This window comes from Ranitomeya imitator, chromosome 9, assembly GCF_032444005.1.
Source record: "Ranitomeya imitator isolate aRanImi1 chromosome 9, aRanImi1.pri, whole genome shotgun sequence".
Classification (NCBI taxonomy): Eukaryota; Metazoa; Chordata; class Amphibia; order Anura; family Dendrobatidae; genus Ranitomeya; species Ranitomeya imitator.
Window position 1 is genome coordinate 4,343,854 of NC_091290.1, and position 60,948 is coordinate 4,404,801.

General features: G+C 52.0%; 1 protein-coding gene across 1 annotated transcript; it reads right to left on the reverse strand.

Moving 5' to 3' along the window:
- Positions 1–34,674: 34,674 nt before the first annotated feature.
- RIC3 (RIC3 acetylcholine receptor chaperone) lies at positions 34,675–59,528 on the reverse strand. Its single transcript, XM_069738824.1, has 6 exons — positions 59,338–59,528; positions 45,397–45,605; positions 45,172–45,250; positions 44,864–44,957; positions 42,700–42,845; positions 34,675–37,194 (listed from the first exon to the last, which is right to left on the reverse strand). The coding sequence occupies exons 1-6, from the start codon at positions 59,453–59,455 to the stop codon at positions 36,746–36,748; spliced, it is 1,095 nt and encodes a 364-aa protein (XP_069594925.1). The 5' UTR covers positions 59,456–59,528; the 3' UTR covers positions 34,675–36,745.
- Between the last annotated feature and the right edge of the window lie 1,420 nt (positions 59,529–60,948).

Genomic DNA, 60,948 nt, shown 5'->3' on the forward strand with positions numbered 1-60,948 from the left:
TTGGTGGTGATGTGAGGTGAGCACGTTATTACACACCCGTTGCCAGTGGTAATGTGAGGTGAGCACGTTATTACACACCCAGTGCCGGTGGTAATGTGAGGTGATCGCGTTATTCCACACCCGGTGGTGATGTGAGGAGAGCACGTTATTCCACACCCAGTGTTAATGTAAGGTGAGCGTGTTATTACACACCTGGTGGTGATGTGAGGTGAGCACGTTATTACACACCCTCTGCCGGTGGTAATGTGAGGTGAACGCGTTATTACACACCCGGTGGTGATGTGAGGTGAGCACGTTATTACACACCTGGTGCCAGTGGTAACGTGAGGCGAGCACGTTATTACACACCCGGTGGTGATGTGAGGTGAACACATAATTACACACCTGGTCTTGGTGGTGATGTGAGGTGAGTACGTTATTACACACCCGTTGCCAGTGGTAATGTGAGGTGAGCACGTTATTACACACCCAGTGCCGGTGGTAATGTGAAGTGAGCGCGTTATTCCACAACCGGTGGTGGTGTGAGGTGAGCGCGTTATTCCACGCCCGGTGGTAATGCGAGGTGAGCTCATTATTCCACGCCCGGTGGTGATGTGAGGTGAGCGCGTTATTCTACACCCGATGGTGATGTGAGGTGAGCTCGATATTACACACCCGGTGGTAATGTGAGGTGAACGCATTATTACACACCCAATGCCGGTGGCAATGTGAGGTGAGCGCGTTATTACACACCCGGTGCCAGAGGTAATGTGAGGTGAGCGCGTTATTACACACCCGGTGCCGGTGGTAATGTGAGGTGAGCACGTAATTACACACCCGGTGTCGGTGGTAATGTGAGGTGAGCGCGTTATTACTCACCCGGTGCCGGTGGTAATGTGAGGTGAGCACGTTATTACACACCTGGTGCCAGTGGTAACGTGAGGCGAGCGCGTTATTCCACACCTGGTGGTGATGTGAGGTGAGCATGTTATTACACACCCGTTGCCGGTGGTAATGTGAGGTGAGCGCGTTATTCCACACCCGGTGGTAATGTGAGGTGAGCGCGTTATTACACACCCGATGGTGATGTGAGGTGAGCACGTTATTACACACCCGGTGTCGGTGGTAATGTGAGGTAAGCGCGTTATTACACACCCTGTGGTAATGTGAGGTGAGCTCGATATTACACAACCGGTGGTAATGTGAGATGAGCTCGATATTACACACCCGGTGGTAATGTGAGGTGAGCACGTTATTACACACCCTGTGGTAATGTGAGGTGAGCACGTTATTACTCACCCGATGTCGGTGGTAATGTGAGGTGAGCGCGTTATTACTCACCCGGTGCCGGTGGTAATGTGAGGTGAGCACGTTATTACACATCTGGTGCCAGAGGTAACGTGAGGCGAGCGCGTTATTCCACACCCGGTGGTGATGTGAGGTGAGCGCGTTATTACACACCCGGTGTCGGTGGTAATGTGAGGTGAGCGCGTTATTACACACCCGGTGTCGGTGGTAATGTGAGGTGAGCTCGATATTACACTGCCGGTGGTAATGTGAGGTGAGCACGTTATTACACACCCTGTGGTAATGTGAGGTGAGCGTGTTATTACTCACCCGGTGCCGGTGGTAATGTGAGGTGAACGCGTTATTACTAACCCGGTGCCGGTGGTAATGTGAGGTGAGCACGTTATTACTCACCCGGTGCCGGTGGTAATGTGAGGTGAGCGCGTTATTACTCACCCGGTGTCGGTGGTAATGTGAGGTGAGCACGTTATTACACACCTGGTGCCAGTGGTAACGTGAGGCGAGCGCGTTATTCCACACCCGGTGGTGATGTGAGGTGAGCGTGTTATTACACACCCGGTGGTGATGTGAGGTGAGCATGTTATTACACACCCGTTGCCGGTGGTAATGTGAGGTGAGCGCGATATTCCACACCCGGTGGTAATGTGAGGTGAGCGCGTTATTCCACACCCGATGGTGATGTGAGGTGAGCGCGTTGTTACACACCCGGTGGTGATGTGAGGTGAGCATGTTATTACACACCCGTTGCCGGTGGTAATGTGAGGTGAGCACGTTATTACACACCCGGTGTCGGTGGTAATGTGAGGTGAGCGCGTTATTACACACCCGGTGTCGGTGGTAATGTGAGGTGAGCTCGATATTACACAGCCGGTGGTAATGTGAGGTGAGCACGTTATTACTCACCCGGTGTCGATGGTAATGTGAGGTGAGCACGTTATTACACACCCTGTGGTAATGTGAGGTGAGCGTGTTATTACTCACCCGCTGCTGGTGGTAATGTGAGGTGAACGCGTTATTACTCACCCGGTGCCGGTGGTAATGTGAGGTGAGCATGTTATTACACACCCGGTGCCGGTGGTAATGTGAGGTGAGCTCGATATTACACAGCCGGAGGTAATGTGAGGTGAGCACGTTATTACACACCCGGTGTCGGTGGTAATGTGAGGTGAGCACGTTATTACACACCCTGTGGTAATGTGAGGTGAGCGTGTTATTACTCACCCGGTGCCGGTGGTAATGTGAGGTGAACGCGTTATTACTCACCCGGTGCCGGTGGTAATGTGAGGTGAGCGCGATATTACTCACCCGCTGCCGGTGGTAATGTGAGGTGAGCACGTTATTACACACCTGGTGCCAGTGGTAACGTGAGGCGAGCGCGTTATTCCACACCCGGTAGTGATGTGAGGTTAGCGCGTTATTACTCACCCGGTGTCGGTGGTAATGTGAGGTGAGCATGTTATTACACACCCGTTGCCGGTGGTAATGTGAGGTGAGCACGTTATTACACACCCGGTGTCGGTGGTAATGTGAGGTGAGCGCGTTATTACACACCCGGTGTCGGTGGTAATGTGAGGTGAGCTCGATATTACACAGCCGGTGGTAATGTGAGGTGAGCACGTTATTACTCACCCGGTGTCGATGGTAATGTGAGGTGAGCACGTTATTACACACCCTGTGGTAATGTGAGGTGAGCGTGTTATTACTCACCCGCTGCTGGTGGTAATGTGAGGTGAACGCGTTATTACTCACCCGGTGCCGGTGGTAATGTGAGGTGAGCATGTTATTACACACCCGGTGCCGGTGGTAATGTGAGGTGAGCTCGATATTACACAGCCGGAGGTAATGTGAGGTGAGCACGTTATTACACACCCGGTGTCGGTGGTAATGTGAGGTGAGCACGTTATTACACACCCTGTGGTAATGTGAGGTGAGCGTGTTATTACTCACCCGGTGCCGGTGGTAATGTGAGGTGAACGCGTTATTACTCACCCGGTGCCGGTGGTAATGTGAGGTGAGCGCGATATTACTCACCCGCTGCCGGTGGTAATGTGAGGTGAGCACGTTATTACACACCTGGTGCCAGTGGTAACGTGAGGCGAGCGCGTTATTCCACACCCGGTAGTGATGTGAGGTTAGCGCGTTATTACTCACCCGGTGTCGGTGGTAATGTGAGGTGAGCATGTTATTACACACCGGGTGCCGGTGGTAATGTGAGGTGAGCACGTTATTACACACCCAGTGCCGGTGGTACTGTGAGGTGAGCGCGTTATTCCACACCCGGTGGTGATGTGAGGTGAGCGCGTTATTACACACCCGGTGGTGATGTGAGGTGAGCGCGTTATTCCACACCCGGTGGTTATGTGAGGTGAGCGCGTTATTACACACCCGGTGGTGATGTGAGGTGAGCGCGTTATTACTCACCCGGTGCCGGTGGTAATGTGAGGTGAGCGCGTTATTACACACCCGGTGGTGATGTGAGGTGAGCGTGTTATTACACACCCGGTGGTGATGTGAGGTGAGCGTGTTATTACACACCCGGTGGTGATGTGAGCACGTTATTACTCACCCGGTGCCGGTGGTAATGTGAGGTGAGCGTGTTATTACTCACCTGGTTTCGGTGGTGACGTGAGGTGAGCGTGTTATTCCACACCCGGCGGTAATTATATGAGGTGAGCGCGTTACTCCACACCCGGTGGTGATGTGAGGTGAGCGCGTTATTACACACCCGGCGGTAATATGAGGTGAGCGCGTTATTCCACACCCGGTGGTAATGTGAGGTGAGCGCGTTATTCCACACCTGGTGGTAATGTGAGGTGAGCGCGTTATTCCACACCTGGTGGTAATGTGAGGTGAGCGCGTTATTCCACACCCGGTGGTAATGTGAGGTGAGCGCGTTATTACTCACCCGGTGCCGGTGGTAATGTGAGGTGAGCGCGTTATTACTCACCCGGTGTCGGTGGTAATGTGAGGTGAGCACGTTATTACACACCTGGTGCCAGTGGTAACGTGAGGCGAGCGCGTTATTCCACACCCGGTGGTGATGTGAGGTGAGCGCGTTATTACACACCCGGTGGTGATGTGAGGTGAGCATGTTATTACACACCCGTTGCCGGTGGTAATGTGAGGTGAGCGCGTTATTCCACACCCGGTGGTAATGTGAAGTGAGCGCGTTATTCCACACCCGATGGTGATGTGAGGTGAGCGCGTTATTACACAACCGGTGGTGATGTGAGGTGAGCATGTTATTACACACCCGTTGCCGGTGGTAATGTGAGGTGAGCACGTTATTACACACCCGGTGTCGGTGGTAATGTGAGGTGAGCGCGTTATTACACACCCGGTGTCGGTGGTAATGTGAGGTGAGCGCGTTATTACACACCCGGTGTCGGTGGTAATGTGAGGTGAGCTCGATATTACACAGCCGGTGGTAATGTGAGGTGAGCACGTTATTACTCACCCGGTGTCGATGGTAATGTGAGGTGAGCACGTTATTACACACCCTGTGGTAATGTGAGGTGAGCGTGTTATTACTCACCCGGTGCTGGTGGTAATGTGAGGTGAACGCGTTATTACTCACCCGGTGCCGGTGGTAATGTGAGGTGAACATGTTATTACACACCCGGTGCCGGTGTTAATGTGAGGTGAGCTCGATATTACACAGCCGGAGGTAATGTGAGGTGAGCACGTTATTACACACCCGGTGTCGGTGGTAATGTGAGGTGAGCACGTTATTACACACCCTGTGGTAATGTGAGGTGAGCGTGTTATTACTCACCCGGTGCCGGTGGTAATGTGAGGTGAACGCGTTATTACTCACCCGGTGCCGGTGGTAATGTGAGGTGAGCGCGTTATTACTCACCCGCTGCCGGTGGTAATGTGAGGTGAGCACGTTATTACACACCTGGTGCCAGTGGTAACGTGAGGCGAGCGCGTTATTCCACACCCGGTTGTGATGTGAGGTTAGCGCGTTATTACTCACCCGGTGTCGGTGGTAATGTGAGGTGAGCACGTTATTACACACCTGGTGCCAGTGGTAACGTGAGGCGAGCGCGTTATTCCACACCCGGTTGTGATGTGAGGTTAGCGCGTTATTACTCACCCGGTGTCGGTGGTACTGTGAGGTGAGCGCGTTATTCCACACCCGGTGGTGATGTGAGGTGAGCGCGTTATTACACACCCGGTGGTGATGTGAGGTGAGCGCGTTATTCCACACCCGGTGGTGATGTGAGGTGAGCGCGTTATTACACACCCGGTGGTGATGTGAGGTGAGCGCGTTATTACACACCCGGTGGTGATGTGAGGTGAGCGTGTTATTACACACCCGGTGGTGATGTGAGCACGTTATTACTCACCCAGTGCCGGTGGTAATGTGAGGTGAGCGCGTTATTACACACCCGGTGGTGATGTGAGGTGAGCGTGTTATTACACACCCGGTGGTGATGTGAGCACGTTATTACTCACCCGGTGCCGGTGGTAATGTGAGGTGAGCGTGTTATTACTCACCCGGTTCCGGTGGTGATGTGAGGTGAGCGTGTTATTCCACACCCGGCGGTAATTATATGAGGTGAGCGCGTTACTCCACACCCGGTGGTGATGTGAGGTGAGCGCGTTATTACACACCCGGCGGTAATATGAGGTGAGCGCGTTATTCCACACCCGGTGGTAATATGAGGTGAGCGCGTTATTCCACACCCGGTGGTAATGTGAGGTGAGCGCGTTATTCCACACCCGATGGTGATGTGAGGTGAGCACGTTATTACACACCTGGTGCCAGTGGTAACGTGAGGCGAGCATGTTATTACACACCCGGTGGTGATGTGAGGTGAACACATAATTACACACCTGGTCTTGGTGGTGATGTGACGTGAGCACGTTATTACACACCCGTTGCCAGTGGTAATGTGAGGTGAGCACGTTATTACACACCCAGTGCCGGTGGTAATGTGAAGTGAGCGCGTTATTCCACAACCGGTGGTTGTGTGAGGTGAGCGCGTTATTCCACGCCCGGTGGTAATGCGAGGTGAGCTCATTATTCCACGCCCGGTGGTGATGTGAGGTGAGCGCGTTATTCTACACCCGATGGTGATGTGAGGTGAGCTCGATATTACACACCCGGTGGTAATGTGAGGTGAACGCATTATTACACACCCAATGCCGGTGGCAATGTGAGGTGAGCGCGTTATTACACACCCGGTGCCAGAGGTAATGTGAGGTGAGCGCGTTATTACACACCCGGTGCCGGTGGTAATGTGAGGTGAGCACGTAATTACACACCCGGTGTCGGTGGTAATGTGAGGTGAGCGCGTTATTACTCACCCGGTGCCGGTGGTAATGTGAGGTGAGCACGTTATTACACACCTGGTGCCAGTGGTAATGTGAGGTGAGCGCGTTATTCCACACCCGGTGGTAATGTGAGGTGAGCGCGTTATTACACACCCGATGGTGATGTGAGGTGAGCACGTTATTACACACCCGGTGTCGGTGGTAATGTGAGGTAAGCGCGTTATTACACACCCTGTGGTAATGTGAGGTGAGCTCGATATTACACAACCGGTGGTAATGTGAGATGAGCTCGATATTACATGACCTAGGCACGGTTGACTCCCCGTGACTCCCCAGACCTTTCTTGAATAACCAAACCACAACCGTATTTTTGGATAATAACGGCCACAGCAGCCAATTTATTATTAATATTAATAATCAAAAGACCCTTGGTGAGGCCCTCAAAGCTAACCCGATCCTGGTCTGGTGATTATCCAGTCGGCACTGCCTCTTCCCTCTCAGCCTTACTTCCAGCCGCGTTTTGCCCATGCTCGGAAGCACCATGATTTGAGGGGAGAGGTTGCCTCCACACCGTTAGCCTGTACCCGACTTCCATCGTCAGGTACCCACCCATCGGTACCGCGCACCCGACCTCCAACATCAGGTGGCCCTCCGGGTCCCCCGATAACGTGACCCCGACCTGCCTCGTCGGGTATCACGCAGGTATCACCAGACCACCAACAAAGTAACTATCAACGGTAGGGGGGGGGTCCCGCAATGCAAGAATCCCCCCTTTACCGAACTTTTCCGCCAGCTTTGAGGACCCACCAACGCTCAAATCATCATAACAATGATGTAACAGAACCTCATGCTCACGAAGAGCTATCCGCCACCAGTCAGGAGAGGAAAAACCCCCTGTGGGGGAAACCTCCAGGGAACCATGGCGATGGACTGCCCTTCCCCTGGGCTTAAAGGTAACTGCCAAATAAGTAGTTTCGTTTAAGTATTGTTCAAGTCCTCGTCCGATCGGTTCATCTGCTACTGCGACCCGGCCTTCCTTCTTTTCCTCCGGGCTGGGTGGGTGGGGCTTGCTGTCCGGACGTCCTGAGGGAAAGAGGGTCCGGCTCCTCCTTGCGTCCTCTTTTAACCCCCCGTGTGCCCCCCCCCTTTTTCCTCATCCTGGTCACTTCCCCTATGTCACTTCCCCTTTGCTTAATCCCCTACTACTTCTCCCCCCCCCCCCCTGCCGTCCCACTGCCTTTTTTCTTAACCCCTACTTATCTCCGTCACTTGCAACCTGCCTGGTCATGGCCCCCTCCTTTCGGACCCTCCGTGCCTTATCCGGGGGTTACTCACCCGGTGGTAATGTGAGGTGAGCACGTTATTACACACCCTGTGGTAATGTGAGGTGAGCACGTTATTACTCACCCGATGTCGGTGGTAATGTGAGGTGAGCGCGTTATTACTCACCCGGTGCCGGTGGTAATGTGAGGTGAGCACGTTATTACACACCTGGTGCCAGAGGTAACGTGAGGCGAGCGCGTTATTCCACACCCGGTGGTGATGTGAGGTGAGCGCGTTATTACACACCCGGTGTCGGTGGTAACGTGAGGTGAGCGCGTTATTACACACCCGGTGTCGGTGGTAATGTGAGGTGAGCTCGATATTACACTGTCGGTGGTAATGTGAGGTGAGCACGTTATTACACACCCTGTGGTAATGTGAGGTGAGCGTGTTATTACTCACCCGGTGCCGGTGGTAATGTGAGGTGCACGCGTTATTACTCACCCGGTGCCGGTGGTAATGTGAGGTGAGCGCGTTATTACTCACCCGGTGCCGGTGGTAATGTGAGGTGAGCGCGTTATTACTCACCCGATGCCGGTGGTAATGTGAGGTGAGCGCGTTATTACTCACCCGGTGTCGGTGGTAATGTGAGGTGAGCACGTTATTACACACCTGGTGCCAGTGGTAACGTGAGGCGAGCGCGTTATTCCACACCCGGTGGTGATGTGAGGTGAGCGCGTTATTACACACCCGGTGGTGATGTGAGGTGAGCATGTTATTACACACCCGTTGCCGGTGGTAATGTGAGGTGAGCGCGTTATTCCACACCCGGTGGTAATGTGAGGTGAGCGCGTTATTCCACACCCGATGGTGATGTGAGGTGAGCGCGTTATTACACACCCGGTGGTGATGTGAGGTGAGCATGTTATTACACACCCGTTGCCGGTGGTAATGTGAGGTGAGCGCGTTATTACACACCCGGTGTCGGTGGTAATGTGAGGTGAGCGCGTTATTACACACCCGGTGTCGGTGGTAATGTGAGGTGAGCGCGTTATTACACACCCGGTGTCGGTGGTAATGTGAGGTGAGCGCGTTATTACACACCCGGTGTTGGTGGTAATGTGAGGTGAGCGCGTTATTACACACCCGGTGTCGGTGGTAATGTGAGGTGAGCTCGATATTACACAGCCGGTGGTAGTGTGAGGTGAGCACGTTATTACTCACCCGGTGTCGATGGTAATGTGAGGTGAGCACGTTATTACACACCCTGTGGTAATGTGAGGTGAGCGTGTTATTACTCACCCGGTGCTGGTGGTAATGTGAGGTGAACGCGTTATTACTCACCCGGTGCCGGTGGTAATGTGAGGTGAGCATGTTATTACACACCCGGTGCCGGTGGTAATGTGAGGTGAGCTCGATATTACACAGCCGGAGGTAATGTGAGGTGAGCTCGTTATTACACACCCGGTGTCGGTGGTAATGTGAGGTGAGCACGTTATTACACACCCTGTGGTAATGTGAGGTGAGCGTGTTATTACTCACCCGGTGCCGGTGGTAATGTGAGGTGAACGCGTTATTACTCACCCGGTGCCGGTGGTAATGTGAGGTGAGCGCGTTATTACTCACCCGCTGCCGATGGTAATGTGAGGTGAGCACGTTATTACACACCTGGTGCCAGTGGTAACGTGAGGCGAGCGCGTTATTCCACACCCGGTGGTGATGTGAGGTTAGCGCGTTATTACTCACCCGGTGTCGGTGGTAATGTGAGGTGAGCATGTTATTACACACCCGGTGCCGGTGGTAATGTGAGGTGAGCACGTTATTACACACCCGGTGCCGGTGGTACTGTGAGGTGAGCGCGTTATTCCACACCCGGTGGTGATGTGAGGTGAGCGCGTTATTACACACCTGGTGGTGATGTGAGGTGAGCGCGTTATTCCACACCCGGTGGTGATGTGAGGTGAGCGCGTTATTCCACACCCGGTGGTGATGTGAGGTGAGCGCGTTATTACACACCCGGTGGTGATGTGAGGTGAGCGCGTTATTACACACCCGGTGGTGATGTGAGGTGAGCGTGTTATTACACACCCGGTGATGATGTGAGCACGTTATTACTCACCCAGTGCCGATGGTATTGTGAGGTGAGCGCGTTATTACACACCCGGTGGTGATGTGAGGTGAGCGTGTTATTACACACCCGGTGGTGATGTGAGCACGTTATTACTCACCCGGTGCCGGTGGTAATGTGAGGTGAGCGCGTTATTACACACCCGGTGGTGATGTGAGGTGAGCGTGTTATTACACACCCGGTGGTGATGTGAGCACGTTATTACTCACCCGGTGCCGGTGGTAATGTGAGGTGAGCGTGTTATTACTCACCCGGTTCCGGTGGTGATGTGAGGTGAGCGTGTTATTCCACACCCGGCGGTAATTATATGAGGTGAGCGCGTTACTCCACACCCGGTGGTGATGTGAGGTGAGCGCGTTATTACACACCCGGCGGTAATATGAGGTGAGCGCGTTATTCCACACCCGGTGGTAATATGAGGTGAGCGCGTTATTCCACACCCGGCGGTGATGTGAGGTGAGCGCGTTATTACACACCCGGTGGTGATGTGAGGTGAGCGTGTTATTACACACCCGGTGGTGATGTGAGCACGTTATTACTCACCCAGTGCCGGTGGTAATGTGAGGTGAGCGCGTTATTACACACCCGGTGGTGATGTGAGGTGAGCGTGTTATTACACACCCGGTGGTGATGTGAGCACGTTATTACTCACCCGGTGCCGGTGGTAATGTGAGGTGAGCGCGTTATTACACACCCGGTGGTGATGTGAGGTGAGCGTGTTATTACACACCCGGTGGTGATGTGAGCACGTTATTACTCACCCGATGCCGGTGGTAATGTGAGGTGAGCGTGTTATTACTCACCCGGTTCCGGTGGTGATGTGAGGTGAGCGTGTTATTCCACACCCGGCGGTAATTATATGAGGTGAGCGCGTTACTCCACACCCGGTGGTGATGTGAGGTGAGCGCGTTATTACACACCCGGCGGTAATATGAGGTGAGCGCGTTATTCCACATCTGGTGGTAATGTGAGGTGAGCGCGTTATTCCACACCTGGTGGTAATGTGAGGTGAGCGCGTTATTCCACACCCGGTGGTAATGTGAGGTGAGCGCGTTATTACTCACCCGGTGCCGGTGGTAATGTGAGGTGAGCGCGTTATTACTCACCCGGTGTCGGTGGTAATGTGAGGTGAGCACGTTATTACACACCTGGTGCCAGTGGTAACGTGAGGCGAGCGCGTTATTCCACACCCGGTGGTGATGTGAGGTGAGCGCGTTATTACACACCCGGTGGTGATGTGAGGTGAGCATGTTATTACACACCCGTTGCCGGTGGTAATGTGAGGTGAGCGCGTTATTCCACACCCGGTGGTAATGTGAGGTGAGCGCGTTATTCCACACCCGATGGTGATGTGAGGTGAGCGCGTTATTACACACCCGGTGGTGATGTGAGGTGAGCATGTTATTACACACCCGTTGCCGGTGGTAATGTGAGGTGAGCACGTTATTACACACCCGGTGTCGGTGGTAATGTGAGGTGAGCGCGTTATTACACACCCGGTGTCGGTGGTAATGTGAGGTGAGCGCGTTATTACACACCCGGTGTCGGTGGTAATGTGAGGTGAGCTCGATATTACACAGCCGGTGGTAATGTGAGGTGAGCACGTTATTACTCACCCGGTGTCGATGGTAATGTGAGGTGAGCACGTTATTACACACCCTGTGGTAATGTGAGGTGAGCGTGTTATTACTCACCCGGTGCTTGTGGTAATGTGAGGTGAACGCGTTATTAATCACCCGGTGCCGGTGGTAATGTGAGGTGAGCATGTTATTACACACCCTGTGGTAATGTGAGGTGAGCGTGCTATTACTCACCCGGTGCCGGTGGTAATGTGAGGTGAACGCGTTATTACTCACCCGGTGCCGGTGGTAATGTGAGGTGAGCGCGTTATTACTCACCCGCTGCTGGTGGTAATGTGAGGTGAGCACGTTATTACACACCTGGTGCCAGTGGTAACGTGAGGCGAGCGCGTTATTCCACACCCGGTGGTGATGTGAGGTTAGTGCGTTATTACTCACCCGGTGTCGGTGGTAATGTGAGGTGAGCATGTTATTACACACCCGGTGCCGGTGGTAATGTGAGGTGAGCACGTTATTACACACCCGGTGCCGGTGGTACTGTGAGGTGAGCGCGTTATTCCACACCCGGTGGTGATGTGAGGTGAGCGCGTTATTACACACCCGGTGGTGATGTGAGGTGAGCGCGTTATTCCACACCCGGTGGTGATGTGAGGTGAGCGCGTTATTCCACACCCGGTGGTGATGTGAGGTGAGCGCGTTATTACACACCCGGTGGTGATGTGAGGTGAGCGCGTTATTACACACCCGGTGGTGATGTGAGGTGAGCGTGTTATTACACACCCGGTGGTGATGTGAGCACGTTATTACTCACCCGATGCCGGTGGTAATGTGAGGTGAGCGCGTTATTACACACCCGGTGGTGATGTGAGGTGAGCGTGTTATTACACACCCGGTGGTAATGTGAGCACGTTATTACTCACCCGGTGCCGGTGGTAATGTGAGGTGAGCGTGTTATTACTCACCCGGTTCCGGTGGTGATGTGAGGTGAGCGTGTTATTCCACACCCGGCGGTAATTATATGAGGTGAGCGCGTTACTCCACACCCGGTGGTGATGTGAGGTGAGCGCGTTATTACACACCCGGCGGTAATATGAGGTGAGCGCGTTATTCCACACCCGGTGGTAATATGAGGTGAGCGCGTTATTCCACACCCGGCGGTGATGTGAGGTGAGCGCGTTATTACACACCCGGTGGTGATGTGAGGTGAGCGTGTTATTACACACCCGGTGGTGATGTGAGCACGTTATTACTCACCCAGTGCCGGTGGTAATGTGAGGTGAGCGCGTTATTACACACCCGGTGGTGATGTGAGGTGAGCGTGTTATTACACACCCGGTGGTGATGTGAGCACGTTATTACTCACCCGGTGCCGGTGGTAATGTGAGGTGAGCGCGTTATTACACACCCGGTGGTGATGTGAGGTGAGCGTGTTATTACACACCCGGTGGTGATGTGAGCACGTTATTACTCACCCGATGCCGGTGGTAATGTGAGGTGAGCGTGTTATTACTCACCCGGTTCCGGTGGTGATGTGAGGTGAGCGTGTTATTCCACACCCGGCGGTAATTATATGAGGTGAGCGCGTTACTCCACACCCGGTGGTGATGTGAGGTGAGCGCGTTATTACACACCCGGCGGTAATATGAGGTGAGCGCGTTATTCCACATCTGGTGGTAATGTGAGGTGAGCGCGTTATTCCACACCTGGTGGTAATGTGAGGTGAGCGCGTTATTCCACACCCGGTGGTAATGTGAGGTGAGCGCGTTATTACTCACCCGGTGCCGGTGGTAATGTGAGGTGAGCGCGTTATTACTCACCCGGTGTCGGTGGTAATGTGAGGTGAGCACGTTATTACACACCTGGTGCCAGTGGTAACGTGAGGCGAGCGCGTTATTCCACACCCGGTGGTGATGTGAGGTGAGCGCGTTATTACACACCCGGTGGTGATGTGAGGTGAGCATGTTATTACACACCCGTTGCCGGTGGTAATGTGAGGTGAGCGCGTTATTCCACACCCGGTGGTAATGTGAGGTGAGCGCGTTATTCCACACCCGATGGTGATGTGAGGTGAGCGCGTTATTACACACCCGGTGGTGATGTGAGGTGAGCATGTTATTACACACCCGTTGCCGGTGGTAATGTGAGGTGAGCACGTTATTACACACCCGGTGTCGGTGGTAATGTGAGGTGAGCGCGTTATTACACACCCGGTGTCGGTGGTAATGTGAGGTGAGCGCGTTATTACACACCCGGTGTCGGTGGTAATGTGAGGTGAGCTCGATATTACACAGCCGGTGGTAATGTGAGGTGAGCACGTTATTACTCACCCGGTGTCGATGGTAATGTGAGGTGAGCACGTTATTACACACCCTGTGGTAATGTGAGGTGAGCGTGTTATTACTCACCCGGTGCTTGTGGTAATGTGAGGTGAACGCGTTATTAATCACCCGGTGCCGGTGGTAATGTGAGGTGAGCATGTTATTACACACCCTGTGGTAATGTGAGGTGAGCGTGTTATTACTCACCCGGTGCCGGTGGTAATGTGAGGTGAACGCGTTATTACTCACCCGGTGCCGGTGGTAATGTGAGGTGAGCGCGTTATTACTCACCCGCTGCTGGTGGTAATGTGAGGTGAGCACGTTATTACACACCTGGTGCCAGTGGTAACGTGAGGCGAGCGCGTTATTCCACACCCGGTGGTGATGTGAGGTTAGTGCGTTATTACTCACCCGGTGTCGGTGGTAATGTGAGGTGAGCATGTTATTACACACCCGGTGCCGGTGGTAATGTGAGGTGAGCACGTTATTACACACCCGGTGCCGGTGGTACTGTGAGGTGAGCGCGTTATTCCACACCCGGTGGTGATGTGAGGTGAGCGCGTTATTACACACCCGGTGGTGATGTGAGGTGAGCGCGTTATTCCACACCCGGTGGTGATGTGAGGTGAGCGCGTTATTCCACACCCGGTGGTGATGTGAGGTGAGCGCGTTATTACACACCCGGTGGTGATGTGAGGTGAGCGCGTTATTACACACCCGGTGGTGATGTGAGGTGAGCGTGTTATTACACACCCGGTGGTGATGTGAGCACGTTATTACTCACCCGATGCCGGTGGTAATGTGAGGTGAGCGCGTTATTACACACCGGTGGTGATGTGAGGTGAGCGTGTTATTACACACCCGGTGGTAATGTGAGCACGTTATTACTCACCCGGTGCCGGTGGTAATGTGAGGTGAGCGTGTTATTACTCACCCGGTTCCGGTGGTGATGTGAGGTGAGCGTGTTATTCCACACCCGTCGGTAATTATATGAGGTGAGCGCATTACTCCACACCCGGCGGTGATGTGAGGTGAGCGCGTTATTACACACCCGGCGGTAATATGAGGTGAGCGCGTTATTCCACACCCGGTGGTAATATGAGGTGAGCGCGTTATTCCACACCCGGTGGTAATGTGAGGTGAGCGCGTTATTCCACACCCGGTGGTAAGGTGAGGTGAGCGCGTTATTCCACACCCGGTGGTAATGTGAGGTGAGCGCGTTATTCCACACCCGGTGGTAATGTGAGGTGAGCGCGTTATTCCACACCCGGTGGTAATGTGAGGTGAGCGCGTTATTCCACACCCGGTGGTAATATGAGGTGAGCGCGTTATTCCACACCCGGTGGTAATATGAGGTGAGCGCGTTATTCCACACCCGGTGGTAATCTGAGGTGAGCGCGTTATTCCACACCCGGTGGTAATATGAGGTGAGCGCGTTATTCCACACCCGGTGGTAATATGAGGTGAGCACGTTATTCCACACCCGGTGGTAATATGAGGTGAGCGCGTTATTCCACACCCGGTGGTAATATGAGGTGAGCGCGTTATTCCACACCCGGTGGTAATATGAGGTGAGCGCGTTATTCCACACCCGGTGGGAATATGAGGTGAGCTCGTTATTCCACACCCGGTGGTAATATGAGGTGAGCACGTTATTCCACACCCGGTGGTGATGTGAGGTGAGCGCGTTATTCCACACCCGGTGGTAATATGAGGTGAGCGCGTTATTCCACACCCGGTGGTAATATGAGGTGAGCGCGTTATTCCACACCCGGTGGTGATGTGAGGTGAGCACGTTATTCCACACCCGGTGGTAATATGAGGTGAGCGCGTTATTCCACACCCGGTGGTGATGTGAGGTGAGCGCGTTATTACACACCCGGTGTCGGTGGTAATGTGAGGTGAGCTCGATATTACACTGCCGGTGGTAATGTGAGGTGAGCACGTTATTACACACCCTGTGGTAGTGTGAGGTGAGCGTGTTATTACTCACCCGGTGCCGGTGGTAATGTGAGGTGCACGCGTTATTACTCACCCGGTGCCGGTGGTAATGTGAGGTGAGCGCGTTATTACTCACCCGGTGCCGGTGGTAATGTGAGGTGAGCGCGTTATTACTCACCCGATGCCGGTCGTAATGTGAGGTGAGCGCGTTATTACTCACCCGGTGTCGGTGGTAATGTGAGGTAAGCACGTTATTACACACCTGGTGCCAGTGGTAACGTGAGGCGAGCGCGTTATTCCACACCTGGTGGTGATGTGAGGTGAGCGCGTTATTACACACCCGGTGGTGATGTGAGGTGTGCATGTTATTACACACCCGTTGCCGGTGGTAATGTGAGGTGAGCGCGTTATTCCACACCCGGTGGTAATGTGAGGTGAGCGCGTTATTCCACACCCGATGGTGATGTGAGGTGAGCGCGTTATTACACACCCGGTGGTGATGTGAGGTGAGCATGTTATTACACACCCGTTGCCGGTGGTAATGTGAGGTGAGCACGTTATTACACACCCGGTGTCGGTGGTAATGTGAGGTGAGCGCGTTATTACACACCCGGTGTTGGTGGTAATGTGAGGTGAGCGCGTTATTACACACCCGGTGTCGGTGGTAATGTGAGGTGAGCGCGTTATTACACACCCGGTGTCGGTGGTAATGTGAGGTGAGCGCGTTATTACACACCCGGTGTCGGTGGTAATGTGAGGTGAGCGCGTTATTACACACCCGGTGTCGGTGGTAATGTGAGGTGAGCGCGTTATTACACACCCGGTGTCGGTGGTAATGTGAGGTGAGCGCGTTATTACACACCCGGTGTCGGTGGTAATGTGAGGTGAGCTCGATATTACACAGCCGGTGGTAGTGTGAGGTGAGCACGTTATTACTCATCCGGTGTCGATGGTAATGTGAGGTGAGCACGTTATTACACACCCTGTGGTAATGTGAGGTGAGCGTGTTATTACTCACCCGGTGCTGGTTGTAATGTGAGGTGAACGCGTTATTACTCACCCGGTGCCGGTGGTAATGTGAGGTGAGCATGTTATTACACACCCGGTGCCGGTGGTAATGTGAGGTGAGCTCGATATTACACAGCCGGAGGTAATGTGAGGTGAGCACGTTATTACACACCCGGTGTCGGTGGTAATGTGAGGTGAGCACGTTATTACACACCCTGTGGTAATGTGAGGTGAGCGTGTTATTACTCACCCGGTGCCGGTGGTAATGTGAGGTGAACGCGTTATTACTCACCCGGTGCCGGTGGTAATGTGAGGTGAGCGCGTTATTACTCACCCGCTGCCGGTGGTAATGTGAGGTGAGCACGTTATTACACACCTGGTGCCAGTGGTAACGTGAGGCGAGCGCGTTATTCCACACCCGGTGGTGATGTGAGGTTAGCGCGTTATTACTCACCCGGTGTCGGTGGTAATGTGAGGTGAGCATGTTATTACACACCCGGTGCCGGTGGTAATGTGAGGTGAGCACGTTATTACACACCCGGTGCCGGTGGTACTGTGAGGTGAGCGCGTTATTCCACACCCGGTGGTGATGTGAGGTGAGCGCGTTATTACACACCCGGTGGTGATGTGAGGTGAGCGCGTTATTCCATACCCGGTGGTGATGTGAGGTGAGCGCGTTATTACACACCCGGTGGTGATGTGAGGTGAGCGCGTTATTACACACCCGGTGGTGATGTGAGGTGAGCGTGTTATTACACACCCGGTGGTGATGTGAGCACGTTATTACTCACCCGGTGGCGGTGGTAATGTGAGGTGAGCGCGTTATTCCACACCCGGTGGTGATGTGAGGTGAGCGCGTTATTACACACCCGGTGGTGATGTGAGGTGAGCGTGTTATTACACACCCGGTGGTGATGTGAGCACGTTATTACTCACCCAGTGCCGGTGGTAATGTGAGGTGAGCGCGTTATTACACACCCGGTGGTGATGTGAGGTGAGCGTGTTATTACACACCCGGTGGTGATGTGAGCACGTTATTACTCACCCGGTGCCGGTGGTAATGTGAGGTGAGCGCGTTATTACACACCCGGTGGTGATGTGAGGTGAGCGTGTTATTACACACCCGGTGGTGATGTGAGCACGTTATTACTCACCCGGTGCCGGTGGTAATGTGAGGTGAGCACGTTATTACACACCCGATGCCGGTGGTACTGTGAGGTGAGCGCGTTATTCCACACCCGGTGGTGATGTGAGGTGAGCGCGTTATTACACACCCGGTGGTGATGTGAGGTGAGCGCGTTATTCCACACCCGGTGGTGATGTGAGGTGAGCGCGTTATTCCACACCCGGTGGTGATGTGAGGTGAGCGCGTTATTACACACCCGGTGGTAATATGAGGTGAGCGCGTTATTCCACACCCGGTGGTAATATGAGGTGAGCACGTTATTCCACACCCGGTGGTAATATGAGGTGAGCGCGTTATTCCACACCCGGTGGTAATATGAGGTGAGCGCGTTATTCCACACCCGGTGGTAATATGAGGTGAGCGCGTTATTCCACACCCGGTGGTAATATGAGGTGAGCGCGTTATTCCACACCCGGTGGTAATATGAGGTGAGCGCGTTATTCCACACCCGGTGGTGATGTGAGGTGAGCGCGTTATTCCACACCCGGTGGTAATATGAGGTGAGCGCGTTATTCCACACCCGGTGGTAATATGAGGTGAGCGCGTTATTCCACACCCGGTGGTCATGTGCGGTGAGCGCGTTATTCCACACCCGGTGGTAATATGAGGTGAGAGCGTTATTCCACACCCGGTGGTCATGTGCGGTGAGCGCGTTATTCCACACCCGGTGGTAATATGAGGTGAGAGCGTTATTCCACACCCGGTGGTAATATGAGGTGAGCGCGTTATTCCACACCCGGTGGTAATATGAGGTGAGCGCGTTATTCCACACCCGGTGGTGATGTGAGGTGAGCGCGTTATTCCACACCCGGTGGTAATATGAGGTGAGCGCGTTATTCCACACCCGGTGGTAATATGAGGTGAGCGCGTTATTCCACACCCGGTGGTGATGTGAGGTGAGCGCGTTATTCCACACCCGGTGGTAATGTGAGGTGAGCGCGTTATTCCACACCCGGTGGTAATGTGAGGTGAGCGCGTTATTCCACACCCGGTGGTAATATGAGGTGAGCGCGTTATTCCACACCCGGTGGTAATATGAGGTGAGCGCGTTATTCCACACCCGGTGGTAATATGAGGTGAGCGCGTTATTCCACACCCGGTGGTAATATGAGGTGAGCGCGTTATTCCACACCCGGTGGTAATATGAGGTGAGCGCGTTATTCCACACCCGGTGGTAATGTGAGGTAAGCGCGTTATTCCACACCCGGTGGTAATATGAGGTGAGCGCGTTATTCCACACCCGGTGGTAATATGAGGTGAGCGCGTTATTCCACACCCGGTGGTAATATGAGGTGAGCACGTTATTCCACACCCGGTGGTAATATGAGGTGAGCGCGTTATTCCACACCCGGTGGTAATATGAGGTGAGCGCGTTATTCCACACCCGGTGGTAATATGAGGTGAGCGCGTTATTCCACACCCGGTGGTGATGTGAGGTGAGCGCGTTATTCCACACCCGGTGGTGATGTGAGGTGAGCGCGTTATTCCACACCCGGTGGTAATGTGAGGTGAGCGCGTTATTCCACACCCGGTGGTGATGTGAGGTGAGCGCGTTATTCCACATCCGGTGGTAATGTGAGGTGAGCGCGTTATTCCACACCCGGTGGTAATATGAGGTGAGCGCGTTATTCCACACCCGGTGGTAATATGAGGTGAGCGCGTTATTCCACACCCGGTGGTAATGTGAGGTGAGCGCGTTATTCCACACCCGGTGGTAATGTGAGGTGAGCGCGTTATTCCACACCCGGTGGTAATGTGAGGTGAGCGCGTTATTCCACACCCGGTGGTGATGTGAGGTGAGCGCGTTATTCCACACCCGGTGGTAATGTGAGGTGAGCGCGTTATTCCACACCCGGTGGTAATATGAGGTGAGAGCGTTATTCCACACCCGGTGGTGATGTGAGGTGAGCGCGTTATTCCACACCCGGTGGTAATGTGAGGTGAGCGCGTTATTCCACACCCGGTGGTAATGTGAGGTGAGCGCGTTATTCCACACCCGGTGGTGATGTGAGGTGAGCGCGTTATTCCACACCCGGTGGTCATGTGCGGTGAGCGCGTTATTCCACACCCGGTGGTAATATGAGGTGAGAGCGTTATTCCACACCCGGTGGTAATATGAGGTGAGAGCGTTATTCCACACCCGGTGGTAATATGAGGTGAGCGCGTTATTCCACACCCGGTGGTAATGTGAGGTGAGCGCGTTATTCCACACCCGGTGGTGATGTGAGGTGAGCGCGTTATTCCACATCCGGTGGTGATGTGAGGTGAGCGCGTTATTCCACACCCGGCGGTAATGTGAGGTGAGCGCGTTATTCCACACCCGGTGGTAATATGAGGTGAGCGCGTTATTCCACACCCGGTGGTGATGTGAGGTGAGCGCGTTATTCCACACCCGGTGGTGATGTGAGGTGAGCGCGTTATTCCACACCCGGTGGTAATATGAGGTGAGAGCGTTATTCCACACCTGGTGGTAATATGAGGTGAGCGCGTTATTCCACACCCGGTGGTAATGTGAGGTGAGCGCGTTATTCCACACCCGGTGGTGATGTGAGGTGAGCGCGTTATTCCACACCCGGCGGTGATGTGAGATGAGAGCGTTATTCCACACCCGGTGGTAATATGAGGTGAGCGCGTTATTCCACACCCGGTGGTAATGTGAGGTGAGCGCGTTATTCCACACCCGGTGGTGATGTGAGGTGAGCGCGTTATTCCACACCCGGTGGTGATGTGAGGTGAGCGCGTTATTCCACACCCGGTGGTGATGTGAGGTGAGCGCGTTATTCCACACCCGGTGGTAATATGAGGTGAGCGCGTTATTCCACACCCGGTGGTAATGTGAGGTGAGCGCGTTATTCCACACCCGGTGGTAATATGAGGTGAGCGCGTTATTCCACACCCGGTGGTAATATGAGGTGAGCGCGTTACTCCACACCCGGTGGTAATGTGAGGTGAGCGCGTTATTCCACACCCGGTGGTAATATGAGGTGAGCGCGTTATTCCACACCCGGTGGTAATGTGAGGTGAGCGCGTTATTCCACACCCGGTGGTAATGTGAGGTGAGCGCGTTATTCCACACCCGGTGGTAATGTGAGGTGAGCGCGTTATTCCACACTCGGTGGTGATGTGAGGTGAGCGCGTTATTCCACACCCGGTGGTGATGTGAGGTGAGTGCGTTATTCCACACCCGGTGGTGATGTGAGGTGAGCGCGTTATTCCACACCCGGTGGTGATGTGAGGTGAGCGCGTTATTCCACACCCGGTGGTGATGTGAAGTGAGCGCGTTATTCCACACCCGGTGGTGATGTGAGGTGAGCGCGTTATTCCACACCCGGTGGTGATGTGAGGTGAGCGCGTTATTCCACACCCGGTGGTAATGTGAGGTGAGAGCGTTATTCCACACCCGGTGGTGATGTGAGGTGAGCGCGTTATTCCACATCCGGTGGTAATGTGAGGTGAGCGCGTTATTCCACACCCGGTGGTGATGTGAGGTGAGCGCGTTATTCCACACCCGGTGGTGATGTGAGGTGAGCGCGTTATTCCACACCCGGTGGTAATATGAGGTGAGCGCGTTATTCCACACCCGATGGTAATATGAGGTGAGCGCGTTATTCCACACCCGGTGGTGATGTGAGGTGAGCGCGTTATTCCACACCCGGTGGTGATGTGAGGTGAGCGCGTTATTCCACACCCGGTGGTGATGTGAGGTGAGCGCGTTATTCCACACCCGGTGGTAATGTGAGGTGAGCGCGTTATTCCACACCCGGTGGTAATATGAGGTGAGCGCGTTATTCCACACCCGGTGGTAATATGAGGTGAGCGCGTTATTCCACACCCGGTGGTGATGTGAGGTGAGCGCGTTATTCCACACCCGGTGGTAATGTGAGGTGAGCGCGTTATTCCACATCCGGTGGTAATATGAGGTGAGCGCGTTATTCCACACCCGGTGGTGATGTGAGGTGAGCGCGTTATTCCACACCCGGCGGTAATGTGAGGTGAGCGCGTTATTCCACACCCGGTGGTGATGTGAGGTGAGCGCGTTATTCCACACCCGGTGGTGATGTGAGGTGAGCGCGTTATTCCACACCCGGCGGTAATGTGAGGTGAGCGCGTTATTCCACACCCGGTGGTAATATGAGGTGAGCGCGTTATTCCACACCCGGTGGTGATGTGAGGTGAGCGCGTTATTCCACACCCGGTGGTGATGTGAGGTGAGCGCGTTATTCCACACCCGGTGGTGATGTGAGGTTAGAGCGTTATTCCACACCCGGTGGTGATGTGAGGTTAGAGCGTTATTCCACACCCGGTGGTGATGTGAGGTTAGAGCGTTATTCCACACCCCATGGTGATGTGAGGTTAGAGCGTTATTCCACACCCGGTGGTAATATGAGGTGAGCGCGTTATTCCACACCCGGTGGTAATGTGAGGTGAGCGCGTTATTCCACACCCGGTGGTGATGTGAGGTGAGCGCGTTATTCCACACCCGGTGGTGATGTGAGGTGAGCGCGTTATTCCACACCCGGTGGTGATGTGAGGTGAGCGCGTTATTCCACACCCGGTGCCGGCGGTAATATGAGGTGAGCGCGTTATTCCACACCCGGTGGTAATGTGAGGTGAGCGCGTTATTCCACACCCGGTGGTGATGTGAGGTGAGCGCGTTATTCCACACCCGGTGGTAATGTGAGGTGAGTGCGTTATTCCACACCCGGTGGAAATGTGAGGTTAGAGCGTTATTCCACACCCGGCGGTAATGTGAGGTGAGCGCGTTATTCCACACCCGGTGGTGATGTGAGGTGAGCGCGTTATTCCACACCCGGTGGTGATGTGAGGTGAGCGCGTTATTCCACACCTGGTGGTAATATGAGGTGAGCGCGTTATTCCACACCCGGTGGTAATGTGAGGTGAGCGCGTTATTCCACATCCGGTGGTAATGTGAGGTTAGAGCGTTATTCCACACCCGGTGGTAATGTGAGGTGAGCGCGTTATTCCACACCCGGTGGTAATGTGAGGTGAGCGCGTTATTCCACACCCGGTGGTAATGTGAGGTGAGCGCGTTATTCCACACCCGGCGGTAATGTGAGGTGAGCGCGTTATTCCACATCCGGCGGTAATGTGAGGTGAGCGCGTTATTCCACACCCGGTGGTAATGTGAGGTGAGCGCGTTATTCCACACCCGGTGGTAATGCGAGGTGAGCGCGTTATTCCACATCCGGTGGTAATGTGAGGTGAGCACGTTATTCCACACCCGGTGGTAATGTGAGGTGAGCGCGTTATTCCACACCCGGTGGTGATGTGAGGTGAGCGCGTTATTCCACACCCGGTGGTAATGTGAGGTGAGCGCGTTATTCCACACCCGGTGGTAATGTGAGGTGAGCGCGTTATTCCACACCCGGTGGTGATGTGAGGTTAGAGCGTTATTCCACATCCGGCGGTAATGTGAGGTGAGCGCGTTATTCCACACCCGGTGGTAATGTGAGGTTAGAGCGTTATTCCACACCCGGCGGTAATGCGAGGTGAGCGCGTTATTCCACACCCGGTGGTAATGTGAGGTGAGCGCGTTATTCCACACCCCGTGGTAATGTGAGGTGAGCGCGTTATTCCACACCCGGCGGTGATGTGAGGTGAGCGTGTTATTACACACCCGGTGGTGATGTGAGCACGTTATTACTCACCCGGTGCCGGTGGTAATGTGAGGTGAGCACGTTATTACACACCCGATGCCGGTGGTACTGTGAGGTGAGCGCGTTATTCCACACCCGGTGGTGATGTGAGGTGAGCGCGTTATTACACACCCGGTGGTGATGTGAGGTGAGCGCGTTATTCCACACCCGGTGGTGATGTGAGGTGAGCGCGTTATTCCACACCCGGTGGTGATGTGAGGTGAGCGCGTTATTACACACCCGGTGGTAATATGAGGTGAGCGCGTTATTCCACACCCGGTGGTAATATGAGGTGAGCACGTTATTCCACACCCGGTGGTAATATGAGGTGAGCGCGTTATTCCACACCCGGTGGTAATATGAGGTGAGCGCGTTATTCCACACCCGGTGGTAACGTGAGGTAAGCGCGTTATTCCACACCCGGTGGTAATATGAGGTGAGCGCGTTATTCCACACCCGGTGGTAATATGAGGTGAGCGCGTTATTCCACACCCGGTGGTAATATGAGGTGAGCACGTTATTCCACACCCGGTGGTAATGTGAGGTGAGCGCGTTATTCCACATCCGGTGGTAATATGAGGTGAGCGCGTTATTCCACACCCGGTGGTGATGTGAGGTGAGCGCGTTATTCCACACCTGGTGGTGATGTGAAGTGAGCGCGTTATTCCACACCCGGTGGTAATATGAGGTGAGCGCGTTATTCCACACCCGGTGGTAATATGAGGTGAGCGCGTTATTCCACACCCGGTGGTGATGTGAGGTGAGCGCGTTATTCCACACTCGGTGGTGATGTGAAGTGAGCACGTTATTCCACACCCGGTGGTAATGTGAGGTGAGCGCGTTATTCCACATCCGGTGGTAATATGAGGTGAGCGCGTTATTCCACACCCGGTGGTAATATGAGGTGAGCGCGTTATTCCACACCCGGTGGTAATATGAGGTGAGCGCGTTATTCCACACCCGGTGGTGATGTGAGGTGAGCGCGTTATTCCACACCCGGTGGTGATGTGAGGTGAGCGCGTTATTCCACACCCGGTGGTAATGTGAGGTGAGCGCGTTATTCCACACCCGGTGGTAATGTGAGGTAAGCGCGTTATTCCACACCCGGTGGTAATATGAGGTGAGCGCGTTATTCCACACCCGGTGGTAATATGAGGTGAGCACGTTATTCCACACCCGGTGGTAATGTGAGGTGAGCGCGTTATTCCACACCCGGTGGTAATATGAGGTGAGCACGTTATTCCACACCCGGTGGTAATGTGAGGTGAGCGCGTTATTCCACATCCGGTGGTAATATGAGGTGAGCGCGTTATTCCACACCCGGTGGTGATGTGAGGTGAGCGCGTTATTCCACACCCGGTGGTAATGTGAGGTGAGTGCAGGCAGGACCAGGAAGTGTCTGGGTGAAATGTAAGTTGTGGGCACTAGGACCCAGCGCGCCTGCGCCAATCCCAGCGTGCACAGAGTGAAGATATAGCAGCCAGGAAAAGCTTCAGGATCAGGTCAGACGGGCGAAACCATTCACTGCAGGAGGGAGAGTGCAGCCGGCCACTATCAGACGGGAGCAGACATTATACTGCGGTGTTCTGCCTCCTCACAGAAGTGGCCCTGGCTCCCAGTGGGCCCCTTCATGTGACCGGGCCCGGGGCGATGGCCCCTCTGCCCCCCCAGTAACTACGATCCTGTGCTGGCCACAATGGTTCGGTCCTTCTCCTTCAATCACTATTGCTAGACAGGTGGACGGACCCAGCACAGATCACAGCTGCGACCGCTACAGTTACATCCCTGGTTATTCCACACCCGGTGCCGGTGGTGATATGAGGTGAGCGCGTTATTCCACACCCGGCGGTAATGTGAGGTGAGCGCGTTATTCCACACCCGGTGGTGATGTGAGGTGAGCGCGTTATTCCACACCCGGTGGTAATGTGAGGTGAGCGCGTTATTCCACACCCGGTGGTAATGTGAGGTGAGCGCGTTATTCCACACCCGGTGGTAATGTGAGGTGAGCGCGTTATTCCACACCCGGTGGTGATGTGAGGTGAGCGCGTTATTCCACACCCGGTGGTAATGTGAGGTGAGCGCGTTATTCCACACCCGGTGGTAATGTGAGGTTAGAGCGTTATTCCACACCCGGTGGTGATGTGAGGTGAGCGCGTTATTCCACACCCGGTGGTGATGTGAGGTGAGCGCGTTATTCCACACCCGGTGGTGATGTGAGGTGAGCGCGTTATTCCACACCCGGTGGTGATGTGAGGTGAGCGCGTTATTCCACACCCGGTGGTAATGTGAGGTGAGCGCGTTATTCCACACCCGGTGGTAATATGAGGTGAGCGCGTTATTCCACACCCGGTGGTAATGTGAGGTGAGCGCGTTATTCCACACCCGGTGGTAATATGAGGTGAGCGCGTTATTCCACACCTGGTGGTAATGTGAGGTGAGCGCGTTATTCCACACCCGGTGGTAATATGAGGTGAGCGCGTTATTCCACACCCGGTGGTAATGTGAGGTGAGCGCGTTATTCCACACCCGGTGGTGATGTGAGGTGAGCGCGTTATTCCACACCCGGTGGTGATGTGAGGTGAGCGCGTTATTCCACACCCGGTGGTAATGTGAGGTGAGCGCGTTATTCCACACCCGGTGGTGATGTGAGGTGAGCGCGTTATTCCACACCCGGTGGTGATGTGAGGTGAGCGCGTTATTCCACACCCGGTGGTGATGTGAGGTGAGCGCGTTATTCCACACCCGGTGGTAATGTGAGGTGAGCGCGTTATTCCACACCCGGTGGTAATATGAGGTGAGCGCGTTATTCCACACCCGGTGGTAATATGAGGTGAGCGCGTTATTCCACACCCGGTGGTGATGTGAGGTGAGCGCGTTATTCCACACCCGGTGGTAATGTGAGGTGAGCGCGTTATTCCACATCCGGTGGTAATATGAGGTGAGCGCGTTATTCCACACCCGGTGGTGATGTGAGGTGAGCGCGTTATTCCACACCCGGCGGTAATGTGAGGTGAGCGCGTTATTCCACACCCGGCGGTGATGTGAGGTGAGCGCGTTATTCCACACCCGGCGGTGATGTGAGGTGAGCGCGTTATTCCACACCCGGCGGTGATGTGAGGTGAGCGCGTTATTCCACACCCGGTGGTAATATGAGGTGAGCGCGTTATTCCACACCCGGTGGTGATGTGAGGTGAGCGCGTTATTCCACACCCGGTGGTGATGTGAGGTGAGCGCGTTATTCCACACCCGGTGGTGATGTGAGGTTAGAGCGTTATTCCACACCCGGTGGTAATGTGAGGTTAGAGCGTTATTCCACACCCGGTGGTGATGTGAGGTTAGAGCGTTATTCCACACCCGGTGGTGATGTGAGGTTAGAGCGTTATTCCACACCCGGTGGTTATATGAGGTGAGCGCGTTATTCCACACCCGGTGGTAATGTGAGGTGAGCGCGTTATTCCACACCCGGTGGTGATGTGAGGTGAGCGCGTTATTCCACACCCGGTGGTGATGTGAGGTGAGCGCGTTATTCCACACCCGGTGGTGATGTGAGGTGAGCGCGTTATTCCACACCCGGTGCCGGCGGTAATATGAGGTGAGCGCGTTATTCCACACCCGGTGGTAATGTGAGGTGAGCGCGTTATTCCACACCCGGTGGTGATGTGAGGTGAGCGCGTTATTCCACACCCGGTGGTAATGTGAGGTGAGCGCGTTATTCCACACCCGGTGGTAATGTGAGGTTAGAGCGTTATTCCACACCCGGCGGTAATGTGAGGTGAGCGCGTTATTCCACACCCGGTGGTGATGTGAGGTGAGCGCGTTATTCCACACCCGGTGGTGATGTGAGGTGAGCGCGTTATTCCACACCTGGTGGTAATATGAGGTGAGCGCGTTATTCCACACCCGGTGGTAATGTGAGGTGAGCGCGTTATTCCACATCCGGTGGTAATGTGAGGTTAGAGCGTTATTCCACACCCGGTGGTAATGTGAGGTGAGCGCGTTATTCCACACCCGGTGGTAATGTGAGGTGAGCGCGTTATTCCACACCCGGTGGTAATGTGAGGTGAGCGCGTTATTCCACACCCGGCGGTAATGTGAGGTGAGCGCGTTATTCCTCATCCGGCGGTAATGTGAGGTGAGCGCGTTATTCCACACCCGGTGGTAATGTGAGGTGAGCGCGTTATTCCACACCCGGTGGTAATGCGAGGTGAGCGCGTTATTCCACATCCGGTGGTAATGTGAGGTGAGCGCGTTATTCCACACCCGGTGGTAATGTGAGGTGAGCGCGTTATTCCACACCCGGTGGTGATGTGAGGTGAGCGCGTTATTCCACACCCGGTGGTGATGTGAGGTGAGCGCGTTATTCCACACCCGGTGGTAATATGTGGTGAGCACGTTATTCCACACCCGGTGGTAATATGAGGTGAGCGCGTTATTCCACACCCGGTGGTAATATGAGGTGAGCGCGTTATTCCACACCCGGTGGTAATGTGAGGTAAGCGCGTTATTCCACACCCGGTGGTAATATGAGGTGAGCGCGTTATTCCACACCCGGTGGTAATATGAGGTGAGCGCGTTATTCCACACCCGGTGGTAATATGAGGTGAGCGCGTTATTCCACACCCGGTGGTAATGTGAGGTGAGCGCGTTATTCCACATCCGGTGGTAATATGAGGTGAGCGCGTTATTCCACACCCGGTGGTGATGTGAGGTGAGCGCGTTATTCCACACTCGGTGGTGATGTGAAGTGAGCGCGTTATTCCACACCCGGTGGTAATGTGAGGTGAGTGCAGGCAGGACCAGGAAGTGTCTGGGTGAAATGTAAGTTGTGGGTACTAGGACCCAGCGCGCCTGCGCCAATCCCAGCGTGCACAGAGTGAAGATATAGCAGCCAGGAAAAGCTTCAGGATCAGGTCAGACGGGCGAAACCATTCACTGCAGGAGGGAGAGTGCAGCCGGCCACTATCAGACGGGAGCAGACATTATACTGCGGTGTTCTGCCTCCTCACAGAAGTGGCCCTGGCTCCCAGTGGGCCCCTTCATGTGACCGGGCCCGGGGCGATGGCCCCTCTGCCCCCCCAGTAACTACGATCCTGTGCTGGCCACAATGGTTCGGTCCTTCTCCTTCAATCACTATTGCTAGACAGGTGGACGGACCCAGCACAGATCACAGCTGCGACCGCTACAGTTACATCCCTGGTTATTCCACACCCGGTGCCGGTGGTGATATGAGGTGAGCGCGTTATTCCACACCCGGCGGTAATGTGAGGTGAGCGCGTTATTCCACACCCGGTGGTGATGTGAGGTGAGCGCGTTATTCCACACCCGGTGGTAATGTGAGGTGAGCGCGTTATTCCACATCCGGTGGTAATGTGAGGTTAGAGCGTTATTCCACACCCGGTGGTAATGTGAGGTGAGCGCGTTATTCCACACCCGGTGGTAATGTGAGGTTAGAGCGTTATTCCACACCCGGTGGTAATGTGAGGTGAGCGCGTTATTCCACACCCGGTGGTGATGTGAGGTGAGCGCGTTATTCCACACCCGGTGGTGATGTGAGGTGAGCGCGTTATTCCACACCCGGTGGTGATGTGAGGTGAGCGCGTTATTCCACACCCGGTGGTGATGTGAGGTGAGCGCGTTATTCCACATCCGGCGGTAATGTGAGGTGAGCGCGTTATTCCACACCCGGCGGTAATGTGAGGTTAGAGCGTTATTCCACACCCGGCGGTAATGCGAGGTGAGCGCGTTATTCCACACCCCGTGGTAATGTGAGGTGAGCGCGTTATTCCACACCCCGTGGTAATGTGAGGTGAGCGCGTTATTCCACACCCGGCGGTAATGTGAGGTGAGCGCGTTATTCCACACCCGGTGCCGGTGGTGATATGAGGTGAGCGCGTTATTCCACACCCGGTGGTGATGTGAGGTGAGCGCGTTATTCCACACCCGGTGGTAATGTGAGGTTAGAGCGTTATTCCACACCCGGTGGTAATGTGAGGTGAGCGCGTTATTCCACACCCGGTGGTGATGTGAGGTGAGCGCGTTATTACACACCCGGTGGTGATGTGAGGTGAGAGCGTTATTCCACACCCGGCGGTAATGTGAGGTGAGCGCGTTATTCCACACCCGGCGGTAATGCGAGGTGAGCGCGTTATTCCACACCCCGTGGTAATGTGAGGTGAGCGCGTTATTTCACATCCGGCGGTAATGTGAGGTGAGCGCGTTATTCCACACCCGGCGGTAATGTGAGGTGAGCGCGTTATTCCACACCCGGCGGTAATGTGAGGTGAGCGCGTTATTCCACACCCGGCGGTAATGTGAGGTGAGCGCGTTATTCCACACCCGGCGGTAATGTGAGGTGAGCGCGTTATTCCACACCCGGCGGTAATGTGAGGTGAGCGCGTTATTCCACACCCGGCGGTAATGTGAGGTGAGCGCGTTATTCCACACCCGGCGGTAATGTGAGGTGAGCGCGTTATTCCACACCCGGCGGTAATGTGAGGTGAGCGCGTTATTCCACACCCGGCGGTAATGTGAGGTGAGCGCGTTATTCCACACCCGGCGGTAATGTGAGGCGAGCGCGTTATTCCACACCCGGCGGTAATGTGAGGTGAGCGCGTTATTCCACACCCGGCGGTAATGTGAGGTGAGCGCGTTATTCCACACCCGGCGGTAATGTGAGGTGAGCGCGTTATTTCACATCCGGTGGTAATGTGAGGTGAGCGCGTTATTCCACACCCGGGGGTAATGTGAGGTGAGCGCGTTATTTCACATCCGGCGGTAATGTGAGGTGAGCGCGTTATTCCACACCCGGCGGTAATGTGAGGTGAGCGCGTTATTCCACACCCGGCGGTAATGTGAGGTGAGCGCGTTATTTCACATCCGGTGGTAATGTGAGGTGAGCGCGTTATTCCACACCCGGCGGTAATGTGAGGTGAGCGCGTTATTTCACATCCGGCGGTAATGTGAGGTGAGCGCGTTATTCCACACCCGGCGGTAATGTGAGGTGAGCGCGTTATTCCACACCCGGCGGTAATGTGAGGTGAGCGCGTTATTCCACACCCGGCGGTAATGTGAGGTGAGCGCGTTATTCCACACCCGGCGGTAATGTGAGGTGAGCGCGTTATTCCACACCCGGCGGTAATGTGAGGTGAGCGCGTTATTCCACACCCGGCGGTAATGTGAGGTGAGCGCGTTATTCCACACCCGGCGGTAATGTGAGGTGAGCGCGTTATTCCACACCCGGCGGTAATGTGAGGTGAGCGCGTTATTCCACACCCGGCGGTAATGTGAGGTGAGCGCGTTATTCCACACCCGGCGGTAATGTGAGGTGAGCGCGTTATTCCACACCCCGTGGTAATGTGAGGTGAGCGCGTTATTCCACACCCGGTGGTAATGTGAGGTGAGCGCGTTATTCCACATCCGGCGGTAATGTGAGGTGAGCGCGTTATTCCACACCCGGCGGTAATGTGAGGTGAGCGCGTTATTCCACACCCGGCGGTAATGTGAGGTGAGCGCGTTATTCCACACCCGGCGGTAATGTGAGGTGAGCGCGTTATTCCACACCCGGCGGTAATGTGAGGTGAGCGCGTTATTCCACACCCGGCGGTAATGTGAGGTGAGCGCGTTATTCCACACCCCGTGGTAATGTGAGGTGAGCGCGTTATTCCACACCCGGCGGTAATGTGAGGTGAGCGCGTTATTCCACACCCGGCGGTAATGTGAGGTGAGCGCGTTATTCCACACCCCGTGGTAATGTGAGGTGAGCGCGTTATTCCACACCCGGTGGTAATTTGAGGTGAGCGCGTTATTCCACATCCGGCGGTAATGTGAGGTGAGCGCGTTATTCCACATCCGGCGGTAATGCGAGGTGAGCGCGTTATTCCACATCCGGCGGTAATGCGAGGTGAGCGCGTTATTTCACATCCGGCGGTAATGTGAGGTGAGGGGGGGGGGGGGGGGGCTGCATTATATTCTGCTGAGGACTATGGGGTGCATTATACTAAATGGGGGCTGCATTCTGCTCTATCAGACTATGGGCAGTGCATTATAGTATATGGAGGACTATGTGGAGTATAGTTTAATATATGGAGGACTATGGGACACATTGTATGGAGGATTGTGATGTGCATTATACAATATGAAGGACTGTGAGGTGCATTATACTATGTGGAGGGCCACTGGGCGTATTATACTATGTGGAGGGCCACTGGGCGTATTATACTATGTGGAGGGCCACTGGGCGTATTATACTATGTGGAGGGCCACTGGGCGTATTATACTATGTGGAGGGCCACTGGGCGTATTATACTATGTGGAGTGCCACTGGGCGTATTATAATATGTGGAGGGCCACTGGGCGTATTATAATATGTGGAGGGCCACTGGGCGTATTATAATATGTGGAGGGCCACTGGGCGTATTATACTGTGTGGGGGGCCACTGGGCGTATTATAATATGTGGAGGGCCACTGGGCGTATTATAATATGTGGAGGGCCACTGGGCGTATTATAATATGTGGAGGGCCACTGGGCGTATTATAATATGTGGAGGGCCACTGGGCGTATTATACTGTGTGGGGGGCCACTGGGCGTATTATAATATGTGGAGGGCCACTGGGCGTATTATAATATGTGGAGGGCCACTGGGCGTATTATACTATGTGGAGGGCCACTGGGCGTATTATACTATGTGGAGGGCCACTGGGCGTATTATACTATGTGGAGGGCCACTGGGCGTATTATACTATGTGGAGGGCCACTGGGCGTATTATACTCTGTGGAGGGCCACTGGGCGTATTATACTCTGTGGAGGGCCACTGGGCGTATTATAATATGTGGAGGGCCACTGGGCGTATTATACTCTGTGGAGGGCCACTGGGCGTATTATACTATGTGGAGTGCCACTGGGCGTATTATACTATGTGGAGGGCCACTGGGCGTATTATACTATGTGGAGGGCCACTGGGCGTATTATACTCTGTGGAGGGCCACTGGGCGTATTATACTCTGTGGAGGGCCACTGGGCGTATTATAATATGTGGAGGGCCACTGGGCGTATTATAATATGTGGAGGGCCACTGGGCGTATTATACTGTGTGGAGGGCCACTGGGCGTATTATAATATGTGGAGGGCCACTGGGCGTATTATACTCTGTGGAGGGCCACTGGGCGTATTATAATATGTGGAGGGCCACTGGGCGTATTATAATATGTGGAGGGCCACTGGGCGTATTATAATATGGAAACAGGAACACATGGGCTACTTGCACAGTGAACAAGTCTGTGTGATCATGTTCACACACCACCAAGAAACCTGAAGACACAAAAGAGAATAGTAAAACCAAAAACACTCAGTTTGAAAAAATGTTGCAGTAATCCGCAAGTGCTAGTAAAAGATGTAAAAAACAGGGTATTTGGTTGATACGTTTTTTGCAAAAAATGTATACTAAGCTGCTCTACCAATCTTCACGGTATACCCTTATCAGAGCAGTCCTAACTAATGTATGCAATCCCTATCTGATGTATTTAAAAACCTGATCATCTGTGTATAACCTGTGTGAACAGGGTTCAGAGAAGAAAAATCCATGTGTGCATACAGGGTAGAACAGCTTCTGTGCAGATAGCCCAAGAGGAGTGGTGGAACTCCCCAGTCTTGTAGACACAAGAGAACAATTATGGAAACAGGAATTGCATACATTAGTTAGGACTGCTCTGATAAGGGTATACCGTGAAGATTGGTAGAGCAGCTTAGTATACATTTTTTGCAAAAAACGTATCAACCAAATACCCTGTTTTTTACATCTTTTACTAGCACTTGCGGATTACTGCAACATTTTTTCAAACTGAGTGTTTTTGGTTTTACTATTCTCTTTTGTGTCTTCAGTATTATAATATGTGGAGGGCCACGGGGCGTGTTATACTCTGTGGAGGGCCACGGGGCGTGTTATACTCTGTGTAGGGCCACTGGGCGTATTATACTATGTGGAGGGCCACGGGGCGTGTTATACTCTGTGGAGGGCCACTGGGCGTATTATACTCTGTGGAGGGCCACTGGGCGTATTATACTCTGTGGAGGGCCACTGGGCGTATTATACTCTGTGGAGGGCCACTGGGCGTATTATACTATGTGGAGGGCCACGGGGCGTATTATACTATGTGGAGGGCCACTGGGCGTATTATACTCTGTGGAGGGCCACTGGGCGTATTATAGTCTGTGGAGGGCCACTGGGCGTATTATAATATGTGGAGGGCCACTGGGCGTATTATACTATGTGGAGGGCCACTGGGCGTATTATACTATGTGGAGGGCCACTGGGCGTATTATACTATGTGGAGGGCCACTGGGCGTATTATACTATGTGGAGGGCCACTGGGCGTATTATAGTCTGTGGAGGGCCACTGGGCGTATTATACTATGTGGAGGGCCACTGGGCGTATTATACTATGTGGAGGGCCACGGGGCGTATTATACTCTGTGGAGGGCCACGGGGCGTATTATACTCTGTGGAGGGCCACTGGGCATATTATACTCTGTGGAGGGCCACTGGGCGTATTATACTATGTGGAGGGCCACTGGGCGTATTATACTATGGGGTGAATTATACTAAACGAGCAAAATGCTGCCTATTCATCGAGTAACTGGGCTGGAACACAAATCCTTGTTCTCGGCAGCACGTCGCCCGGTGCTAACTGCAGATGTGCTGCTGCTGACATGATGCTTTGTGTGGACAGATTGCTCTACTAGTGATCGTTCCGTCCCCATCATTGTTCCTCAGCTGGTGAAAAGAGGCCTGGAAACAAGCGCGAAGCACTTCAATATTATCGATCACACTCGGTTAGAGGCCTCAACTCAGCGCGTGTGAATACAACCGATATGCCTGCGACGTGCCTGCGACGTGCCTGCGACGTGCCTGCGACGTGCCTGCGACCTGCCTGCGACCTGCCTGTGATCTGTTCATTTGGGCCCCACTTTGTCTAAAACTGGCCCTGGTTATCAATACAGTAAAAGACAGGAGAAGCTATTTTTTCGACTCGTGAATCGCTTGTCCCATTTTCAAGAATTTGATGCAAAAAAACAACGGCAACTAATAACACAAGGCAAAAAAGGAAAGTGACCTCTAAGGCTACTTTCACACTGGCGTTTTTTGCCAGACGTCGCAATGCAATTTTTATTACATCAGTGTATCCAAAAATTTTAAGTAGCGCAAAGTAATAAATAGTCTTGATTAAAAACCTCAGAACATTTAGTATATACATCTGGATTTATGGCTACATGCAAGCAGAACTCGTGTAGTTTCCATCTGCGCCTGCCTGCTGCTTGTTGCATGCAAGGTGCTCCCTCTAGTGGTGGCTGCAGACAGGATCTTATGTATCTCTGTATACAGGGAGCTCCCCCTAGTGGTGGCTGCAGACAGGATCTTATCATGTATCTCTGTATACAGGGAGCTCCCCCTAGTGGTGGCTGCAGACAGGATCTTATCATGTATCTCTGTATACAGGGAGCTCCCCCTAGTGGTGGCTGCAGACAGGATCTTATGTATCTCTGTATACAGGGAGCTCCCTCTAGTGGTGGCTGCAGACAGGATCTTATCATGTATCTCTGTATACAGGGAGCTCCCCCTAGTGGTGACTGCAGACAGGATCTTATGTATCTCTGTATACAGGGAGCTCCCTCTAGTGGTGGCTGCAGACAGGATCTTATGTATCTCTGAATACAGGGAGCTCCCCCTAGTGGTGACTGCAGACAGGATCTTATCATGTATCTCTGTATACAGGGAGCTCCCCCTAGTGGTGGCTGCAGACAGGATCTTATCATGTATCTCTGTATACAGGGAGCTCCCCCTAGTGGTGGCTGCAGACAGGATCTTATCATGTATCTCTGTATACAGGGAGCTCCCCCTAGTGGTGGCTGCAGACAGGATCTTATCATGTATCTCTGTATACAGGGAGCTCCCCCTAGTGGTGGCTGCAGACAGCATCTTATCATGTATCTCTGTATACAGGGAGCTCCCCCTAGTGGTGGCTGCAGACAGCATCTTATCATGTATCTCTGTATACAGGGAGCTCCCCCTAGTGGTGGCTGCAGACAGGATCTTATGTATTTCTGTATACAGGGAGCTCCCCCTAGTGGTGACTGCAGACAGGATCTTATCATGTATCTCTGTATACAGGGAGCTCCCCCTAGTGGTGGCTGCAAACAGGATCTTATCATGTATCTCTGTATACAGGGAGCTCCCCCTAGTGGTGGCTGCAGACTGGATCTTATCATGTATCTCTGTATACAGGGAGCTCCCCCTAGTGGTGGCTGCAGACAGGATACTATGTATCTCTGTATACAGGGAGCTCCCCCTAGTGGTGGCTGCAGACAGGATCTTATCATGTATCTCTGTATACAGGGAGCTCTCCCTAGTGGTGACTGCAGACAGGATCTTATCATGTATCTCTGTGTACAGGGAGCTCCCCCTAGTGGTGGCTGCAGACAGGATCTTATCATGTATCGCTGTATACAGGGAGCTCCCCCTAGTGGTGGCTGCAGACAGGATACTATGTATCTCTGTATACAGGGAGCTCCCCCTAGTGGTGACTGCAGACAGGATCTTATCATGTATCTCTGTAGACAGGGAGCTCCCCCTAGTGGTGGCTGCAGACAGTATCTTATCATGTATCTCTGTATACGGGGAGCTCCCCCTAGTGGTGGCTGCAGACAAGATCTTATCATGTATCTCTGTATACAGGGAGCTCCCCCTAGTGGTGGCTGCAGACAGGATCTTATCATGTATCTCTGTATACAGGGAGCTCCCCCTAGTGGTGACTGCAGACAGGATCTTATCATGTATCTCTGTATACAGGGAGCTCCCCCTAGTGGTGGCTGCTGATTTGTTTCATGTGACTCTTGGTCTGTACAGGAGATTTGGGTCTTTGTCATTTTTTTCAGCACAGTGTGACAGCGATGTGAGCATGTTAGACAGGTGTGAATACTTTTGCTATATACACTCTGTGCTGCATATTGTCAGGTATATCCCACGTTGGTGTTGGTTCTTTTTGCTCTGTGGTCGCCCCACTTCTACAGTATCTCTTCTCCCAGCACATTTTGGGTGTTTAGCAATCTGGTGTCTTTTTGCTCCTCTTTCGCAGAGACTGAGCCTCATCACTGACTGAATTGCTGATTATTTCCGGTAAGTTTCCGTGCACAGCCTCCGGTCCCTGCTCCCCGTCACTGTCTGTGTGGGAGCTGAAGCCAGCGTTCTCCGCTATAATGGCGGGGTCCTCATCATCGCTCTGCTCCTCGGGGCACATCTCGTCGTCCTGCGGGCAGAGGACAGGGCTGTGCCGGTCGTCCTCACAAGGTTCACACATCGTCAGCCCCGTCTTCCCGTCCTCCGTTGGCTCCTCAGTGTAGTAACGATTGTAATCTTCCATGAATTCCATCTGCTCGGCTATCTCCTCCGCCGAGGGCTGGTCCAGCAGCGAGGGGTCCACCAGGATCGTACTGGGTCTCTTCTTACCCTCGGTCCCGTCGTAAACTGGATACGTCTCTTCTGGGTAACCTGGGACAAGAGAAAACTTGACTTCAACATTGTAACAATGTCCAGAGTAGCCTCCACAAGGTACAGACCACCATGGTGCAAGCTGCACTGCCCCCAATTATTGCATCATTAATAGGGGCCATCCATTACTCGGACAACCCCGTCTGAATCCCTCAATTTCCCCGCCAGTAAATAATATCACTTATGTTCACCTCCGGCGATCTGGTGGTGTCAGCACTGGCTCTCCGGGCTCATGTGACATTATGTCAGGCAATCCCTGCAGCCAGTCAGCAGCTGCTTCACTCTCGCTGCCTTGGGACAAATCGGACATCCACAAGAAGTGAGCAGCAGCAGCCCCAATTCCTCCTGTGCCAGCCATGTCTGAGGTAGAGGGGAGTGAAGCAGCTGCCCCAATTCCTCCAGGAGCCAGTCATGTCTGAGGTAGAGGAGAGTGAAGCAGCAGCCCCGATTCCTCCTGTGCCAGCCATGTCTGAGGTAGAGGGGAGTGAAGCAGCTGCCCTGATTCCTCCAGGTGCCAGTCATGTCTGAGGTAGAGGGGAGTGAAGCAGCTGCCCTGATTCCTCCAGGTGCCAGCCATGTCTGAGGTAGAGGGGAGTGAAGCAGCCGCCCTGATTCCTCCAGGTGCCAGTCATGTCTGAGGTAGAGGAGAGTGAAGCAGCTGCCCTGATTCCTCCAGGTGCCAGTCATGTCTGAGGTAGAGGGGAGTGAAGCAGCTGCCCTGATTCCTCCAGGTGCCAGCCATGTCTGAGGTAGAGGGGAGTGAAGCAGCTGCCCTGATTCCTCCAGGTGCCAGCCATGTCTGAGGTAGAGGGGAGTGAAGCAGCCGCCCTGATTCCTCCAGGTGCCAGTCATGTCTGAGGTAGAGGGGAGTGAAGCAGCTGCCCCGATTCCTCCAGGTGCCAGTCATGTCTGAGGTAGAGGAGAGTGAAGCAGCTGCCCTGATTCCTCCAGGTGCCAGACATGTCTGAGGAGGGGTTGAGTGAAGCAGCTGCCCCGATTCCTCCTGTGCCAGCCATGTCTGAGGTAGAGGGGAGTGAAGCAGCCGCCCTGATTCCTCCTGTGCCAGCCATGTCTGAGGTAGAGGAGAGTGAAGCAGCCGCCCTGATTCCTCCTGTGCCAGCCATGTCTGAGGTAGAGGAGAGTGAAGCAGCCGCCCTGATTCCTCCAGGTGCCAGCTATGTCTGAGGTAGAGGGGAGTGAAGCAGCCGCCCTGATTCCTCCAGGTGCCAGCCATGTCTGAGGTAGAGGGGAGTGAAGCAGCTGCCCTGATTCCTCCAGGTGCCAGCCATGTCTGAGGTAGAGGAGAGTGAAGCAGCTGCCCCGATTCCTCCTGTGCCAGCCATGTCTGAGGTAGAGGAGAGTGAAGCAGCTGCCCCGATTCCTCCAGGTGCCAGTCATGTCTGAGGTAGAGGAGAGTGAAGCAGCCGCCCTGATTCCTCCAGGAGCCAGCCATGTCTGAGGTAGAGGAGAGTGAAGCAGCTGCCCCGATTCCTCCTGTGCCAGCCATGTCTGAGGTAGAGGAGAGTGAAGCAGCTGCCCTGATTCCTCCAGGAGCCAGCCATGTCTGAGGTAGAGGAGAGTGAAGCAGCTGCCCCGATTCCTCCTGTGCCAGCCATGTCTGAGGTAGAGGAGAGTGAAGCAGCTGCCCTGATTCCTCCAGGAGCCAGCCATGTCTGAGGTAGAGGAGAGTGAAGCAGCTGCCCCGATTCCTCCAGGTGCCAGCCATGTCTGAGGTAGAGGAGAGTGAAGCAGCTGCCCTGATTCCTCCAGGTGCCAGTCATGTCTGAGGTAGAGGAGAGTGAAGCAGCCGCTGCCCCGATTCCTCCAGGAGCTAGCCATGTCTGAGGTAGAGGAGAGTGAAGCAGCTGCCCCGATTCCTCCTGTGCCAGTCATGTCTGAGGTAGAGGAGAGTGAAGCAGCTGCCCCGATTCCTCCAGGTGCCAGCCATGTCTGAGGTAGAGGGGAGTGAAGCAGCCGCCCTGATTCCTCCAGGTGCCAGTCATGTCTGAGGTAGAGGGGAGTGAAGCAGCTGCCCTGATTCCTCCAGGTGCCAGCCATGTCTGAGGTGGGGTTGAGTGAAGCAGCCGCCCTGATTCCTCCAGGTGCCAGTCATGTCTGAGGTAGAGGAGAGTGAAGCAGCTGCCCTGATTCCTCCTGTGCCAGTCATGTCTGAGGTAGAGGAGAGTGAAGCAGCTGCCCCGATTCCTCCAGGTGCCAGCCATGTCTGAGGTGGGGTTGAGTGAAGCAGCTGCCCTGATTCCTCCTGTGCCAGTCATGTCTGAGGTAGAGGGGAGTGAAGCAGCTGCACTGATTCCTCCAGGTGCCAGCTATGTCTGAGGTAGAGGGGAGTGAAGCAGCCGCCCCGATTCCTCCAGGTGCCAGTCATGTCTGAGGTAGAGGAGAGTGAAGCAGCTGCCCTGATTCCTCCAGGTGCCAGCCATGTCTGAGGTAGAGGAGAGTGAAGCAGCTGCCCCGATTCCTCCTGTGCCAGCCATGTCTGAGGTAGAGGGGAGTGAAGCAGCTGCCCTGATTCCTCCAGGTGCCAGACATGTCTGAGGAGGGGTTGAGTGAAGCAGCTGCCCCGATTCCTCCTGTGCCAGCCATGTCTGAGGTAGAGGGGAGTGAAGCAGCCGCCCTGATTCCTCCTGTGCCAGCCATGTCTGAGGTAGAGGAGAGTGAAGCAGCCGCCCTGATTCCTCCTGTGCCAGCCATGTCTGAGGTAGAGGAGAGTGAAGCAGCCGCCCTGATTCCTCCAGGTGCCAGCTATGTCTGAGGTAGAGGGGAGTGAAGCAGCCGCCCTGATTCCTCCAGGTGCCAGCCATGTCTGAGGTAGAGGGGAGTGAAGCAGCTGCCCTGATTCCTCCAGGTGCCAGCCATGTCTGAGGTAGAGGAGAGTGAAGCAGCTGCCCCGATTCCTCCTGTGCCAGCCATGTCTGAGGTAGAGGAGAGTGAAGCAGCTGCCCCGATTCCTCCAGGTGCCAGTCATGTCTGAGGTAGAGGAGAGTGAAGCAGCTGCCCCGATTCCTCCTGTGCCAGTCATGTCTGAGGTAGAGGAGAGTGAAGCAGCCGCTGCCCCGATTCCTCCAGGAGCCAGCCATGTCTGAGGTAGAGGAGAGTGAAGCAGCTGCCCCGATTCCTCCTGTGCCAGTCATGTCTGAGGTAGAGGAGAGTGAAGCAGCCGCCCTGATTCCTCCAGGAGCCAGCCATGTCTGAGGTAGAGGAGAGTGAAGCAGCTGCCCCGATTCCTCCTGTGCCAGCCATGTCTGAGGTAGAGGAGAGTGAAGCAGCTGCCCTGATTCCTCCAGGAGCCAGCCATGTCTGAGGTAGAGGAGAGTGAAGCAGCTGCCCCGATTCCTCCAGGTGCCAGCCATGTCTGAGGTAGAGGAGAGTGAAGCAGCTGCCCTGATTCCTCCAGGTGCCAGTCATGTCTGAGGTAGAGGAGAGTGAAGCAGCCGCTGCCCCGATTCCTCCAGGAGCTAGCCATGTCTGAGGTAGAGGAGAGTGAAGCAGCTGCCCCGATTCCTCCTGTGCCAGTCATGTCTGAGGTAGAGGAGAGTGAAGCAGCTGCCCCGATTCCTCCAGGTGCCAGCCATGTCTGAGGTAGAGGGGAGTGAAGCAGCCGCCCTGATTCCTCCAGGTGCCAGTCATGTCTGAGGTAGAGGGGAGTGAAGCAGCCGCCCTGATTCCTCCAGGTGCCAGTCATGTCTGAGGTAGAGGGGAGTGAAGCAGCTGCCCTGATTCCTCCTGTGCCAGTCATGTCTGAGGTAGAGGAGAGTGAAGCAGCTGCCCCGATTCCTCCAGGTGCCAGCCATGTCTGAGGTGGGGTTGAGTGAAGCAGCTGCCCTGATTCCTCCTGTGCCAGTCATGTCTGAGGTAGAGGGGAGTGAAGCAGCTGCACTGATTCCTCCAGGTGCCAGTCATGTCTGAGGTAGAGGAGAGTGAAGCAGCTGCCCTGATTCCTCCAGGTGCCAGCCATGTCTGAGGTAGAGGAGAGTGAAGCAGCTGCCCCGATTCCTCCTGTGCCAGTCATGTCTGAGGTAAAGGAGAGTGAAGCAGCTGCCCCGATTCCTCCAGATGCCAGCCATGTCTGAGGTAGAGGAGAGTGAAGCAGCTGCCCCGATTCCTCCAGGTGCCAGCCATGTCTGAGGTAGAGGAGAGTGAAGCAGCTGCCCCGATTCCTCCTGTGCCAGTCATGTCTGAGGTAGAGGAGAGTGAAGCAGCTGCCCCGATTCCTCCAGGAGCTAGCCATGTCTGAGGTAGAGGAGAGTGAAGCAGCTGCCCCGATTCCTCCAGGTGCCAGTCATGTCTGAGGTAGAGGGGAGTGAAGCAGCTGCCCTGATTCCTCCTGTGCCAGTCATGTCTGAGGTAGAGGAGAGTGAAGCAGCTGCCCCGATTCCTCCTGTGCCAGTCATGTCTGAGGTAGAGGAGAGTGAAGCAGCTGCCCCGATTCCTCCAGGAGCTAGCCATGTCTGAGGTAGAGGAGAGTGAAGCAGCTGCCCCGATTCCTCCAGGTGCCAGTCATGTCTGAGGTAGAGGGGAGTGAAGCAGCTGCCCTGATTCCTCCAGGTGCCAGTCATGTCTGAGGTAGAGGAGAGTGAAGCAGCCGCCCTGATTCCTCCAGGTGCCAGCCATGTCTGAGGTAGAGGAGAGTGAAGCAGCTGCCCCGATTCCTCCTGTGCCAGCCATGTCTGAGGTAGAGGAGAGTGAAGCAGCTGCCCCGATTCCTCCAGGTGCCAGCCATGTCTGAGGTAGAGGGGAGTGAAGCAGCCGCCCTGATTCCTCCAGGTGCCAGCCATGTCTGAGGTGGAGGAGAGTGAAGCAGCCGCCCCGATTCCTCCAGGTGCCAGCCATGTCTGAGGTAGAGGAGAGTGAAGCAGCTGCACTGATTCCTCCAGGTGCCAGCCATGTCTGAGGTAGAGGGGAGTGAAGCAGCCGCCCTGATTCCTCCAGGTGCCAGCCATGTCTGAGGTGGAGGAGAGTGAAGCAGCCGCCCCGATTCCTCCAGGTGCCAGCCATGTCTGAGGTAGAGGAGAGTGAAGCAGCTGCCCCGATTCCTCCTGTGCCAGCCATGTCTGAGGTAGAGGAGGGTGAAGCAGCTGTGGACTGGCTGCAGGGATTGCCTGACATAATGCCACATGAGCCCGGAGAGCCAGTGCCGACACCGCCGGAGGGGAGTACAGGAGTTATTACCTTACTGAGAGGGAACATAGGGATTCAGAAGGGGCTGTCTGAGTAGTGTACCAGACCTTTAAAACCGGGGGCTCGTTCCCATGGAGCAGAAAACATTGCCCAACATCAGTGTTATGTAGTCACTGGGGGAACTGCACTGCAATAGGCACAATATAACCGTCCGACCATTGTCCTGATTCTTCTCATATCCAAACCTAACACCTCATTGAGGGAAATGGATATAAGGGGAAAAACGGACACGCGTCCCAGTGACAAGTATGAAAAGCAAAGAATGGTTAATGTTAATGCTGACTGTTTCCAGATTCCCCTCCTCACCTTCCCATTCCTCCATGTACGGAGCCTCTTCGGCTTCTTGCTCTGGTGAGATCCCGTCCAAGATCTTTCCTTCCTTCATGACCCGGGTGATTTCCTTCAGTCTCTGCAGCAGTTGTTGCTCCTCGTCGTTACTGACGTTATTTTCTCTGCGATAAATACAAGATTATAACCAAAGACATCGACAGCTGCACCCCCCCACTGATAACTGAGGACCCCCCATATACAGGGGCTTCTCACACAATGAGAATATCATCACAGAGTGAAATTATTTCCGTTCTTCAATACAAAAAGAGAATCTCATATATTCTATAGTCATTACACACAGTGATCTATTTCACGTGTTTATTTCTGTTAATGTCGATGATTATGGCTTACAGCCAATGAAAACCCCAAAATCATTATCTCAGTAAATTAGAATAATTAACAATAAACACCTGTAAAGGCCCCTTAGTCTGTTTCAGTAACTGAGTGGAAGGAAAGTGTGGTAGAAAAAGGTGCACAAGCGATCGGAATAACCGCAGCCTTGGAAGGATTGTTAAAGGGAACCTGTCACCCCCAAAATGGAAGGTGAGGTAAGCCCACCGGCATCAGGGGCTTCTCTCCAGCACTCTGTAATGCATTCTGTAATGCTGTAGATAAGCCCCCGATGTATCCTGAAAGATGAGAAAAAGAGGTTAGATTATACTCACCCAGGGGCGGTCCTGGTTCTGGTCCGGGGCCTCCCATCTTCATAGGATGACGTCCTCTTCTTGTCTTCACGCTGTGGCTCCGGTGTACTTTCTCTGCCCTGTTAAGGCGCCTGCGCACTGCAGTACTTTACTCCTCATCAGGGCAGACAAAGTACGCCTGCATCGGAGCCGCAGCGTGAATACAAGAAGAGGACGTCATCGTAAGAAGATAGGAGGCCCCGAACCGCGACACCCACAACCAGGACCACAGCGGGACCGCCCCTTGGTGAGTATAATATAACCTCTTTTTCTCCTCTTTCAGGATACATCGGGGGCTTATCTACAGCATTACAGAATGCATTACAGAGTGCTGGAGAGAAGCCCCTGATGCCAGTGGGTGCAGCTCCTCTTCCATTTTGGGGGTGACAGGTTCCCTCTAAGAAAAGGCTATTCAATAATGTGGAGGAGATTCACACACCGTGGACTGCTGCTGGGGTCATTGCTTCACCACACACAGACGTGTCTAGGACATGGGCGACAAGTGTCACATTCCTTGCGTCCGGCCACTCACGACCAATAGACAACGCCAGAAGCCTCTTACCTGGGCCAAAGAGAAAAACTGTTGTCAGTGGTCCAAGGTGTTGTGTTCAGATGAAAGTAAATTCTGCATTTCATTTGGAGATCAAGGTCCCAGAGTCTGGAGGAAGAGTGGAGGCCACAATCCAAGCTGCTGAGGTCTGGTGTGAAGTCTCCACAGTCCGTGATGGTTTGGGGAGCCATGTCAATGCAGATGAACTGAAGGCTGCTATCAAAGCAACCTGGGCTTCCATAACCCCTCAGCAGTGCCACAGGCTGATCGCCTCCATGCCACGCCGCATTGATGCAGTAATTGATGCAGAAGGAGCCCCGACCAAGTACTGAGTGCAGTTACTGAACAGACATTTCAGATTTTACAATGATTTTTCAAGCTGGTGTTATAAAGTATTCTAATTTACTGAGATAATGACTTTTGGGTTTTCATTGGCTGTAAGCCATAATCATCAACATTAACAGAAAGAATATGAAACCAGAACACATGAGCTGCGCGCACAGTGAACAAGCCCGTAGAGACATGTTCACACCACCAAGAGACTTGAAAACACAAAAAAGCACAGTAAAACCAAAAACACACTGTTGCAAAAAAAATCACAGTGGACAGCAAATGCTAGTAAAAAGATGGAAAAAACAGGGTATTTGGTTGATACGTTTTTTGCAAAAAATGTATATTAAGCCGCTCTACCAAACGTCAAGGTATACCCATATCGGAGCAGTCCTAACTGATGTCTGTAATCCCTATCTGATGTATTTAAAACCTGGTCATATGTACAATACCTGTATGAGCAGGATTCAGAAAATCCTGCTCATACCCAGACCTGATGGAGGAGACCCCATGTGTCTGACCTGCAACCCACAAATAGAAAGAATAGCCCCATGTCTAGTACACATGGGCCCCTCACCTGTCCTTGTCGGGCCCCAGGCGGTGGATGATTTTCTCCATGGCATCTTCCGTCTCCTTCAGTTTATCCTGTAGCTGACTGAGCTCGTAATCCGCTGAGAACAGAAGACGATACATTGTAACAACAGGACAGCTTCCAATATAGCCCAGCGAGGGTGGGGCTTGTGTAAGGATGGCCCCGCCCCTTTGTATGAAGAGATGATTATAGCAGACAATCATTATATTCGGTGGCACTGTGTAAGGATGGCCCCGCCCCTTTGTATGAAGAGATGATTATAGCAGACAATCATTATATTCGGTGGCACTCACTGATCTTCCTCTTCAGGTTCCCGTTGGCAGTGGGGACACTTTTGGGCTCAGTCTTCACATTTCTGCCTTTAGACGAAAGCTGAAAATAATAATGACCCGAAAAGTGATAACAGAAAAGTCTCCAAGTCCATAACTGATCTGCGAAGACCCAGAGTGAAATGTTCTGCAGATTAGTACACCACTGACCGCTCTGCAGAGCACGTCAGAACCAAACATGTCTCTCACCTTGAAAAGTATATAGAGGATGTATAATAATATGCCAAATCCATAGATGGGTATGATCTGCCCCACCAGACTCTGCCGGCTGTTACTGCCTCCGCCGCCAGCCTTCGCCTTAGACACAGCTTCAGATAGGTGGGATCGCGAAAAGCCCCCTCCCCTGCCATCCACGGGCTTCCCATGAGGAACCGCAGAGGGAAAACGGCCAGGATTTCCTGCAGAGCCAATGAAGGAAGATTAGTGTAAAGTAGATGAGTCCCAGGTTATACCGGCTGTACACATATAATTATATACAGGAGATGCCCAGGTTATACCGGCTGTACATATATAATTATATACAGGAGATACCCAGGTTATACCGGCTGTACATATATAATTATATACAGGAGATGCCCAGGTTATACCGGCTGTACACATATAATTATATACAGGAGATGCCCAGGTTATACCGGCTGTACATATATAATTATATACAGGAGATACCCAGGTTATACCGGCTGTACATATATAATTATATACAGGAGATGCCCAGGTTATACCGGCTGTACACATATAATTATATACAGGAGATGCCCAGGTTATACCGGCTGTACATATATAATTATATACAGGAGATGCCCAGGTTATACCGGCTGAAGATATATAATTATATACAGGAGATGCCCAGGTTATACCGGCTGAAGATATATAATTATATACAGGAGATGCCCAGGTTATACCGGGTGTACATATATAATTATATACAGGAGATGTGTTGTGAATTCTGTGGCTGAATTCACTCCTGTGGTCACAAGTGGTACTGCAGCTTCTGAGCTTCCTCCCTCAGGTGTTCTGGTGAGCTCGTTAACTGCTTCATTACTTAACTCCGCCTGATGCTGCTATCCTTGCTCCTTGTCAATGTTTCAGTGTTGGATCTGAGCTTCTCCTGATTGTTCCTGTGACCTGCTGCTCTGTATAGCTAAGTGCTTTTTGCTTTTTTGTTGCTCTTTTTCTGTCCAGCTTGTCTTTTGTTTTGCTGGAAGCTCTGAGACGCAAAGGGTGTACCGCCGTGCCGTTAGTTCGGCACGGTGGTTTTTTTTTGCCCCCTTTGCGTGGTTTTGCTTTAGGGTTTTTTGTAGACTGCAAAGTTCGCTTTACTGTCCTCGCTCTGTCCTAGAATATCGGGCCCCACTTTGCTGAATCTATTTCATCCCTACGTTTTGTCTTTTCATCTTACTCACAGTCATTATATGTGGGGGGCTGCCTTTTCCTTTGGGGAATTTCTCTGGGGCAAGTCAGGCCTATTTTTCTATCTTCAGGCTAGCTAGTTTCTTAGGCTGTGCCGAGTTGCCTAGGTAGTTGTTAGGCGCAATCCACAGCCGCTTTTAGTTGTTTTTAGGATAGGATCAGGTGTGCAGTCTACAGAGTTTCCACGTCTCAGAGCTCGTTCTTGTATTTTTGGGTATTTGTCAGATCACTGTGTGCGCTCTGATCGCTAAGCACACTGTGTTTCTGGATTGCCTTCATAACACCTGTCATTAGCAGACATAACAGTACAAGGAGCCCAACTAATGATTCTCAATAGAGGGAAAGAAAAAGTTCTGACATCATTTTTTTTTTTTTTCTGCTCTGTGTTCACTTTTTTTTTTTTTCCCCTAGACATTTGGGTGATTCTGGACACAGGTGTGGACATGGATATTCAGGGTCTGTGCTCTTCAATGGATAATCTCGTTATAAATGTACAAAAAATTCAAGATACAATTGATCAGAAATCTATGTTAGAACCAAGAATTCCTATTCCTGATTTGTTTTTCGGAGATAGAACTAAGTTTCAAAAATAATTGTAAGCTATTTCTGGCCTTGAAACCTCATTCTTCTGGTAATCCTATTCAACAGGTTTTGATTATTATTTCTTTTTTGCGCGGCGACCCTCAAGACTGGGCATTTTCTCTTGCGCCAGGAGACCCTGCATTGAGTAGTGTCGATGCGTTTTTCCTGGCGCTCGGATTGCTGTACGATGATTCAGATTCAGTGAATCAGGCTGAGAAAAATTTGCTGGCTTTGTGCCAGGGTCAGGATGATATAGAAGTATATTGTCAGAAATTTAGGAAATGGTCAGTACTCACTCAGTGGAATGAATCTGCGCTGGCAGCTTTGTTCAGAAAGGGTCTCTCTGAGGCTCTTAAGGATGTCATGGTGGGATTTCCTATGCCTGCTGGTTTGAATGAGTCTTTGTCTTTGGCCATTCAGATCGGTCGACGCTTGCGCGAGCGTAAATCTGTGCACCATTTGGCGGTACTGCCTGAGGTTAAACCTGAGCCTATGCAGTGCGATAGGACTATGACTAGAGTTGAACGGCAGGAATACAGACGTCTGAATGGTCTGTGTTTCTACTGTGGTGATTCCACTCATGCTATTTCTGATTGTCCTAAGCGCACTAGGCGGTCCGCTAGGTCTGCCGTCATTGGTACTGTACAGTCCAAATTCCTTCTGTCCATTACCTTGATATGCTCTTTGTCGTCGTTTTCTGTCATGGCGTTTGTGGATTCGGGCGCTGCCCTGAATCTGATGGATTTGGATTATGCTAAACGTTGTGGGTTTTTCTTGGAGCCTTTGCAGTGCCCTATTCCATTGAGAGGAATTGATGCTACACCTTTGGCCAAGAATAAACCTCAATACTGGGCCCAGCTGACCATGTGCATAGCTCCTGCACATCAGGAAGTTATTCGCTTTCTGGTGTTGCATAATCTGCATGATGTGGTCGTGTTGGGGTTGCCATGGCTACAAACCCATAATCCAGTATTGGATTGGAATTCCATGTCGGTAACCAGCTGGGGTTGTCAGGGGGTACATGGTGATGTTCCATTTTTGTCGATTTCGTCATCCACCCCTTCTGAGGTCCCAGAGTTCTTGTCGGACTTTCAGGATGTATTTGAAGAGCCCAAGTCCGATGCTCTACCTCCGCATAGGGATTGTGATTGTGCTATCAATTTGATTCCTGGTAGTAAATTCCCTAAAGGTCGATTATTTAATTTATCCGTGCCCGAACACGCCGCTATGCGCAGTTATGTGAAGGAATCCCTGGAGAAGGGACATATTCGCCCATCGTCATCACCACTGGGAGCAGGGTTCTTCTTTGTAGCCAAGAAGGATGGTTCGCTGAGACCGTGTATTGATTACCGCCTTCTTAATAAGATCACTGTTAAATTTCAGTATCCCTTGCCATTGTTATCTGACTTGTTTGCTCGGATTAAGGGGGCTAGTTGGTTCACTAAGATAGATCTTCGTGGTGCGTATAATCTGGTGAGAATCAGGCAAGGAGATGAATGGAAAACTGCATTCAATACGCCCGAGGGTCATTTTGAGTATCTAGTGATGCCGTTCGGACTTGCCAATGCTCCATCTGTGTTTCAGTCTTTTATGCATGACATCTTCCGTGAGTATCTGGATAAATTCCTGATTGTTTACTTGGATGACATTTTGATCTTCTCAGATGATTGGGAGTCTCATGTGAAGCAGGTCAGAATGGTTTTCCAGGTACTGCGTGCTAACTCTTTGTTTGTGAAGGGATCAAAGTGTCTCTTCGGTGTGCAGAAAGTTTCATTTTTGTGGTTCATCTTTACCCCTTCTACTATCGAGATGGATCCAGTTAAGGTCCAAGCCATCCAGGATTGGATTCAGCCGACATCTCTGAAAAGTCTGCAAAAGTTCCTGGGCTTTGCTAATTTTTATCGTCGCTTCATCTGTAATTTTTCTAGCATTGCCAAACCATTGACCGATTTGACCAAGAAGGGTGCTGATTTGGTTAATTGGTCTTCTGCTGCTGTGGAAGCTTTTCAGGAGTTGAAGCGTCGTTTTTGTTCTGCCCCTGTGTTGTGTCAGCCAGATGTTTCTCTTCCGTTCCAGGTCGAGGTTGATGCTTCTGAGATTGGAGCAGGGGCGGTTTTGTCACAGAGAGGTTCTGATTGCTCAGTGATGAAACCATGTGCTTTCTTTTCCAGGAAGTTTTCGCCCGCTGAGCGTAATTATGATGTGGGCAATCGAGAGTTGCTGGCCATGAAGTGGGCATTCGAGGAGTGGCGTCATTGGCTTGAAGGAGCTAAGCATCGCGTGGTGGTATTGACTGATCATAAGAACTTGACTTATCTCGAGTCTGCCAAGCGCTTGAATCCTAGACAGGCCCGTTGGTCGTTATTTTTTGCCCGCTTCGACTTTGTGATTTCGTACCTTCCGGGCTCTAAAAATGTGAAGGCGGATGCTCTGTCTAGGAGTTTTGTGCCTGACTCTCCGGGTTTATCTGAGCCAGCGGGTATCCTCAAGGAAGGAGTCATTGTGTCTGCCATCTCCCCTGATTTGCGGCGGGTGCTGCAAAAATTTCAGGCGAATAAACCTGATCGTTGTCAAGCAGAGAAACTGTTCGTCCCTGATAGGTGGACTAATAAACTTATCTCTGAACTTCATTGTTCGGTGTTGGCTGGTCATCCTGGAATCTTTGGTACCAGAGAGTTAGTGGCTAGATCCTTCTGGTGGCCATCTCTGTCACGGGATGTACGTACTTTTGTGCAGTCCTGTGGGATTTGTGCTAGGGCTAAGCCCTGCTGTTCTCGTGCCAGTGGGTTGCTTTTGCCCTTGCCGGTCCCAAAGAGGCCTTGGACACATTTCGATGGATTTCATTTCTGACCTTCCCGTTTCTCAAAAGATGTCAGTCATTTGGGTGGTCTGTGATCGCTTTTCTAAAATGGTCCATCTGGTGCCCTTGGCTAAATTGCCTTCCTCCTCTGATTTGGTACCTTTGTTCTTTCAGCATGTGGTTCGGTTGCATGGCATTCCTGAGAATATTGTTTCTGACAGAGGTTCCCAGTTTGTTTCAAGGTTTTGGCGAGCCTTTTGTGGTAGGATGGGCATTGACCTATCCTTTTCCTCGGCTTTCCATCCTCAGACTAATGGCCAGACCGAACGAACCAATCAGACCTTTGAAACATATCTGAGATGTTTTGTTTCTGCAGACCAGGATGATTGGGTGTCCTTTTTGCCGTTGGCTGAGTTCGCCCTTAATAATCGGGCCAGCTCGGCTACCTTGGTTTCTCCATTTTTTTGCAATTCTGGGTTCCATCCTTGTTTCTCTTCAGGACAGGTTGAGTCTTCGGACTGTCCTGGTGTGGATTCTGTGGTGGATAGGTTGCAGCAGATCTGGACTCAGGTAGTGGACAATTTGATCTTGTCCCAGGAGAAAGCTCAACTTTTCGCTAATCGCAGACGCCGTGTGGGTCCCCGACTTCGTGTTGGGGATCTGGTTTGGTTATCTTCTCGTCATATTCCTATGAAGGTTTCCTCTCCTAAATTTAAACCTCGTTTTATTGGTCCGTATAGGATTTCTGAGGTTCTCAATCCTGTGTCTTTTCGTTTGACCCTCCCAGACTCCTTTTCCATACATAATGTATTCCATAGGTCGTTGTTGCGGAGATACGTGGCACCTATGGTTCCATCTGTTGAGCCTCCTGCCCCGGTTTTGGTGGAGGGGGAATTGGAGTATATTGTGGAGAAAATTTTGGATTCTCGTGTTTCTAGACGGAAACTCCAGTATCTGGTTAAATGGAAGGGTTATGCTCAGGAAGATAATTCCTGGGTTTTTGCCTCTGATGTTCATGCTTCCGATCTTGTTCGTGCCTTTCATGCGGCTCATCCTGGTCGGCCTGGGGGCTCTGGTGAGGGTTCGGTGACCCCTCCTCAAGGGGGGGGGTACTGTTGTGAATTCTGTGGCTGAATTCACTCCTGTGGTCACAAGTGGTACTGCAGCTTCTGAGCTTCCCCCTCAGGTGTTCTGGTGAGCTCGTTAACTGCTTCATTACTTAACTCCGCCTGATGCTGCTATCCTTGCTCCTTGTCAATGTTTCAGTGTTGGATCTGAGCTTCTCCTGATTGTTCCTGTGACCTGCTGCTCTGTATAGCTAAGTGCTTTTTGCTTTTTTGTTGCTCTTTTTCTGTCCAGCTTGTCTTTTGTTTTGCTGGAAGCTCTGAGACGCAAAGGGTGTACCGCCGTGCCGTTAGTTCGGCACGGTGGTTTTTTTTTGCCCCCTTTGCGTGGTTTTGCTTTAGGGTTTTTTGTAGACTGCAAAGTTCGCTTTACTGTCCTCGCTCTGTCCTAGAATATCGGGCCCCACTTTGCTGAATCTATTTCATCCCTACGTTTTGTCTTTTCATCTTACTCACAGTCATTATATGTGGGGGGCTGCCTTTTCCTTTGGGGAATTTCTCTGGGGCAAGTCAGGCCTATTTTTCTATCTTCAGGCTAGCTAGTTTCTTAGGCTGTGCCGAGTTGCCTAGGTAGTTGTTAGGCGCAATCCACAGCCGCTTTTAGTTGTTTTTAGGATAGGATCAGGTGTGCAGTCTACAGAGTTTCCACGTCTCAGAGCTCGTTCTTGTATTTTTGGGTATTTGTCAGATCACTGTGTGCGCTCTGATCGCTAAGCACACTGTGTTTCTGGATTGCCTTCATAACACCTGTCATTAGCAGACATAACAGAGATGCCCAGGTTATACCGGCTGTAGATATATAATTATATACAGGAGATGCCCAGGTTATACCGGCTGTACATATATAATTATATACAGGAGATGCCCAGGTTATACCAGCTGTACATATATAATTATATACAGGAGATGCCCAGGTTATACCGGCTGTACATATATAATTATATACAGGAGATGCCCAGGTTATACCGGCTGTACATACAGCTGAAACGAGCAGTTTCCATCCACTGTATAAAGACACATCTGCAGGTTTTTCTCAATATCTGACATGAAATAAGAATAAGCCTTTCCCGTTTTAGGTCAATTAGAATGACCATAATTATTAATATTTGCCAAATGCTAGACTGAGAGAGAGAAAATGTTTTAAGGCATTTTTATTACTTACTGCAAAGTAAAAAGTTTACATACACTAAGGTTACTATGCCTTTAAACAATCCTGGAATGCCCATATGATGAGGTCATGTGTTTTAATGCCCACCTGAAACACACTGCTTCTTTGTATAGCATCATGGGAAAGTCTGAAGAAATCAGCCAAGATATTAGGAAGAGAATTGTGGACTTGCATAGGTCTGGCTCACCCTTGGGTACAATTTCAAGATATCTGAAGGCGCCTCGTTCATCTTTACAAACAAGATGGGAATGTCCAGCCAACATATCGCTCAGGAAGGAGACTGGTTCTGTGTCCCAGAAATGAACGTGCTTTGGTCTGACATGTGCATATCAACCCAAGGACAAAAGCAAAATACCTTGTGAAGATAATGGCGGAAGCTGGTAAGATTGTATCAATATCCACAGTGAACCGAATACTGTATCAACATGGGCTGAAAGGCCACTCTGCCAGGAGGAAGGCGTTACTCCAAAAGAAGCAAAAAAACAGATTAATGTTTGCAAATGCACACAGGAACAAAGGCCTTTATTTCTGGAGAAATGTCCTGTGGTCTGATGAAGCTAAAATTGAACTTTTTGGGCATAATGACCATCGTTACGTTTGGAGGAAAAAGGAAGAAGCTTAAGAACTAGAGATGGGCGAACCCGAATGGTAAAGTTCGGCATCCATACCGAACACCTACAGTTCGCGCACGGACACCAAACACGGACTTCATCAGGAGGTCCGTGTTACTGTTCGGGTTCGGCTGCCCGAACACCGGGTGTTTGTCACGCTGTCATGTGCCTGGCAGCGCGGCAAACACCGCTTCTGATCGAGGTAAAATCATCCCCGCCGGTCAGTGAGTGTGCACCTGTGATCAGAGGTATGCAGTGTAGCTTCGGTCAGTGGATGGGACAACAGCTCTCTTCATCCGACACCTGCCTCTGCTGAAAACAGTGAGAGCAGGAGCCGCTGATGGGAGTATTCTCATGGGTTTTCTCATGGTGCTAGTGGGGATCTCGCCGAGGTCACGGCAGTTCAGCTCGGCTGGGAACCCAGTCTCAGTGACTGGAGGTAACCTCTATGACATCACCGCCGGTCACTGATGCTCGTAGCAGCTCATTCACCAGTGGTTCTCAGCCTGGCTGCTTGCATCTTGTTACCGTCCAGGTTGAAAACTGTTTATCCACCAGACATGGATTACGGTGTGGGACAGAACGACGGACAGGTGAGGGATATTGTTGTTTTTTATTTTTGGTTTATCACAGGAGGCGAGGGATTCAGTGGAATGGACGTTATGTGAGTATAGCTTTGTTTGTTATTTTTAAATAAAAAAGTAAAACTGTGTTTTGTTTTATTTCTAATAAAAGACTTTATTCTGGCCGTGTCTTTATTTACCATGTGTAACGGGGTCTACCAAGCTGGGGTACCTCTTTCAGTGCCACCCCGTCTTTCAGGAGGTCCACTTTGCTTTGGCTGGAGTCTGAATGAAGGACGCTGGCTGGAATTGCTTGGTTACATGGGCGCATATAAAAGATCACTGCTTCTCCACGTATTTCCAGTCTGACAACACTTTACTCACAGGACACAGAATATATCACACAGATACACAGGGCAGGCCAATAGAAAAGCGGCAGGCCAGACATACATTACAATAGCTGCAGGGGGCCGGAGCCTGCCGATATTTACTGTGGGAATTACAAAGGTGGGGGGCGGACAAAAGGGGAATATCGTGTCCCCTCTGCCCAGGGGCGCAGCCTGTGGGCTGATGCATTAGGGACATGCGTCTCACATGGAACCTATTATACATACATATCACTGCACAACATATTCTGGGTGCTGAGTGGTTCCGTAACACCATGTAACTATAGGATTAGTAATGGATAGGTGTCAGACGCCTCTCCATTACTAAGCTGTGGGCTTGATGTCACCTGACAATACAAAGGTGACATTAACGCCACAAATATGAACCCCACTTGCCACTGCTACAGGGCAAGTGGAAAGAGCCAGGCAAAGCGCCAGAATTGGCGCATCTAATAAATATGCCTTTTCTGGGCAGTTGCAGACTGCTATTTTTAGGCTGGGGGGGGGGGCGATATCCATTGCCCCATACCAGCCTGAGAATACCAGCCCCCAGCTGTCTGCTTTAGCAAGGCTGGTTGTCAAAAATGGAGGGGACCCCATGGCCTTTTTTAAATTATTTAAATAATTAAATATGGTGTGGGGACCCCTCTGTTCTTGATAACCAGCCTTGTTGAAGCTGACAGCTGAAGGTTGCAGCGCCCAGCTGTGAGTTTTGTGTGAGTAGTCAAAAATACAGGGGAATTATTAATTATTTATAGCTCAGGAGCTGCTGATGCTGTTATTAGCGGCAGCAGGTGTCAGATGATTGGAGCTGTAGTTCCACCTGCTGACACCAGTGACCGGAGGTAAACTCTATACCTCTGATCACAGCTGAGTGCTCCCACTGTCTTTTGACAGCGTGGGAACCGTGGCTCTCTGACCTGCGGGGATGATTTCACTGCCGATCAGAAGCGGTGTTTGCTGCGCTGTCATGTGCATGACAGTGGCAAACACTGGATGTTCTGGCCCCCCCATTCAAGTGAATGGGGTCCAGGTTCGGGTACTGTTATAGTACCTGAACTTTTTGTAACTGTTCAGCCAAATGCGCTGGAACCAAACATCCAGGTGTCCGCCCACCTTTACTAAGAACACCATCCCCACTGTGAAACACGGTGGTGGCAGCATCATGTTGTCGGGTTGTTTTGCTGCCTAAGGGACTGGTGCACTTCACAAAATAGATGGCATCATGAGAAAATTATGTGGCAATACTGAAGCAACATCTCAACACATCATCCAGGAAGTTAAAGCTTGGGCAGAAATGGGGCTTCCAGATGGACGATGACCCAAAGCATACTGCCAAAATGGTAACAAAGTGGCTTCAGGATAACAAAGTTCAAGTTTTGGAACGGCCATCGCAAAGCCCTGATCTCAATCCTAGTGAAAATTTATGGAGAAAACTGAAAAGGCCGGTGCGGGCAAGGTGACCTACAACCTGGATCAGTTACACCAGTTGTTAGGGGTCGAATTCCCACCTCCGCACAGGGGGAGTCTCGAACCATCTCCTCTGCGGTCTCCCATTCTTTTCTAGCTGCAGTGGAGCCTGCTCAGCAGAGACGTCGGTCCCAGTGTCTGGCTCAGCCTGATACGGTGCGGATGGTTACTGCTGCCTTTCCAGGCTCAGCCATTGTAGCCAGTACTGGTCAGCGGCGAGCAGACGTCTCTGGGACTAAGTGCTGCTTTTCCCCTTCTGAGCATGCCCAGGGTAAGACCTCTCATTGGAGGTCAGGGGTTACATGCTCAGGTACTGCTGCAGCTCCCATTGGTCCTCCAGGAAGGTCCTGAAGTTGCTGCAGCTATAAAAGGTTAGCATGGCCGCACGGCCATGCGCTAGGATCAGCTTATGTCATGAGCTTTTGCTATTCAGTGGTCTTGTCTGCTTGTGGTCAGGGTCCGGCTGAAATAAGCCACTAGAATACCGGCACCTCTGGTGAGGAGTTTAGTGAATTCAGGGCTGGCGTAAAACCATTAGAATTCCGGCTCCACCGGAGAGGAGGTGTTTGTGTGCTTGCTACTCCCTGACCACTGATTGCTTTTGCTCTGTTTGGCAGCTGTGTTCCCCTGTGACGCTAACAGAGCACAGCGCTTTCCCTTCTGTGCGACTCTGAGAAGTAACAGAGTTCGCTTATACCGCCATATTGTGCCACCATTTGCTAGCAGCAGGTTCGTCTCCTGCTCGGTGGACCCCGGGCTGCGAACGCACCAATAATTATATCTAAATATACTTGGTGCGTTCCCCCCAGCCCTATCACCAGTGCTGTCAGAAGAAATGGGCCCAAATTCCTACCAACTATTGCGAGAAGCTTGTGGAAGGAGATCCCAAACGTCTAACCCAAGTCACTCAGTGTAAGGACAATGGCACCAAATACTTCCACTGGAAACTTCTGACTTTGCAGTAAGTAATAAAAATGCCTTAAAACGTTTTCTCTGGTAATCCTAATTGTCCTTAAACAGGAAAGGTTTATTCTGATTTCATGTCAGATATTGAGAAAAACCTGCAGCTGTATCTTTATATATAGTGGATGGAAACTTCTGGCTTCCTCTGTATCTATGACGCCGGTCATTATACGCAGGATTTGGGATAATGTGCATTTGGCGGTATATGTTGTGGTTCTGGACGTTGGTCCTCTCGCGGTGATTGCGGAGCTTTCTGGTGTCGGCGATGATGGATTACATTGTTGGACGGTTTTGTATCTGAACATTCTGTAATTAAATGTCAGTTCCTATGATGTGTGATGTTGAGGACTCGCTCGGCCGCCGCTCAGTCGGGACAGTTGCTTGATGTAAAGGTGAAAGGAACAATCAATATTAATTTCAGTGGTGACTGCGGCCAACATCGAAGCCGCAGCTTTACTGAGTTGACCCATAATCAGAGAAAGGAAGAATTGAGATGAGACCCAGGGACGTGTGACCGTCCAAAGCGGAGACTGTCAGCAATACCCAAACCGGAGATCTACACCCCTAATTCCACAGCCCCGCCCCCGGGGATGACATCACTGATATGCCATGAGGCCACACCTCTTATAGTCTAGCCCCGCCCTACAGTGATGACATCACACGGTAATCAGAGGTTGGTGATTATTATTAGTAACATCATACAGTGAATGGCGATGGATGATGTAGATGTGTGGCGGCTCTAGTGTCCGCTCCCTCCTGCCCCCTGCTGGTTGTTGAGCACTTTTTACACATTCAGTGATCTGCTCTGATATCAGGCCGAGCTTTGTCTTTTCTAGTTAAATAAATACTAGAAATTATCAAATGGATTTGATTACAGGGGCTTCCCCATAAAGCTGTGCGGCCCAGGGGGCTTCCCCATAAAGCCGTGTGGCCCAGGGGGCTTCCCCATAAAACCGTGCGGCCCCCGGGAGCTTACCCATGAAGCCGTGCGACCCCCCCCGGGAGCTTCCCCATAAAGCCGTGCGACCCCCCCCGGGAGCTTCCCCATAAAGCCGTGCGACCCCCCCGGGAGCTTCCCCATAAAGCCGTGCGACCCAGGGGGCTTCCCCATAAAGCCGTGCGGCCCAGGGGGCTTCCCCATAAAGCCGTGCGGCTCAGGGGGCTTCCCCATAAAGCTGTGCGGCCCAGGGGGCTTCCCCATAAAACCGTGCGGCTCCCGGGAGCTTACCCATAAAGCCGTGCGACCCCCACCCCCGGGAGCTTACCCATAAAGCCGTGCGGCCCAGGGGGCTTCCCCATAAAGCCGTGCGGCCCCCGGGAGCTTACCCATAAAGCTGTGCGGCCCAGGGGGCTTCCCCATAAAAACGTGCGGCCAAGCAGAGACTAGCAGAACCTGTATAAAAGCTGAGGCAGGGAATGCAGAGGGAGTGATAGAAAATCTGGAAAGTGAGGGAACGTCACAGCGCAGCTATAGAGAAAACGGACAGAAGATACTGATTAAGGCTTCATTCACTGATCAGTATTTTGTGCCCGAACCAGGTGAGTCTCCAGGACACGGGACGGGCGTCAATCTTTCAATTGTAGCTTTTTTTCTGAGAGTTCCAGTCTTGGTTTTGATATAGAAACACTGATGTGATACTGGCCAATAGTGACATCACGGATGGATGCAGCGGCTCCTCTGCTGTCCCGGCACTCGGACATTACTCAGGCCTCTTCACACGTCAGTGTCTCCTGTGTGGTGACCTTTTCCCACGTAGTGGAGACACTGACACATTCATGTGAATGGGTCTTTACCCGTGTCAGTGTGTTCCTATGGACCATGCGTCCGTGTGCAAAACACGCTGACATATCCGTTTTATAGGCTACTTTCACACTTCTGTCATTTGGCCTCCGTCGCAATGCGTCTTTTTGGAGAAAAAACGCATCCTGCAAAGTTGCCTGCAGGATGCGTTTTTTCTCCATAGACTTGCATTAGCGACGCATTGCGACGTATCGCCACACGTTGCATCCGTCGTGCGACGGATGTGTCGTGCTTTGGCGGACCGTCGGCACAAAAAAAGTTCAATGTAACTTTTTTTTGTGCAACGTGCCCGCCATTTTTGACCGCGCATGCGCGGCCGGAACTCCGCCCCCTACTCCCCGGATCTCACAATGGGGTAGCGGATGCGTTGTAAAACTGCATCCGCTGCCCCTGTTGTGCTGAATTTAGCACAACATCCGTTGATACGTCAGGCTGACGGTTTGTGACGGCCCCGTACTGATGGAAGTGTAAAAGTAGCCTAACCATCAACACAGGCCGCAAAACGTCCCGCACACGTACATGGATGACACAGTTGTTCAGTATGTATTAAACACAAGGACACTGTCCTCTCCGGTACCGGAAATATCAGGACGTGTGAAATCAGCCTAAGGCTGTGTCTCTCTATAGGGGCGCCGTCAGGACAGAATGGCTGCTGAAGCCAAGCACGGGCGCTCTGTGCATCATGGCGGCCAAACATTAGGGTGCAGCTACTCACCTGCTTGTTTCCCTCTATCCCCCCTCCCCCCTCTTTGATTGACAGCTCTGGCTTCATAGAGTGGAGAAGGGCAGAGATAGATGGGACGGGGAAGATAAACGTGGCGTCGTGAGCACTGGGCGCCTGGACTTGGTTTGAGCAGTCATTCTGGGCTGACGGCGCCCCTTTAACAGCTTGGGACGTGTTCACTACAGTCCTAGGAGACCTCAGAGTGTTGCACACACATTTTCTGTGCTTGTAAGGACATATCATTTCTCTGCTAAATGAACTTTTGATAACTATTTGACAAATTCAAATTTCAAAGCATTCGCTCATCTCTGACACATGTAGTTCCAGGAATCTCTATTCCTCGCTCAGGTATTTAGATAGAGCCAGAAAAATGATTGCAAGCTATGGATGGACTGGTGACGAGGGGCCACATGTAAGGCACAGGACCCCCATCTCCTCACTGGCACACAATGCCCCTACACTGGGGTGGGGGATGTTTCTTCTGTCACCCTCCCTCCCAGCCCACGACATGCAGCGCTGGCAGCTTACCCTCCGGCTGCTGCAGGGACGGCTTCCCCCTGTTCAGGAAGGTTTTGGGTAGGAGCAGGGACACACACAGCACCAGGCCGGAGAACATGACCACCTTCTGGATGGTGGATAAGGCCATGTTTGATCACAATGTCCTGGAGATCACGGCTGCAAGAAAACAGGACCTCTCCAGTGTCAGAATGATCTGCTGCACCAATGGCTGCTCCTCCGCAGCCTGCGGACAATGCAACACGCAATCCTATTGGACCGTGATGCCAGCCGCCCTATTGGTCCATGCTCACTCCTGCCAGGCCTGTATCCCCAGCATCTATCCCTCCATGTGAGCAGTCAGGAAACAACGTTACATAGTGAGAGCATGCAAAGTTACAGCAATGATACAATGTTACACATGATACAACGTTACATAGTGAGAGCATGCAAAGTTACAGCAATGATACAATGTTACATAGTGAGAGCATGCAAAGCTACAGCAATGATACAATGTTACACGGATGATACAATGTTACATAGTGAGAGCATGCACAGTTACAGCGATGATACAATGTTACATAGTGAGAGCATGCAAAGTTATAGCGATGATACAATGTTACATAGTGAGCATGCACAGTTACAGCGATGATACAATGTTACACATGATACAATGTTATAGTGAGAGCATGCAAAGCTACAGCAATGATACAATGTTACACGGATGATACAATGTTACATAGTGAGCATGCAAAGTTATAGCGATGATACAATGTTACATAGTGAGCATGCAAAGTTATAGCGATGATACAATGTTACATAGTGAGAGCATTCAAAGTTACAGCGATGATACAATGTTACATAGTGAGCATGCAAAGTTATAGCGATGATACAATGTTACATAGTGAGAGCATGCAAAGTTATAGCGATGATACAATGTTACATAGTGAGAGCATGCAAAGTTATAGCGATGATACAATGTTACATAGTGAGAGCATGCAAAGTTATAGCGATGATACAATGTTACACATGATGCAATGTTACATAGTGAGAGCATGCAAAGCTACAGCAATGATACAATGTTACATAGTGAGAGCATGCAAAGTTACAGCGATGATACAATGTTACATAGTGAGAGCATGCAAAGCTACAGCAATGATACAATGTTACATAGTGAGAGCATGCAAAGTTATAGCGATGATACAATGTTACATAGTGAGCATGCAAAGTTATAGCGATGATACAATGTTACATAGTGAGAGCATGCAAAGTTACAGCAATGATACAATGTTACACGGATGATACAATGTTACATAGTGAGAGCATGCACAGTTACAGCGATGATACAATGTTACATAGTGAGCATGCACAGTTACAGCGATGATACAATGTTACATAGTGAGCATGCAAAGTTATAGCGATGATACAATGTTACATAGTGAGAGCATGCAAAGCTACAGCAATGATACAATGTTACATAGTGAGCATGCACAGTTACAGCGATGATACAATGTTACATAGTGAGAGCATGCAAAGTTATAACGATGATACAATGTTACATAGTGAGAGCATGCAAAGTTACAGCGATGATACAATGTTACATAGTGAGCATGCAAAGTTATAGCGATGATACAATGTTACATA

Coding starts and splice junctions, on each gene's coding strand:
- RIC3 (XM_069738824.1), bottom strand. CDS start 59,455: ATGGCCTTATCCACCATCCAGAAGGTGGTCATGTTCTCCGGCCTGGTG. Junction 44,958..45,171: donor GAACCTGAAGAGGAAGATCA/GTGAGTGCCACC, acceptor TTCTGTTCTCAG/CGGATTACGAGCTCAGTCAG. Junction 42,846..44,863: donor CTGGGGCCCGACAAGGACAG/GTGAGGGGCCCA, acceptor TATTTATCGCAG/AGAAAATAACGTCAGTAACG.